The sequence below is a fragment of the Nelumbo lutea genome, chromosome 1 (genome assembly GCF_056320005.1).
Source record: "Nelumbo lutea isolate HS-2025 chromosome 1, American lotus-T2T, whole genome shotgun sequence".
NCBI classification, from domain to species: domain Eukaryota; kingdom Viridiplantae; phylum Streptophyta; class Magnoliopsida; order Proteales; family Nelumbonaceae; genus Nelumbo; species Nelumbo lutea.
The window spans coordinates 143,423,917-143,496,005 of record NC_142684.1 but is presented as its reverse complement, the minus strand read 5'-3'; the positions used below and the strand labels follow the sequence as shown (position 1 = coordinate 143,496,005).

At 40.4% G+C, this 72,089-nt stretch overlaps 3 protein-coding genes across 5 annotated transcripts; 2 read left to right on the top strand and 1 right to left on the bottom strand.

Moving 5' to 3' along the window:
- The first annotated feature begins 1,547 nt into the window (after window positions 1-1,547).
- Window positions 1,548-2,389, top strand: LOC148878067 (protein H2A.7). The gene is made up of 2 exons (XM_088948538.1): window positions 1,548-1,846; window positions 1,975-2,389. Exons 1-2 carry the CDS (start codon window positions 1,658-1,660, stop codon window positions 2,194-2,196), a joined length of 411 nt encoding a protein of 136 aa, XP_088804664.1. The 5' UTR covers window positions 1,548-1,657; the 3' UTR covers window positions 2,197-2,389.
- Window positions 2,390-24,324: 21,935 nt separating this feature from the next.
- On the bottom strand, window positions 24,325-26,268 carry LOC148878066 (protein DESIGUAL 2-like). The gene is made up of 3 exons (XM_088948525.1): window positions 26,004-26,268; window positions 25,676-25,881; window positions 24,325-24,762 (listed from the first exon to the last, which is right to left on the bottom strand). Exons 1-3 carry the CDS (start codon window positions 26,100-26,102, stop codon window positions 24,552-24,554), a joined length of 516 nt encoding a protein of 171 aa, XP_088804651.1. The 5' UTR covers window positions 26,103-26,268; the 3' UTR covers window positions 24,325-24,551.
- A 6,373-nt stretch (window positions 26,269-32,641) lies between these two features.
- On the top strand, window positions 32,642-61,628 carry HSA32 (Aldolase-type TIM barrel family protein). 3 transcript variants are annotated; one of them, XM_088948483.1, is made up of 6 exons: window positions 32,729-33,043; window positions 35,439-35,570; window positions 36,029-36,220; window positions 36,306-36,516; window positions 60,988-61,211; window positions 61,316-61,628. In XM_088948483.1, the coding sequence occupies exons 3-6, from the start codon at window positions 36,044-36,046 to the stop codon at window positions 61,424-61,426; spliced, it is 723 nt and encodes a 240-aa protein (XP_088804609.1). In that variant the 5' UTR covers window positions 32,729-33,043; window positions 35,439-35,570; window positions 36,029-36,043; the 3' UTR covers window positions 61,427-61,628. The 3 variants fall into 3 exon arrangements, with proteins under 3 accessions (XP_088804603.1, XP_088804609.1, XP_088804617.1); XM_088948477.1 differs by lacking the exon at window positions 35,439-35,570 and having other exon boundaries at window positions 32,642-33,043; XM_088948491.1 differs by lacking the exon at window positions 35,439-35,570 and having other exon boundaries at window positions 32,729-32,982.
- The last annotated feature ends 10,461 nt before the right edge of the window (window positions 61,629-72,089 follow it).

The following is a 72,089-nucleotide window of genomic DNA, read 5'->3' as shown; positions in this document are numbered from 1 at the left end:
CTCGCTCTTTGCACGCACCCGCATGGCTTGCGAAGAGCGGCTTTGATTTTAGTGCGATGCTGACCGTTGATCATCGTTGATGAGACCAACGATCACGATTCGATCGGGTGTGATCAAGAGGCACAATTCGAAATTAACAGTCATTAACTATTAACTACTTTTTAAACAGTTACAATGTTTGAAATTTTGACTGTTGAAGGTGCCTTTTTTGAACAAATACTTACCTTTTCTTCATATCTTTTCATAAATAATTTAAGGAATATGAATCAGATTTAAAAAACACAACATTTTTGAAAATCACTTTCTCTCTCTCTCAATCTGGTCTACTACAGTCTCACAGAAGGTTTTTTTAGAGATTCTTCAATTTGGTTGCTGTAGATTTTCACCCAAGGGTCTGTTGTATCCTGGGAACGGATTTGTCTATAACCCAATAGTAAATTCAATGAAACTAAGTGGGGGCAAATAACATTCTAAAGACAGTGTCTTTAGACCTGCCTCAGAACTTCTCTTCCAAAGTTATAGTAACCCCATTTCCCAATAGTAGATATTACAAGGTTTGAGATTTTGTTGAAGAAGGGAAGTTGACGAGACTAGTTGGACCTAATTCAATTCATTTACACCTCCACACTCCAGTATTCCACCCACAACCTCTTGAAGAAGAGGAAAGTTGCTAGGCTTCACCAAAATGTTGATTCAACATTCGTCTCCTATATAATTTCTCTTTGATGTCGGCCTTGGCTTCATAGTTTCTCTTAGATGTTGGGACACAAAATCAAGAAAGGAATTGAAAGCAAGTTCTTCATCCCTTCCGTTCTCTCTCCCCTGTTTTGTCCATACTTTCTCTCTGATGTTGGCTTCATATTCTCGTTAAATAAGAAAAAACGTATATATTCAAATTACAAATGTTCTTCCGCTGTTTGAATTTATCGGGTCAATAAAGTGAAGCTTTACGATGCAAATCTTCAAGTGCTTCATGCCTTCACGAATTCCAGTGTTGAATTCACACACCACCGAAAAGACGATGAACAAATGGGTGAAGGATAAGCAAAGGAAAAAAGAAAAAGAGAATAAGTAGAGGGGATGAAATTTGAAGATTTCGTTTCCTTCTATTGACATTTAACGACAATAACAATTGTTAGAAAAATTAAGGTACCGAACACAATAATTAAAACTTAAAAATATAAAAAATCCCAAATCCTTATCTCTTCTGTGGACTGAAAATAATCGCTATTATTTTCTCATGCGCATTGTTGTATAACGCCTATAAACTATGGGGTTTTTTTCGTCATTTTTGTGATTAAGTTTGGGATATCAACGGCAGTTTCGTTATTTTTTGTTCTCTTCATGCTTATTTTGTGGGCTTCCTTTCATGGTTCCAACAGTCCAAGTGTCCAACTCCGTCTTCGATCCAAACAGCAAAATCAAAAACTCCATCTAACCGTTCATATAAACTTTAATGAACGGTCGAAGATTGCGATCCGCGTCATTGCTTACTATTGGCTGATTTCATCCACCATCATATATAAATACGACATAAGAGAACCGCCAAATGTATTTTTCAGACTCCGTCGTCTTCCTATCTCTGTGACTATCCTCCCCGCTTCAAATCTCTCGTCCCTCTCAGAACTTCGCTAAATTTCTTTTTCGGAAATTAGATATGGCTGGAAGGGGAAAATCTCTGGGAGCCGGAGCTTCGAAGAAGGCGACATCCAGAAGCAGCAAGGCCGGGCTTCAATTTCCGGTCGGAAGGATCGCTAGGTTTCTGAAAGCCGGTAAATACGCAGAGCGAGTTGGTGCCGGTGCTCCGGTGTATCTCGCTGCCGTTCTCGAGTATCTCGCAGCCGAGGTTTGTTTCGTCCTGACTAGGGTTCCTCCTTCGTCTTTCTTTGTTTAAATTTTAACGGTGCTTTTGTTTATCTTATGTATGGATTTGAATATTTGACTAATTTATTAATGATTTAAATTCGATTGCAGGTGTTGGAATTGGCTGGGAACGCAGCGAGGGATAATAAGAAGACGAGAATCGTGCCAAGACACATTCAATTGGCAGTGAGGAATGATGAAGAACTCAGCAGGTTGCTTGGCACGGTTACGATCGCAAGTGGTGGTGTAATGCCCAACATCCACAATTTGTTGTTGCCGAAGAAGACCGGGACTGGTTCTTCCAAATCTGTCTCTGCTGATGATGAGAGCTAGATTTGTTTTTTGCATTTTGGACAGGAAAAGAAAGAAATCTGTAGTTAGGTTTTCAATTCTTTGTATTTTAGGTCTTTGAGGTTTTTCTTTGTTTCTTTTCTGGATGTGGTTGGAGGTTGTCAATGCAGATTAACGAAAAGGATGGAGATGTAATCCCTGTGAATTTAGGTAAAACTTCGTGATTTTCTACAAACTCCTTGAGATATTGTTTCTCTTCTGTTCAATTGGGTTGCGATTTTTTTTTTTCATTTTTGATACTTTTGGATTGTGACTCAATTGGTAAATGGAGGCTGATGAATCTGGAGTCGTAAATAAATTCTTGATGCTTTCCTCTGTGTTGATTTTTTTTTTGGGAGAATGACTCATCAGTCCAGGTCAGAATATTGAAGTACTCCGTAGTAATTCAGAATTTTGCATTGACCTGTAGTACGGAGTACTTAAATATTTTCATGAATTAAAATATACAAATTTGTTAAATTAATCTTGGTGTTAATGAGGGAATTTAAAGGGTAAAAAAGTTTCTGATAATCATAAAAACTTTATCTTTCATTTCAACAAAAAACTCTTGAACCTTTAAAAATTCAACAAAAACCTCTCTCCCGTCGTTGACGCGGACGAAAAACGTTAAGTTGATGTATCAATTTTTTCAAATACTCAATTTGCCCTTTTGTTTTCTTAGCCCTGCTAGCGCTAGCTCCATGCTTCACTCAAGGAGATGGATACAAATATTCAAATGCAAGAGAGGGAGATGGAGATTGAGCACAACTCGAGGAAGTGCGACTGCTGACTCGTCTTAAGAGTCGACAAGAGATTTCGAATATCAGGACCATAAGAGTCGACACGTAAGAGAAGCTAGGCAGCTAGGCTTTGGAAAGGTAGTTAGAGAAGTTGCCGATGAAGAAAAGAGACGCTTCGACTTCACGGTTACGCGACATATAGCAAAGGCAATAGTTCGGCACCAACGGTCCGAATTCCCTATTAGGGGCCTCAACTCACCCTTGGTCTTAAATCAGAAAATAATCCGAACTGGTTTGCCTTGTAATAGTTCAGGATACATTTTGCTGAATTAGCATTCCTTATGTAATAGTTTGGGATACCTTTCGTTGAATTGACTTGCCTTGTAACAGCTCGGGATACCTTTTGTCGAACTGGCTTGCCTTGTAACAGTTTGGGATATCTCTCGTTGAATTGACCTTCCCTATACATACCTCTGAACTCAAAACTTTGTTTCGCCTTGTCATCACTCGAGGGCACCGCACTCGATTGACTTGGGATCTGACGCTTGATGGTTACACTCTAAACGGCCACTTGTCACCGCTATCTCCAGTTAGAGAGACGATTAAGCAGTGATGGTTCTATCCCAGTAGAAAGGACAATGCTTAAGTTGACAGACGCAAGGGTAATCATACTCGAACTGACAAAGGCCTCGAAGCGAGTGCGCAAAGTGATTATAAAAGCCCCCTGCCCCCAACAAACAAGGTATGTGAACTTTGCGCTATCTGATCTACACTTTGCCTTTGAGAGATTACTGACTTGAGATTCGGAGTTATCACACTGGGTTCCCCCTGGAGTTCTCTCATCTTTCCCGTTTCAGGCTCCTCGACGCTCCAGCTCAGAGGCGAATTCGTTGACAGTTAAGACCGGCCGGATTGCGCTCCATCAATTGGCATCGTCTGTGGGAGCGCTTCTAAAAGCCTCCCTCTAAATCTCTTTTACCTACCATTCTTTCAAAAACTCCACCCACTCCAACACCGAAATGACCTCTTCTAGCAGTGCTGGACGTGGAACCGAAACAGCCACTACCGGAGAACAACTTCATGTTCCGGCGGTGTGCATTGGTCAGTTCACCATCCCCCTTTCAGTGGATGGGATCCCAAGTTTGAATGTGCCATAGGCGGTGGCACCTCTGAACACTCCCTCACTGAACATTCCTCTTCCACTCCCCATCGAAACCAATTTCTCGGAACCAACTGCTGTTCCACTATTAGCTCGCCAAAACCAACTAGATGATCTGATGCAATGCATGCGGGCAATGCAGGCCCAAATGCAGCAATTCCAGCAGCACCAATCAGCAACACCAGGTGTTGCACCACCTCTCCCAACACCATTATCAACAATAGTTCCCTCAGCTACCTTTGAACCAACCACTGCTCCCCCCTCGACACCCTGTTTCAAAGCCGGTCAAGGCCTCCCCTCAAGGTGGACGACCTCACCAAGGAGAGGCTTCCCGACCACAGAACGCCTCATCCCCAGGCCGAAAGCAAAGAAAGATCACCCCGCCTCGCAGCTCGCGGGTGGGTCAAGAACCTCGCCAACAAAGTCACCTCGGCGCTCCAAGCCCGAGTTCCCACTCACGGAGAACCGCTTCAGCGCCTTAGCAGCAGGCCAACATTCCGAGCCCATCGAGCTCGGCAACACGGAGGCAAGCAACGCCAGCACCAGGCCCACTCAAAGAAGGCGCCGACGAAGTCGCCGAACTGCTACCCGCGTGCTACCTGAGCTCAGAGGCAAGGAAGAAACGAGCTTGGGCGAGGTAAAAACCGTCCCCATTCTCTCAGTTCCTTCCCCCCTTTCAACAGAACTTCTGGCAGTCCCTTTGCCTAGAGATTTTAAACTCCCATCTCTGGACAAGTATGATGGGTCCTTTGACCCCAACGACCACGTCGACGCGTTCCAGTCGCAAATGCAACTCGCTAGGGCTAGCGAGTCGTGTATGTGCATGGCCTTCACCACCACCTTTAGAGGGGTGGTCCGCACCTGGTACCGGAACCTAGCTTCCGGGTCAATAAGAAGCTGGGCCCAGTTCGTGCAGATCTTCACTGCGCACTTTGTTACCAGCAAGAGGTACCCCAAAACCGAGGAAGGCATCTTCAGGGTAATCCAAAGAGAGGGAGAACCGATCCAGAGCTACATCAAGCAGTTCAATGAAGCATGCTTGCAGATCCCTCGGTTAGACCCCGCGGTACAGCTCGCCGCGGCCAAAAGAGGGGTGACGCACAAAGAATTCAAATGGCACATGGTGGCCAGCCAGCCAGCAACCGTGGCCGACTTCCTCAAGCTTGCGGACAAGTTTATGAGAACAGAGGAAGAGATCAACCAAAGAAACGAAGGCGGGGTTGAAAAAAGAAAAAGAGAAGGCGAACCCTTCAACCCCAGCGACAGAAGAGGCCAGAACCGAGAGGCGAAGACAAGCCAGCCGTCCCGAGCTCCCTTAGTAGTTCGGACGGATTACACGCCATTGAACACAAGGCGGACCGAGATCCTGATGACGATCAAGGACGCCCCTTACGTAAAGTGGTCACCTCACCTGAAGAGCAACCCCAACGAGAGGAACTAAAATTTATATTGTAGTTTTCATAAAGATCACGGTCATAGCACCGAGTAATGTAATAATCTCCGCGACGAGATAGAAGGACTCATCCGTCGCGGGTACTTAAGAAATTTTGTACATTATGACAATAATAATAAAGTAGGTTGGCAAGGTGAACACGGGAAAGATGTCCCCGAGCCGAGCAACAGACCGACCGAAACCTTGCAGCGACCTCCCCTAGAAGAAAGGCCAGTCTGGGAAACCATACACGTGATAGTGGGTGGTTGGGTTGTGGCAGGATGCACTTTGGCAGCAGCAAGGACGTCAGTTCGCGAAGCAGCCCAAGAGGAGCAGAACCCTTCCAAGAGGCCGAAGAAGGAAGAACCAATCTTTTTTACAGAAGATGACGCGCGAGGTGTTCACTACCCCCACGACGACGCGCTCGTCATAAAGCTAAGGATCAACGACTTCGAAGTCTGGCGCGTACTGGTAGACTCAGGCAGTTCGGTGGACATCCTATTCAAATCGGCGTTCGACCAATTGTAGTTGCAGAAAAGCGATTTGAAACCCGCTCACACTCCTCTGGTAGGCTTCAACGGAGAGGAAGTCAGGCCCTTGGGAAAAATAACAGTACCTGTGGAAGTCGGCACGTGGCTGTGCGCGGTAAGACTCAACCACGATTTCCTGGTGGTCGCGACCCCCTCCGCATACAACGCCATAATAGGGCGACCAATTACGCATATTCTGCGTGCGGTGGTCTCCACCTATTATCTGGCAATGAAGTTCCCCACGGACTTCGGTGTGGGGGTAGCGTGGGGCGACCAACTTGAGTCCCGCAAATGCTATGTTGCCGCCCTAAAGGGAAAAACCAAGGCAACCGACGACCTCGGACTTGAGCGACCTGCGGAGCAGGGCGAGGAACGAGCTTCGCCCACTGAGGAAACAGTCACAATCCCGACCTTGGCTACAGATCCGGCGCGAACACTACATATCGGTGCCTCTGTCAAGGAGCCTTTGTGAACTGAACTGGTGAGTTTCTTACTCCAAAATTTAGATATTTTTGCATGGTCCGCGGCAGATATGCCCAGTATTGACCCTGGCCTTATAACTCACAAGCTTAACACTGACCCTGTAGTCAGACCCATTAGACAGAAGAAACGCAACTTATCCCCTGGAGCGCTGGAGGGCGGTCGACGAAGAAGTCGAAAAGCTCATCGCAGCGGGCTTCATAAGGGAAATTCATTACCCGAGCTGGGTAGCCAACCCAGTGCTGGTGAAAAAAGCCAATGGCAAGTAGCGCATGTGCGTTGACTACACCGACCTGAACCGAGCTTGCCCAAAAGACTAATTCCCCTTGCTCCGAATTGACCGCCTAGTGGACGCGACCTCGGGACATGAGCTGCTAAGCTTCCTGGACGCCTACTCAGGCTACAACCAGATCAAGATGGACCAGTCTGACCAAGAAAAAACCAGTTTCATTACCGAGTTTGGCCTGTACTGTTACAAGGTCATGCCCTTCGGACTAAAGAATGTTGGTGTGACCTTTCAAAGACTTGTAAATAAACTTTTTCGGCCTTTAATTGGCACAAAATCGAATGTTATGTAGACGACATGGTCGTCAAAACACAGTTCTCCCAGGAATTAATAAAAGACTTGGATTCTGTCTTCCAAATTCCGCGTCAATATAACATGAGACTAAATCCAAACAAGTGTGTCTTCGGTGCCACCTTGGGTAAGTTTCTAGGGTACATTGTCAACCGGTGCGGTATTGAGGCCAACCCGGACAAAATAAAGGCCATCCTTGACATGAGATTACCTCGGAAAGTAAAAGAAGTTCAAAGGCTAAACGGCTACATAGCCGCTCTGAGCCGCTTCATGTCCAAGTCGGCAGACCGTTGCCTGCCTTTCTTTAAGGCAATCAAAGGCAAAGAGTTCTAATGGACCCAAGATTGCCAGTTCGCGCTCGACGAGCTAAAGACCTACCTCGCCTCAATGCCAACCTTAGCCAGACCCGAGGAGGGCGAGGTCTTAGAACTGTACCTCTTGGCGAGCGACGAGGTGGTCAGTTCAGTATTAGTAAAACAAGTAGATCGGGTCTAGCGACCCGTCTATTATGTTAGTAAAATTCTGCAAGGAGCAAAGACGAGGTACCCGCAAATAGAGAAAATATCCTACGCACTGGTGATATCAGCTTGGAAACTCCGCTCGTACTACCAAGCTCACACCATCGTCGTCTTAACCAACAAACCCCTAAGGCAAGTCTTGCTGAAGCCCGAGGTCTCCGATAGGCTGACGAAGTGGGCCATCGAACTCAGCGAGTACGATCTCCAATACAAACCAAGGACCGCAATTAAAGCCCAAGCTTTGGTAGATTTTATCGCTGAGTGCACTTTTAGCCACGAAGCCCAACAGGTTGAGTCCGAGGTCTCCAGTTTGGGCAAACTTGGAACTCCCGAGCCAATAGAGTCTGAACCCCGTGAAGTAGTAGCCAGTGTGGCATCTCTCCTGGTCAGGCGAAACGCGAACTGGGATGAGGAGCCCTGGATCCTTCACGTAGATGGTTCCTCGAACCAGCAAGGCAGCGGGGCTGGAATAGTCTTATGCGGTCCGGACGACACAAAATTGGAATACGCACTACGCTTTGAGTTCACGGCATCTAACAACGAGGCAGAATACGAAGCACTGATAGCCGGGCTGAACTTAGCGCAAAAGGTAAGAACAAAGCATTTGGTCATCTGCAGCGATTCCTAACTCATGGTCAACCAAGTTACAGGCGAGTATGAAGCACGCGAGCTTTCTATGATCGCATACTTGGTGAAAGTAAAAGAGGCCCTGCTCAACTTCTAGTCACACTTCATCAGGCAAATCCCGAGGTCAGAGAACACTGAGGCCGACGCTCTGTCCCGGTTAGCCAGCACAAGTCACAACAACATGAGAACTGTGTACATAGAGAATTTACCTCGGCCTAGTATTCTCGGGGGGGGGGGGCAGAGGAGGTCGCTCCCGTCCTCGAAGCAGAGCCGAGCTGGATCGACCCACTCGTGAGCTTCTTGATAGACAGAACCCTCCCTGTAGAACGCAATGCGACCAAGAGGGTGCAGTGCCAGGCAGCCAAATATGTCATAATTGATGAACGGTTGTACCGACGGTCCTACACGCTCCCCTACTTGCGTTGCCTGCGGCCTGCCGAAGCCGAGTTCGTACTTTGCGACACTCATGAAGGCCTATGCGGCGGACACCTGGGTGGCAGAGCACTCGCCCAAAAAGCACTTCAACAATGATACTATTGGCCAACGATGAAGGCAGAAGCAGTCGAGCTCGTCAGAAAATGCGACAAATGCCAGAAGCACGCCAATATCCACCATCAGCCTGCTTCCGACCTCAAATACCTCGCCAGCCCGTGGCCCTTTGCACAATGGGGCATCGACCTCCTGGGGCCATTCCCACCAGCAACAGGAGGGAGAAAATTCCTAGTTGTGGCAGTGGATTACTTCTCGAAGTGGATAGAAGCCGAACCTCTGGCAACAGTTACGACCCGAAACATACAGAACTTCTTTTGGAAGAACATAGTATGGCGTTTCAGGTTAACTCGGGTACTAATTTCTGACAACGGCAAGCAGTTCAAGGATATCAAGTTCCAAGAGTGGTGCCAGAACATGGGGATTCGGCAGAACTTCACATCAGTCACGCACCTGCAGGCAAACGGTTAGACGGAAGTTATGAATAGAGCCATCCTGCGCGGACTGAAAGCACGTCTAGATCGAGCTAAGGGATTGTAGGCCGAAGAGCTACTAAACGTTTTATGGGCCCACCGAACTATAGAAAAAACCGCCACGGGAGAAACCCCCTTCAATCTCACCTACGACACTGAAGCAGTGATCTCGACAGAAATCGAAGTACCAACATTGTGACTAGTAACATACGACGATTGGACAAACGAAGATGAGTTACGGACCAACCTTGACTTACTGGACGAGGTAAGGGACCTTGCGCACATCTGGACAATGGCCTATCAGCAGCAGGTAGCTCGCTACTACAATGCCATAGTAAAGCAGTGAAGCTTTCGGGTCGGCGACCTGGTCCTTCGTAAGATTATGGTGCCCGAACCCGGCGTGGGCAAACTTGGACCAAACTGGGAAGGGCCCTATAAATTAAAGAGAGCGCTCAGGGGGGCATACGAGCTCGAAACCTTAGAAGGCAAACAAGTACCTCGAGCGTGGAACATTGTGAACTTAAGGCGATACTACCTATAAACCGCCAAGCGAAGTGGACGAAATCGTTTCAAGGGCCTAAGGGCCATGATGCAGAGCCAAAAGGATCCTCGGCGTTAGCAAGCAAAGAAAAGTCGGGCATATTATCAGCTCGGCAAAAAATTAGTTCGCTACAAAATCCTTAGCGTCGAAACAGGTCACGTAAGTACAATAACCCGGACAAGAAACAATGGTGTATTATCAGCTCGACAAAGAATCAGTTCGGGAAAAGGAACACTTAGACAAAAAGATTGTCTATTCCGTTGCAAGAAACAGGAGTACATTGGCCAACAGAAGGCACTTCCAAAAAAAAATCTTTACATGCCCGGAGCTACTTCTTCGCCATCAGAAGGCACTTCAACAACACCCAAAGGCCCTGCCTCTCCTTCAGAATCCGGCTCGCCATCGGCAGCTTTGGCCATTTCCTGAGTTATACGCAAAGTGGAGATGACACTAACATCGAGGTCGGGGTACGTGTTCCGGATCATCCACCGGCTCAGCTTGAAGCCCCTTCTGTAAGAATCCACCATCAGATCGTCAAAACGCGGAGAAGCAATATAATCTTCAACGACCTTCTTGGCGTCTTCAATGCCTTGGGAAAAAATCTGCATTTTCTCCCTAATGTCCTGAAGATATTCGACTTGATGCTGCAAGTCCAACTTCAAACCCGCCATGTGCTTGATGACTACCCCCATGGCCTTGGCATCACGTTGAGACATCGCCTGCCTGGACATGGCGATGCGAGCAGCTTCTTTGGCAGCATAAGCGGCCGCCTCAGCAGCTCGGGTATTCACCTCGGCGGCACGGAAAGCCTCTTCAGCAGCATGGGCGACAGCCTTAGCAGCTCGCGCCTGTCGCGAACTCTTCTCCACTTGGGCTGCTAAGGCGTGAATAGAAGAATTCTCCTTCCAAAAGAAACAAGTGAGCAACAATAGCAAAAGCAATAGAAAACGAAGAAGGTAGACGGAATTTGACTTACCACCATAGCATGTGTTACGGCGCGGCAAGCGACCTGATTCAAAGGAAGATCGGTGCACACCACGATCTCCTCGGGGAAAGTAGCCTCCCTACTCTTTTGAAGAGCGTAGTTCGGCGTCAACACGCTCCTGAACTTCCCTTGAGCTCCCGAGCCCGAGGGCCCAGCTCGCGTATGAGCGGACCCCGCGTAAGGCACCCCGACTACTTCATGCATCGGTGGAGTCACCTCTAGCTCCCTGGGCAGATCCTCCGGTGTGTGGCCTAGAACTTGAGGCTCCTCATCTGGGGGCAGTTCGGTACGAGTTCGCTTGGCGACCCGCTTCCTCCTCTTCATGCTTTGGAACAGGCGCCCCCCACGAGTTCTCTCCGCATCCATCACACCTGTAGAAACGAGTTCGACATTAGAAAAAATGAAGGAACAAAGCAAACAAGAAACCACAGAACTAGAAACCTACCCGAACTCAGGCCGACCGCAATAAGCTTGGCCTCCGTCAAGTACTGATGGCACTTTAAACCTTGCCGTGCCCATTGCCGGAGGCCCTTCACCGTCTCTTTGTCGAGAGTGACACCAGAATAAGGAGCGGCCTCAACCCACCCGGTCTGAAAGGACCATCCTTGTGCACTTCGCACACCAAAGTAGTCCCGCTTCCACGCCGGGACCTTATTAGGAAGATCGTGCAGAAGCTTAAAGCCCGGGCGAGGAGAAAGGTAATACGCCTGTCTTCCCCAGGAAGAGAACCCGCTTGTCTCTTGAGCATCAAGATGGAGTAGAATATCTCCAAGTCTAAAGGGAAATTTTGCTCGCAAAAAAGGGAGACAGTCTCCACTAGGTTCCGAATAGAGTTCGAATGAAGCTGGCCAATGGTAACACCGAAGTGGTTTATAACTTCGACGAGAAGAGGGTGGAAAGGCAGTTGCAACCCCGTAGCGAGCTGCTCTCGAAAAATCACGATCTCAGCAGGACCGTGTTCCCAAGGAAAGCTACTCGAAGGAATGAAATATGTATACCCCCTCAGGCAGATTGTAAGACGTAAGTAAAGATTGGAGCCCCTCGGGCGTCATGGTTGAGGGACCAAACCTGTCTAGCATCTGACCTCGGCGAGAGGTAGACGCCAAACTGCCAGAAGCGACTCGGCTTACGGGTTCATAGTCATCAAGTTCCACCTCATGATCACTAAAGCAGTCGGGGGATACAACACGGTTTGTGGAACCTACATCAGTCCTATCTGAAGAGTCGTCTGAGCTATCGAAGCTAGACATCGAGGAAAAGAGGTGGATTCAGGAAGGTACTCACCGGAAAGTTTTGCAGGCTCCGGAGACGGGAACAAGCCAAAAACCTTGAAGGCTAAGTAACCAGCCTAGGCACGAGCTGAAAAGTTGGACGTGAGCTCAAGAGGCAAACCGCAGAAGTGACAAATCGACTAGGGTCCCCCACTATTTATAGCTACAGTAACCAAGAACCGATAGTGCAGATCAAAGACAATCCGATGGCCTGCATTCGCACTGACCGCATGTCCCCTGAGATCGAGACGTGATTGGCGCACGTCTTTCCAAAAAGAGTGAAACGTCAGCGCACGTCTTTTTGAAACCGACATCGTGCTGGTGCACGTCTTTCTGAAACTGACAACACGCCGCACGTCTCCCTGCAACTGACAACCGCCAGCGCACGTCCCTTCAGAACGACAGTGGCGCACTTTTTTTTCATATTTTAATGACCCGCTGTCACGTCCCAGCGGCGCGAATTTTTGAAACTTAAACGCGCGCTGTCACGTCCGTCAACATTTATGAGCAGTAGGCACGTTTCCCGCCTTCTCGGACACCCCAGAAAACCGAACAACCCTGGCAAAAGCAAATCGCGCAGTCAAGATTCGAAGAACGGGACAAATCCACCTACCACCTTGCAAAACTCCCCGCACCAGGGCAAAACCCTTGGTGCGAGGAGTGGGGGGCAATTGATGAAGGAAGATTTGGCCCGACCTCACAGTTATGCGACACATGGCAAAGGCAACAGCTCGACACAAAAGCAAGCCTAAGGCGCGAGCACCAAGGGGAGAAACCAGCGGTCTGAACTCCCTACTAGGGGCCCGAACTCACCCTTGACCCCAAACTAGAAAGTAATCCAAACTGGCCTGCCTTGTAACAGTTCGGGACATACTTCGCCGAACTGGCCTGCCTTGTAACAGTTCGGGATACACTTCGCCGAACTAGTCTGCCTTATAACAGTTCAGGACACACCTCGCTGAACTGGCATGCCTTGTAACAGTTCGGGATACACCTCGCCGAACTGGCCTGCCTTGTGTAACAGCTCGGGATACCCCTCGCCAAACTGGCCTGCCTTGTAACAGCTCGGGATACCCCTCGCCGAACTGGCCTGCCTTGTAACAGCTCGAGATACCCCTCGCCGAACTGACCTTCCCTATACATACCTCCGAACTGAAGACTTTGCCTCGTCACCACCACCTTCAGGGCACCAAAACCAAACAAACCATACTACGCCTGACACCGAGGAAGTCCGTACCCGAGGGCGTCACACCCGACTGACTTGGGATCTGACGCTTGACGGCCGCACTCTAAACGGCCACATGCCACCGCTTCTAACACCGCCATCTCCAGTTAGAGAGACGGTTAGGCAGTGACGGTTCTGTCCTAGCAGAAAGGACGACGCCTGAGTTGACAGACGCAAGGGTAATCAAACCCGACTTGACAAAGGCCTCGGAGCGAGTGCGCGAAGTGATTATAAAAGCCCCCTGCCCCCAACAAACAAGGTATGTGAACTTTGCGCTATCTGGTCTACACTTTGCCTTTGAGAGATTACTGACTTGAGTTTCGGAGTTATCACACCGGGTTCCCCCCGGAGTTCTCTCATCTTTCCCGTTTCAGGCTCCCCGACGCTCTAGCTCAAAGGCAAATTCGTTGACAGCTAAAACCGGCCGGATTGCGTTCAACCACCCCATCCATCCCACAAATCAGAGGAAAGCCAGGTTTGGGAGCTGTGAAAGCGAATTCGTGAAATGGTTGTGACCAATTTGATTTTAGGTGGTAGGATTGAGGCATTTACAAGGAGATTTTTTTGTCGATTTTTGTACAGGAGAATTTCAATAAATGTATATAAATAAATTTACAAAAGAGCAAAATGGGTATTGAAAAGAAATTGATGCATCCGTCTGACTTTTTCGTATCAGAAGGGAGGTGTTTATTAAAGTGAAATTAGAGGAAAAAGTTTTCATGATTGTCAGAAACTTGAGGGAAGGTTTTTGTATTTTACCCTTATTTAAAATTTCAAAATAATATTTATAATCTGAATGGCCTGTTGACGTCATTTTCAGCCAAACGGCAAAAACTTTTCCTTCTGTGGCTTCCACAAACTCAACAGAGGAGAGGAAGAAAGCGAGGTGCGGGCGATGATGATCTTTGCTAATGTTAACTCGATTAAAGAAGTCCATGGACGACGCTCCTCCTGTCTCCATGGACGACGCTCAAACAGTGCCAATAACATCACGAAAAAATTGTAATTATGATAGACTAATCTTCATTTCGAGAACAGAACATGTTTGTGTTCTTCTCTCTCTCTCTCTCCTTTGCTCTTCCTCATTTTTTTTCTATCTTCTGGATAGAAATTAGAGGGTCTATTGAAACTACTCTCAACTCTTACCGCACTCTTCTTCAATCCTCCACTTCCCATCCAAATTAAGCATCTACTATTTTCCACCTCAAATGGTGAATAGGATTCAACGTCCTTCGTTGATCAACTATATATGATCGTGAACCCATGATTTGACTTTTCACATGCTGAGATTTTTTTTTTTCGTGATCCATGAGGACCATGACCAAACAGATGGGGTGGCAAATTTAAACTACGTACCATGGTTTTCAAAACCAGACCGGACCGGACGGTCGGATCAGAAAAACCGGGAACCGGTCAGGTGATTGGTTCCGTTTTTCCCCAAACTGGGATTTCTCAAAAAACCGTTGATTTTGGTCAGTATATCACTGACCCGGGTGGTTAATCGTTTGAACCATTCAAACGGTTTTGACAATTTTTTATTTTTACTTTTATTTTTTGTTAAAACAGGCTTCGGGCATTCGACCCAGTAACCGGACCCGTAACCGGTTCGGTTTTAAAAACCATGCTACCTACGTGTCTTCACCTTCTCTGGTGCAACACACGTGAGTGTACATAAAGATCAATGAAGGAGAAGAATCCAAACATTGAGCATTAATAGAAGCATGGTTTTCAAAATCGGACCAGACCAGATGGTTGGACCAAAAAGCCGGTAACTGGTTAGGCCCCTGGGTCCGGTCACACTAAAAATTGGAAATCTTTAAAAAATGTTGATAAAGTAAAAAAACTGCTAATCCGGGCAGTCAGACCACTAAACTGTTTGACCCAGGTAGTGGTTCACGGGTTTTCTTTTTTATTTTCAATGTTTTAAATAAAATAAAAAAAACAAAAAATAAAATTCCTTTAATATCCCCATCCCAAATCAATTAATCGAATGTAGGGTTAGAACCCAATTTCATTCTTCCCTCCTTTCAGCCCTCACACCCAACCGACCCCCTACGGCGGCCAGTACATCCGTTTGTTCGATGGCAACACACTTCGACCGACGGTGATTAATGGCAACTGGCAATGACGAGTTTGCAGTGGCGGCCAACCTTTTTTATGATTTGCAACACTTCTTGACTTTGTGGCAGGCGAGTTTGTAGCGGTGGCCATCCCTCACACCTAACCCACCACTGGCGGTGGCCAATACCTCCGACGTTCGAAGGCAACACACACTGACCAACTGCAATTAAAGACAATTGGCGACAATGAGCTTGTTTTTCCGTATATATATATTTTTTGTTTTTTATTTAAATTTATGATATTTTTTATTATTTATAAATACTTTTTATTTTTAATTTATTTTTGACATCACGGATTGAACCGTTTAACCGAAAACCAGTCCCCTGACCGGTTCTGTTTCCGGTTCGTTTTTAAAAACCTTGAATAGAAGTTACAAATGTAATGGACTGCTTCGGTGAGGAAGTTGCAATGCTTTGGAGATGAAGCTCTTTCGGCGAGGGCAAAGAGTTAAAAGAACCTGAATAATTGTCGAAGCTGCTTAATTTGGTCTTCGTGTAACTGGGAGTGGGGAGAGAAGCTAGCGTTTGAAGAGGTTGATGTTTAGTTTCAGAGACAAGAAACAACAAAGATTGTGTGTTAGCTCTATCTCCTCGCCAAGTTGATCTCTGATAGACCTCAAAACCTCACTGGTGTATGTCAATGAGGCAAAATTAAATGTGAGAAAATGGATTAACTTCCGCCTCCGGCATAGACATCCACTCAGAGTGGGAAAGGGGCTGATTTGAGGGGTCTACACAAAGAGTGAAAATGACAAAACATCTAAACTAGGACATTTCATAAATGGATCGAATGAGTTGGACAAAGGGCTTGCAGTTTTTCCCAAACCCACCGTGTATAAACTAATTTCCGAGGGAAATTAGTGGGCATCGCCTATGCCATGCATTATGTTGTGCTTGAGGGTTTAAAAAATAGAATAAACAGACAACATTTGGTAGGGCTAGGATTGCAAGATATACAAAAATTTTTCAAAGTCTTAGTCTTATGTTAATAAAGGGTTAGATTAAATTGATAACTGCAACAGAAACTTGGTTTTCTCTTTGACCACCAGTTCTATGATTGTTTTTCTTTTCTTCTCTCTCTTTATCTTCCTTTGTTTTGCGTTTGGTTGTTCTAAGTTACAAATACCTTAATACCCCAGTTTAAAGGAGACGTTGGGTTTTGATTAATAACTGCAAAATGAACATGGTCCAAGTTAATTTCATAAAACCTAGAGAGGCATAGATTACCCTTAGGTTGTGTTTGGTTTGAAGGAAAAAGAAGGGAAAGGTAGGAAAATTTTTACAAACCTTGTATAGCATTTCTTACCTTTCCCTTCTTTTCTCTATCTTTTCCTTCAAACCAAACATAGCCTTAGAGAAGCGTTGCTTATGTAATTTTTTTTCTTTTCTTTTTTTTGGGGGGGGGGGGGGGGGGGGGGGTGTAGTTTATTTTTTCTCTCTTAGGTGGGTAAAGTTTATTTTTTCTGATTTATGTGGGACGATGGAAAGTTTATTTTTTCTCTTAGGTGGGTAAGTTAACTTTTCCATCTTGAGAAAGTTGCCAATACTTACATGGAACAAAAATGTCATTTTTGATAATGAAATTTTTACAGTTAAAATGGTCATTATTTTATTTGCCTAAAAAACAAAAGAACATGGGTAAATGCACATATCTGGGTAAATGCTTCCCATGAAAAACTTACCCGGCTGGTAAGTTTATTTACTTGGGTAAATTACTTGATTACTAAAAAGCAAACGGGACCTTAAGGGGGAATTATTAATTTTATTTTTATTTTGAGAGGGGGGAAAGTTGATCAATAGGATTTTAATTCCCATTGATCAAGAAACCCATGTTCTTTTTTCAGATTTATATGGGGACCATGTAAGTTTATTTTCTTGGGTATCACTTATGCCCCTTTTAATATTAGATTTTTATGGTTAAAATGGTCATTGCCTTATTTACATGAGAAATAAAAGAATATGGATAAATACAATTACCCACATAAATCTAAATATATTTACCCAAGTAAATAACTTACTGAAAAGTGAATAGATCCTAAATATTTTATCCTTAAATCACGTTTCTTTTTTGAAAAGCTACTTATTGGAAAGGTATTAAAAGGATTAAAATATTTTACTTTTAAGGCCCTTTCCCTTTATAGTAATATATTAAAAGGGACAAATTTGTCACCTTTTCCCCGAGTCAAAGTCAAAAAGTTATTTATTCACTACAAAAAAATGATTTTTTCATTAATATCAAATACTTCTTAAATAATAACATAAATATCTCCCCCAAAGGAATTAAAATATATTGACCTAACTTTTCCTCTAAAAACTAAAAGGGCCCTATATTATAAATTATTTATTAATAAATTGGGTTGACGAGGATGTAAATTAAATTCAAGGATATGGGATTCTAGTTTTTTATTGAAACGAGGCTGAAGCTTATGGCTAGAATCATTGTCTACGGATATTATAATTGTACGATAATTTTTGTCTTGCGGATTAAATGCCACTGAAGTATAAGAAAAAAGCAATTATTTCATTTATCATTGGCAAATGCATAGGAGAAATCAGCTACTTCAATTAGGAGTAATGTTCGGCTAAAAGCGTTATATCATGAGTCGATGCATTTGCTGTGGCCCCACTTAGGTTGGGTTTATTGGTGGTGCAAATACAAAATTATACTGCAACAGTCAGATTTCCGAGTGTAAAAAGCGAACCGGCATTATATTCACTTCATTTATTTGGATGATCGATGTAAACATAGCATTGGGGAGATCAAATCAGTCCCCCATAAGATTATCCCCCTATAACACATCTCTCTCGTCTATTAGAAACATCTCTTGAGGATAATATAAAAAATGGTGATATTATTATGGGGAGATGTAGATGTGTTGCGAGACATTGTGAGGGGTTGATTTGAATTCAGCGTTTGAATCTTTTATGCATCGGGAGAATATTGATCGAATGCAAAGCTCCACCCTCCCGAATTTTCTCTCCTCTCAAAGAATTTAGAAGTCTGAACTTTCAAATTTAAAGTATTTCCTCCGCTCTTGGGTTAGAAAAAAGAGGAAAAACTTGAATTTCAACACAATTGATCGTCGACATTGAAGCTTTGATTGACAAACCTGAGTTCCAACACAGTTTTAGAAAATGCTTTCCATGTGTAAATCTACCAAAAACCGTCTTTACATTTGTTGGGTCCCATTTCTTTACACTTGATTCGGCTTCCGATACTTGTCCTATTTCTTTTCAGATGTTTAGGAAAAAACAGAACTCAGAAATAAACATCTTCACAAAGTTAAGCTCCCAAAACCTATAAATCTTTTGCAAACAATACGTCTGATGTTGGTTTTCTATGATAAAGAAATCAAAGCCACAGGGAATGATCTTTGTGACAATTCTTTTGTTCAGCTTCATCTGTCGTTTGATCTTCGACTCCTGTGCTTGCTTCCTTTGTTCTTCGTTTGCGTAAAATATCACTGATTGGTAACGAGTGTCAATCCCAAAATTCCACAAAGTTGAATAGAATACGAACTCAGATTCTGGGTAAGGTTCAGTGTTTGAGTCACTCAAACCTTCTTTCATTTATACTTGTAGATAGAAGAGTTATAGTGGAAAACAAAAGCGCAAAAACAAGGGAGATAAGATAGATTACAATACATGAGATAAGATAAACACAGTGGAAAACAAACAACATGATTTACACAGGAAACTGATTCAAGCCTATCTGAAATAGGGGTCACGTATTTGATGTGTCAACATGCCACCTGAAATGGCTAGAATGAACGTGAAGCTTGGATCTTAGGAGCTGGAACCGAGAGGAAGAAAGCGGCTTTGTAAAGATGTTAGTGGGCTGGTCCACAAATGAAATATAATGAACTTTTAGCTGATTTTTGAGAATGAGGTCTCATAAAAAGTGAAAGTCAAATTCGACATGTTTTGTGTGAGCATGAAAAACAGGATAGGCAACCAAATATGTGGCACCGACGTTGTCACAATGTATAGTAGGAGTCGAGGTGCAGGAGTAACCAATGCCATTAAGAAGAGAGCGGACCCATAAAAGCTCTGTAACTGAATTTGCTAGAGCACGAAACTCAGCTTCAGTGCTTGATCTGGCAATGGTGGGCTGCTTTTTAGAGCTCCAAGCAATAAGATTCTGACTTAGATAGATGCCATAGCCCCCTGTAGAGCATCTATCATCAGGGCAGCCAGTCCAATCTACATCAGTGAAAACAATGAGTTGGCGGTCAGACGTGGATGAGAAGAAGAACCCGAGGTCCAAAGTGCCTTTAAAGTAATGGAGGATTCATTTGACAACAGTCCAATGATCCAAGGTGGGTGCTTGTTGAAATTGGCACACTTTATTGACGGAGAATGAGATGTTGGTCCGAGTCAAGGTCACATGTTGTAGTGCACCAACTACACTGTGGTACTCTGTGGGGTTAGCTAGTGGTTCGCCATGAAACTTACTAAGAGAAGTAGAGGCTGCCATGGGTGATGAAACTGGTTTCACACCCTCAAGGTTGGCGCGCTTAAGTAGATCTAGTATATACTGGTGCTGTGAGAAAAAGAGGCCTGTAGATGACCGATGAGCTTCCATACCGAAAAAAAAATGCAAAGGGCCTAAGTCCTTGAGTGCAAAGTTAGAAGACAAAGTGGTGATTAGTCCAGCAATTGCAACAGTTGACGTACCCATGACAAGTATGTCATCAACATAAATCAAAACATATAGTGACAAGGATCCACGCCGAAGCATAAAAAAAGAAGGATCAGCCTTGCCACTACAGAAACCCATATCAAGAAGTTTGGAATTAAGACGGGAAAATCATGCTCACGGTGCTTGTCAGAGCCCATAGAGAGCTTTATGCAATTTACACACATGAGTAGGAAAGTGAGGATTTTCAAAGCCCCGAGGTTGATGTACATAGATATCTTCATGGACCATCCCATGAAGAAATGCATTATTTATGTCAAGTTGGTGAATGGGCCAGCCATTGGAAACCAACAAGGCAAGCATAAGCCATATAGTTACTAGCTTAACAACTAGACTGAACGTGTCCATGAAGTCCACACCCTGTATTTGTTTCAAACCTTAAGCTACAAGCCTAGTGTTGTAGTGTTCTAAACTGCCATCAACCTTTCTTTTAATCTTATACACCCACTTTGTGTCAATTATATTCATAGAGGGATGATATGGAACAAGTGACCATGTTCCATTCTTGACCAGTGTGTCAAACTCTGTAGTCATGGCTTCATGCCATCCGGACTTAGATGCTTGAGTATAGGAAGATGGTTCTACTTCATCTAGATCAACATCAACCAATATTGCAGAAGGTATAGGATGCAATGTGACCAAAAGAAAATTAGAAGAGGTCCGTCAGGAGCCATCCATATTGCTGGTAACCATGTCGTGGCTCCGAGTAGCACCTGTAGAGGAAGGATGCACTAAAGCAAGAGGAGGTGGTGTCACAGGTTCAATATAATCCAATAGTTCATGCACAAGACGAGTTCAATGCAGGACTACACTCACACTACCGTCAATAGGTATGAAAATATTTGAAGTAGCTCCTACACGTGCACTTGTATTAAATGGCATGTGATGAGGGGATGCACTATTATAGGTGGTGGGAGAAATAGTAGTAGTCAGAGGTATTGAAGCAATAGTTGTATTAGAGGACAAAGTAACAGGTGGGCATAGCTGAATACCTGTAGGACTGATAGCTGGAGTAGGTGCTAGAATGATACCAGGAAATGAATCCTCATCAAAGATAACATGCCTACTGATGTATGCACGGCCAGAGATTGGGTCGAGGCAATGGTACCCTTTATGGACACTACTGTAGCCAATGAAGATGCAATCGAGAGATCTATCCTATAACTTGTGATTGTTGTATGGGTGTAAATATGGGTAGTAGGTGCACCAAAAGAATCCGTAAAAGAGTATAATCTGGTGGCTTTTTGAAAAGATTTTCATATGGAGAAAGAGAGTCCAATGATTGAGAGGGTAAACTATTAATCAGAAACACAATTGTCTCAACTACCTCCATCCAGGGGGAGTGAAGAAGTGACCAACAATGCTAGAGTGAATTCAATAATATGCTGATGACATCATTCTACACAACCATTTTGTTCACTAGTGTGCGGGCAAGAAAACCGATGGTCAATCCCAAAGAGTCCAAATAAAGAGTTAATTTGCGAAACCCACCGCCATTACCAGACTGAAATTTTTTTATTTTTGTAGAGAACGGAAGCTCAACATGCTTTTGGAACTTGAAAAAATAGAATAAACATCTGACTTCTGCACCATAGGTTAAATCCAAACAAAGCGGTTATAGTAATCAATGAAAATGACATAATATTCGAAGCCTTTAGTAGAATCAACGGGAGCAGGGGCCCATACATTTGAAGTTGTTGGTGCAACTGGAGCACTCAGTAACACTTGCTCGGGTCGAGCAAGTGAGAATGATGCTAGTTCGAGCAGAAAAGATGGTGTTGAAATATTCATAGTCCAAAAGTCCCTTACCATGAGCGGAGATTACCTATTTATGGTTGGATGTCTATGTTCTAGACGAGGTTACCCACCGAGGTCTTTGGGATATCATCTTTTCCCCAGCAGAGTTAACTTCCTCATTCGTGTAGGATACTCCTTGGTTGCGATTATTTATCATGCATGGTGCCGACGTGGAGTGTAGTTGTGCCTTCCACAAATTCTCTCCGTTAAGTTTAATGGGTAGGTAATGAGTTATGTTGGGTAGAGTAGGAAGAGAGGTCCGAGTCAAACTCTCAATAGCAGAGTAGGAGCCTAACCCAATTGCAAAGGAAATGGAGTTGTTACTATTGGTGGCCATATGACTCTAATACCAAGTTGAATAGAATACAGACTCAGAGATTCTAGGTAAGGTTCAATATTTGAGTCACTTGAACCTTCTTTCATTTATTCTTGTAGGTACAAGAGTTATAGTGGAAAACAAAAGTGTAAAAACATGGGAGATAAGATAGATTACAATACAAGAGATAAGATAAACACAATGGAAAACAAACAACGTGATTTACATAGGAAACCGATTCAAGCCTATCTAATGCGGTTTCCCTATTGTTGCTCTAGACCTCTTGTTAAATAAGCTAGCTTGTCTAAAAAATTGGAGTGGATTAATGCGTAAATGAAGCACCTAGTACTTAAGATCGATTTGACTCATTTTTTTATGGTCTCTTAGTGCGTGTTTGATAATACTTTTTAGATGTCTTGTGTTTGGAAAACTTGCTTTTCAGACATTAGACCCATTTGATGATGCCCCTAAAAAATGATCTGAATTTTGTTTTCAGATTTGAAACTCAAAGCACACGGCCTGACTCTTAACGTGGTCAAACACATTTTAGAACTAGTAAAAAGTCAAAACTACCCCCAACATTTTCAAAATGATGCGTTTATGCCCTTGATTACCCCTAAACCAAAAAACCTTGCCCATTTTTGTTTCAGACGCGAAAGAAATCTCCACTGGTGAAGATTGCTCTAGGTATGGCCGTAAGGCCTTCTTTTCTCTCATATTTACTTCTTCTTCTTTGTCAAACGTCGGATTTCTCACCGTAAATCTTCATTTTTTCAGGGGTTATTGTCGCGTTAGATGCCTAGCGAAGGTATCTTCCTTCTTCTTCTTCTTCTTCTTCTTCTTCTTCTTCTTTCCTATTTACAATTGTTTGATTTGTTTGGTTTGTTAATGTTTAACTATTGAGTCTCTTAAGTTTGTTAATAATCATATGCAAACTATAGATTATTTGATTTGTTTATTGAATTTCTTAACTGTTGAGAAAACATCCATGCTTTGTTTATTGAATTGTCTTGACTCCTCAGCTTCTTTTCCCATGTCTCCATCCAGTAGTGTGGTTATGGACCAATTCAGTCCATTACATCGTTAATCTTATTAAGGAAAAGAAAATATTTTTTCTTTTAATCAATCATAATCTCAGTATAAGAACATCTGGGTTTCTGTAATTTGTGTTGTATCTTCTTGCAAAATCAAATTAAGGCGTTTTTTGTTATTTTTAATTATTAATTGTGTTAATTTTTATTAAGTATTAATTACTTTAATGTTTTTTATTAGTCATCAATTATTTTTAATAATTTTAATTTTGTTATTTATTATTTATTAATTTATTATTTTTATTCGTATTATTTCAATATTATTTTGAATTTCATAAATTATTTGATATGAAATCGTGCAAATTGAACTCAAAATTATTAAATAGTCTGTTCTAGGGGTAAAATATAGTAAAATCAGGAAACTTCAAGTACTAAAGTGTTGATCCAACGCAAACAAACTTATCTATTCAGAACCTCTTAAAAATAGAAAAACATCATTGATGTTTTCAAATTTCACACTTTTAATATTTTTAAAATTTTTCAGATTTCAGATTTATTAGATGCCACCTTAGTTCATAAGGGTATATATGGCATCCAGCTTTCATGATTAGAAGAAGTCTGAATCTCTTATAAGAATGCACTCCTAAGCATATGATTCTACGCACGATATTGAATTGCCAAACTACTGTCACGTTGGGCGTTGGATTCCAGGCTTGAGATGGGTTTTATCAAATTTGGATTCATATCAACGCGTTAGACTCTTATCAAATGTAGCCTGATGAAAAGAGCCTAATTTGAATATGCTATGAACATTGAATAGACGCTGTAAACTCAATAGTTAGACTGTAATATAGTTTTGAAAAATAGACCAGACCAGACGATCGGACTGGTTGACCCAGGAATGGTTATGGTTTTGGGTCCAATTTTGAATTCAAAACCGTCCTATTGAGATTTGGACCGGATGACTGAACCGTTTGACTCAGAAACCGGTGTCCAATATAGTTTCATTTCCGAATAGGTTTTTAAAACCATGAACTGTCGTGTGGTGTGATACACCAAAGCCCATCTTTGCTACAAAAAATTAAAAGGTTACTGAATTCAGTGGTGCGGATCTAGCACGATTTTGCTTGCTCAATGTTTTTATTTTCCTCAACATTCTACCAAATTAATGGTACATTTCTTTAATTTGTGGTAGGTAAAGAAGCGAAAAGCAAAATTATGTTAACAATTTGTTTCTCTGGGGTTACAGACATGTCAAGTTAGACCAATTTTTGTTCAGATAAGAAAAGACCAGTGAATTGCATCATTGAAGGTGAGGAGAGGACGATATAATTTAGAAGAGAAACACTTATACATTCTGTCTCCTTTGGGACGCTTCTTCCTCCTTGATGGCTGCAGCGGCCGAAACATAATATGCAGTGCAAAATAGTCCGTGGACGAAGCACAAAACCCCTCCGATAGACAGGAAGTGATGGTGCGAGATCCCGCAAGACCTTCTTGATTTCGAGTTTGCCATCGTCCCTATGATCAGCATCAAGAATCCAACGCCTACTATGATCCTGGAAAGTAGGGCAATACTTTATAAGACCTTGGTCATTGTAGAGAGAGAGAAAAAATAATATAATATAATACCCCATCCCCATGCATCTTATTTTAATTTCCATCACGCTCCATGATTCCTAGCTAGGGGTGGTAACCAGCCGAGTTTTTCACGAGCTGTTTGAGCTCGGCTTGTGAAAAGCTCGGTTTGGCTCGATTCCAGTCGAATTCAAACTTGAGTCCAATTCAGTGGTTCGATTATTAAACGAGCCGAACTCGAGCCTATTAGAACTTGGCTCGTGAGGCTTGTGAGTCGATTCGAATATATATATATATATATAAATTATAATTATTAATTATTATAATTCTTAGTTTTTTTAAATATAAAATAAAAGAAAATTTATATATAATTTTTATTTTTATAATAAAATATTTATAAAATATATAATAAAATATTTTTATAAAATATAAAACGAGCCAAGCCGAATCGAGCTCAAGCTTATAAACTTTTGACTCGAGCTGAGCTCGAACTCAAGGTTCTGGCTCGAACCGAGCTCGAGCCTGGTACTATTTGGCTCGGCTCGGTTTGAATCCACCCCTATTCCTAGCCCAGAAGCTGTTAAATTGATGAGTCGTCCACTCCAGCTGGCTAATGAAAGAACCCCCATCCTCAATGAAAGAGGGAGGAGGGAGGAGGAATCTAGTTGCAAAGATATCATATCTCTGGTTGCTTCTTTTTCAATATTTTCCTTGGGTATCCCTCTTTAAGATCCAAAGATTATACTCGATATATGGATCATGTCAATATGGACCCAAGAATTTGTTTTCTTTTTTAGTGGTTGGTGTTCAAGCGATTTGCCTGTCACTAACTGGTGAAGCTCTGAGAAGGAAATTAAGATACCATAAGCTGATGTGAAATAATACAGTGCATACCAGGAGAGGATGAGGCAACCCACTGCTAATTGCTTGTTAGCCGAAGCTGTTTCCAACTCCATCTGGGAACAAATACACACGCACCCGCCAATCAAGTTTGCAAGAACATGGGCTAGTGCCAGAAGGGCTGCTGCTACTAATCCCAACTTGAAAGCTTCATAACTTGGGTTTCTGCACTCAAAAATCCACAGCCTTATATGTTTCTCCTGCAAATTTCGTAAGGAAAATTGTGATGAAAACCAAAATTACTTCATGTTATCTGAATGAAAATATCTAGCTTTACCTTTCTTCTATCATTTTCCCTTTTCGTGTGAAGAGAACATCTTACCTTGTTCTGATCAATTTCTGCTTGGATTCCAAGTATTCCGGCTGTGATATCCATAGCCATGATCAAGAGACAGATGAGAGCAGCTTCTGGTCTCGCCATTTTACCAAATCTGGAGCTCCCAATGAGAAAAGAAACGATGTCGAATCTGTTATGACAATTACTCAGCGAGGAGCGAGAGCTCTCTTGTTGGACTGGAATGACATGGGAAAGGAGAATAAAGCCGAAGAGGATATATAGACTATTGATAAATAGTGCATGTGGAAGAGGTTAGCTGTAACAAGTGAGAAAAAGCTTCTTTTGCCTTCATAGCTCTGTTTATTTACATTTTTTTCTCCTACTTTCTTCTCCTCTCTTTGATCTTTGATTCCTTTCATGGGAGACAAGGAAAGTAGGGTATTACCAGCTCAATGAGGGGTGGCATCAGCATCGACGGCCAAAGTGGATTCACATGCATGTAAAACGAATATTTGAAACCATCGAAAGGCTAAATATTCCATCCTCCTACATTGACGTTCTCTATGCTCACAGATTTCTTTGACACTTCTATTTGTTTCTCTTGTCATGTGCTCATATATATATATATATATATCTTAGGACTGAACAATGCAGCATAACCAGGGAAAGGGTGCATTTCATCATCATCAAGATAAAGAGATAATTAAAGCAGACAGACTAAAGGAGAGTGGTGTTAAATAGATGCAATTAAGTTGTTAATGACAATAATGCCATTACAATGATAGTAAAATTGGGGACAGTATGAATAAATAAAATCACAAAATAACAACGATTCTCTTTTGTGAGAAGAGTATTTACTGTTCCAGATAAAAAAAAAGATACCCTAATTAATAATAAATTAACAATAACACCTAGGTGGTGGAAAAATAGAGGTTGAAAGTGGAATGCTGAAAACCACTGTAAACTAAAAATTAAGAAACTTATGTTGAGAGCAGTGTTTTTGAACCGTCTTTTGACCTAGATGGTGGGATCGTTCGGATCGAGAACCATCCAGACAACTGGTTCCATTTTATCTTAACCCGGTCCTTGACCAAAAACCATCGATTTGATTAATAACCTGTTGACCTAGGTGGTCGAACCGTTGACCTGATAGTTTTGGCCATTTTTTATTTCAATTATTTTTTTAATATTTTTATTTTTTTAAGTTGGAAGGGGCCGTGGACAGTTGAACCACTGGCCCAAAAAATGGTGGCTAAAATGGTTCTGATTCTGGGTCAATTTTTAAAATCTTGGTTGAGAGTATTAATACGTTTGGTAGGAATTTGGGGTGGAAGAAAGCTTGCTCCACTAGTAATGCTGGAGGGCTAGGGCTTCGCAGGTTAAAATATGTTAATGATGTTTTGTTGTGTAAGGTGGGGTGGAGAATTCTTACAGAGGAGGATGCGGCGTGGGTCCAATTGCTTAAAACCAAATACTGTAACCACAACACCTTCTTCAATGCACCAGTTAGGGGGTCTTCTTCCTGGTTCTAGAAAGGGGTTTGTAAAATCAGACCCAATTCTCTAAGAAATGAGAATTTGGGTGTGGATCTTGTAAGTGAATTGTTTACACACTCTCGAGAGTGGAATGAAAACCTGTTAGAAGCTCTCTTTTCCTAATGATATTCAGGTGGCAATCAAAAAGGTTAGCGTTTCTAAACTGACTACGCAGGGGTATGAGTGGCTTTGGGTGAATGAACGAGGTGGACAATTCACTGTTAAATCTTGCTGCACGATGTTAGTGATGCATGGTTTTCTAGAGTTGTGGGAATGGGCCTTTTGGGTGAAATTTTGGAAAGCTAAAATCTATCCTTGCGTGCATCTGTTTCTTTGGAAATTATTGCAAGCAGTGGTGTTGACCAAGAATAGGTGGTGGAGTGATTATGTGGATCGGTGTTGCATCTTTTGTAATGGAGATATAGAAACAGTGGAGCATTTGTTCTTATCTTGTGCTTTTTCTAAAGCTGTGTGGTTTGGAGTGATATGCTGGCATTCTCATACTACTTGCGATGATTCAGTGTGCTCTTGGCCGGAAAACTTGATTATCGTTTGCTGCAGGTACGTACACTTGTGCTTTGACAAGGAACGAGTGCCAATTCAAAGGAAAACAAGTTCAACCTATGGAGGTTGTGGAACGAATTCGGAAATCTTTGCAAGACTTACAATTTTGGGGTGCACCTACTGTAACAAACCCAGTTGATGCGCACTGTCATCCGTGAACGAAGAATCATGAAGTAGATGTTTATATCTGGTTCGATGGTGCTTTTCATTTGGGACTTGGAGCAGCGGTCTGTGTGGCCATTGATAACCAGGGGAACTTCTCATTGCATGAGCTTGTTCTATCAAAGCGATGGATGCAAAAACAACAGAAATGCGAGCTTTACTTTTGGCAGTGGAGACAACAACCGATTATATATTGTGGGAGACAGATACAAATCAAAGGTGATTGCTTATCGGTGATTACACTCATTCAAGGTTCCAAGTCAACATGGTACCATGGAGATGGAGGCATTTGTTGAGCGATGCAAAGACTATTGCTGACTTGCATTGCCTATTGTTTTTTTCCCATGTTAAAAGAAACATCAATGTACTAGCTCATAAAGTTGCTACTTGGTGTTTGGGGACTAAAACTTATGGAGTTTGGGAAGAACATCCTCCTCCTTGTATTTACGTTATCTAATAGATTAAATTATATTTTCCAGCAAAAAAAAAGTTTTAGGCATGGTTTGTTTGCACTGCAATTTCATGTGCACGGGCTTAAAACTATGTGACTAGAAGTTCCAACTTATTTTTGTTTTAGCTTTTGCCTTATGTTATTTGTTTGTATTGTAGATGAAGTAAAATAAAATCAGAGGTGAAGCAAAACCCAAAACAAAAGTGAATCCAAGGTGTCAGCCTTGCTGGCTGTGGCCAATTTGTCTACCAAAAGAAAAGAAAAATCAAAAGTTAAACCAGAATTTGCATTATTTTCATTTGCACTCTCATGCATTTGTGTTAGTGCAAATGAAAGTGTACTGCAAAGTGCAAATAAAAATGGCCTTAGGTGTGCAATGTTCACCTCATTGACTATGTTTTGTCATTGCAAATAAGTAGGGTGGCAAGTTGTGCACTGAAATTTTGAATGGAGTGTATTTAAGTGCCCGTTTGGTTCACAGCCAGAATCGGAATTGCAATCAGAATAAAAATCCCTTGGAATCAGAACCAAATGGTCTATTCCCATAGTTGTTTTGGTTCAGACAAAAATGGAAAGGGGAATTGGAATCAGCTGGAATGAGATTTTATTCCCAAGGGAGGAGGAGGGAATGACCATTACCTCAAATGGGCGAATGCCATTCCACCAGGAACGGGAATGAAATTCTGATTCCACCCAACCAAACAATTGGGAATCGGAATGGGCCTTTTCTATTCCTATTCCAGACCTTTATTCCTATTAACAAATGGGCCTTAAATTCAGAACCTCTTCGAGCATTTTGCTTTTTCTAGCAATTGTGAAACACCACTTGAGTGTTTAAAGGTATCTTTATCTTTTAAAAAAAAGTACTGTTGGACCATAATTAAAACAGATTGGCATGTTAATCAAATGTGGTATCTCCATGTCTATTTCCCTTTTATGGATCAGCTGAAAGCAATAAGAAAAAGACATACAAACATGTTGAGAGCACGAGGAACATCTTCCATACTTGTATGTTAAATTCATAAGGAGATATTTTCATGTGCAGCTGGATGCTATGCTCTCCCATGTTCATTTGCTTTTTTACTTTCAAAAGATCCCATATCTTTCCAACCACTATATCTCTGATTATAAATTTTAATCTTGATGCTTTAGGCTGTGTTTGGTTTGAAGGAAAAAGTAAAGAAACCTGTACAGAGTTTCCATACTTTGCCTTTTCTTTCCTTATTTATTTTTTTCTTCAAACCAAACGCAGCCTAGTGATTAATATGTTTCAATGTTATTTTAATAATGGAATTAAATATAACATATATTTTAGTAAGCCTAGTGATTAATATGTTTCAATGTTATTTTAATAATGGAATTAAATATAACATATATTTTAGTAATTCCTTATTTAAAGAATTCTGAAAAAATAAAACAACGACCTAATCTTCACAAGGACTGCTGCAACTGTAAATGTTAAAGACGGACTTTCTAATTACAGAAAGAGGAAAGACAGTAGGCAGGGAAGCTGTACAGGCATTCAACTCGCAAAGTTACTCAACTGAAAGCCAATGCATGCCACTACGCAAAACTCTATCTAGGCTTCAATCCCTTGGATTATAATTGGGAGCTTCCACGGGGGAGTTGCTTCCCCATTCTCAAATTATTGGAGCCTAGAAGTGATTGAGCATGAATGGACTCAGGTTCAGGTTGAGTCAGGTTCCAGGCTTTGTTCTGTCAAAATTTATGGAGATTGTCGACACATACTGCCACCAATCAGCCGATCATGTCCACAGTATGAACCATGAACAGGTTTTAGGCTTGTCAACACATATTCATATTACCACTTGTCAACAGAAAATGTCCATGCCCCGAGCCCCAACCCATCATTTAAATAAAGCGTGAAGCTAGGAAATAAACTTTGCATTCAAATCCAAGCAAAATTTATTATATGTTCAAACTTTAAACGAATCAAACCTGAGCTCGAGTCCTGGGCCTCAAAATATCTTCAAGCCCAATGAAGAATGGGCCCATGAACAGGTCTAATTCATAATAATAGTAAACTTGATCAAAGAAACATATCAACATGCGGATCATGTTATTGTAATGCCACCAAGCTATTTCTCGTAGAGTTTTTTTTTTTTTTTCAATGGTTATCAATTTAAGGTTTCATTTGGTTTTTCATAATTATTGAAAAAAAAGAAGGGATAATTTTTATATTTTAAGATGAAGAGAGACGTTCATGGTAGGTAAATGATATAAGAATTTAAAAAGAAAAACAATTGTATTTCTATGTCATTGAAATGATTCTTTTATTTTAGACAGTTTTTTGGAGAAAATGAAAGTATTTTTGGGTCAATTAGGGTTTAAGAGAAAAGGGCGAGGAAAAGAAAAAAAGAAAGGTTTAGGTGGATATTTTGGTAATTTAATACATTCCATCATCTGATTTAATGTTAGGGGGTATTGTCGTAAAGTGAAAGTTTGGGGGGGGGGGAGGGTGTCACAAAAGAAAATTTAGGAGGTAATTGCCACTAACCCCATAGTATAGGGAGTTTTTATAATTTATCCAAAACTTATTTACTAAGAGCCATTTTGAAAGGTTGATCTAAGAATTCAGTTAAACTGGTTTAGCTGCTTTGAACTGACAGAACTGATTTGGGCTCTTTTGGAGTTTTCACTAAGCATGGCTTATAGGTGGTTTATGTGGAGATCACATCTCAGCCCCACAACGCCTCACAACACATTTTGGCCGTGTATTGGGAACATTTTTCAATGATGACATCATTGATTCTGGTACTATTATCGGGATATGTTCTTAATATACGGTGGGATGTGCTGTGGGGTGGAGATGTGAACTAGTTTGTGTGGAGCCTTCTTTGAAAAATGAAAACTACACTAAATCCTAAACTAGCACTAAAAGACAAAGGAATAAAATATTCAGTTCAGCCGCTTCAGCTGTTATAAATCAACTCTTAATGCCTGTTTTGGAAGGGCTGAAATGCAACAGCTTTTGATTTTCTTAGATGGGATCTACACGGACGGCCTAAAAGCCTTGTTTGATAGAAAAATCCGGAAATCCCAACCGATGGTCAGTGGGCTGTCAGCTTCAGCGTTTTTATGGTTTGTCAGGAGCACTCCAATGCAATTCAACCAGCTAAACTGAGGGGTTATTTTGCAAGTCTTTTTGAGAAGATCTTCCGGTAATTTTGACAGTTAAAAAACATATTGAGTTTTTGCATTAAGATCTGAGCGGTTTGAAACTCATTTGGTTAAAGCATGTCTTTTTGCGTGAAAACAAATAGAAAAAAATGCAAGAATTCCATTTCGAGTTTTTCAAAAATTGTCTATTTTGGGCTTTTTACATCTTTTCAACATATTGACTTTTGGTGGCTAGATTTATTACAAACCAAATGGAAAAAGACCGAATTACAGTCTATCAAACTTGTAAATAACTGATAGACCACATGGAATGACACACCAAATGGGGCTTGAGTCTTCACCCCTTTTGAAAGAGAGCCCCTCCTCCTCCTGTAATATTTTTTGGTCAAGCCCAAATAAATTAACAAAGAGTATAAATATAAAGTGCAAATATAGACAGAACAATAAAAAATACAAGGTTTTGCACACTATATCTCAAACTGAACTTTGGGCTGTGTTTGATTGCAGTGCAGTTTTATTTGTATTAATATAAATGTATTGGAATACAATTGAAAGAAATGCACATTTTTATTTATGTTTATTTTGGATTTTACTTTATTCTGCTTTGTGTCGTTATTTATTTACTTCATTTATAATAGAACCAAACAAAATAAGCTGAGATTTGAAACAAAAAGAGGTAAGGATTTACACTCAAATCATGTGCATTCATAACATTGCAACCAAACACAACCTTAAGGAGACCGATGTCATTATCCACTTGGACCACTTCAGAACTCAGAAGCCGGTCGTCCGCGGGACAACTTATCCATTTCATCATCTAGCTCACCGTTGCCTGAAACATGAAAACATCTTCCAAGGATAATTTCGTAATTTTATCTTGTCGAGACATTCTTGTGCGCTAGGAGCCAATTGTCGTTGGCCACGAGCTGTGGCACAGTCACACAGACTTTTCCAGAACAAGCTCAAAGCTTCGGGAGCCTCTGAGAATTGAAACAACCAAAACAAAGAAAATAGAGGAAGAAACTGCGAAAAATATCTGACTCATGAGCTGATCGTGATCGTGATCGTGTCGTGTTTCTGTCGAACTCCCGCTCGAATTTCTTGAAAATATGTCTGCGTATCGATGGAAGAGCTTCTATGAAGATGAAGATCGACCAGAGAAGCCTCGGAGGTATGGAGTCACGGAGATGAGGGGCCCTCATTACACTCTTTTGAGCCAAAATGTTCTTCAGGTCTCCTTCTCCTTTTAATGGCCATTCCTCTCATCTGCAAAATTTGTTTCTCCTCTTTGCATATCAGCATCTGCATATGTTATTGCTTTCTTTAATTTGATCTTTATCATATTAATTGTAAGTATTTTTGGCAAGTTTAGGTGCCATTTTTTCTTAAGGAGAATATCCAGGAAAGCTAATTTCAGATTTGGGTATTATTTTATTAAGATAAGATAATGGGCAATGAAATTTCTTTGTTGACTAATGAATTATTATTTTTTTCTTGGTGAAAAAATGTTAACGAATTAGTTTGTCGCTGATAAATAAGGCATTGACGTAAATTTATTTGAGCTTCGGAAATGATCGTATTTTAACTGTCATGCAACTGGGTTATCGTAATTTGTCAACTAAAGCTTTGTTTTCATCAAAAGCAGTTTCTCTTAAGTGGAACTATATTTTTGTTGAACCGACGAGGCTTTCTTCTTACTAATTACGCACTTCATCTTTCTTTTTAAATTTTACAATGAGTTCTTTTCGATGTGTATGTATTTCATCTTATTGGGAGCATGAAAATGGTGAATGCACTTACTTATCCCGTTTCACTTTTTCATTAATATTTCTATATTTTGTGCTTATTGAGCGAAATCAAAACGAAGAATTCACATGCCGTATTTTACTTTTAAGTTGTGCTTCAAACTGTCTTTGATGGCTTAATTTTAAACTGAACTATGAAATTCAAGTCCTTGTAAAAGAAAATGGTTATGTGTTTTGACCTCTTTGTTAGACAGTTTTGTATGCCCTTAGTTTCAATCAAAATGATATACTTTATGAGTTTATTGTAAATGAATAAAAGTGCATATTTGATTCATATTCCTTTGGTATGTTTCTGTATAATACACTTAAACTGAACACTTAATGAGACTCGTGTTAGTTTAGAATGTTCACAGTCAGTGGGTCGGTCTGGGGAGATCTATTCTGACAAGGCTGATACTGTGGTGCCATCAAGTCGGTTGGGGTGGCCTGTCTCAGCTGCCAGGGTGAGACCCTAGGCACATACAGTGTATGATTAATTGAATTTATGAACTGGACCAGATTTCTAGTATTGCCCTGGACCTTAGAGATTGATGGGCAAAACTGGAAAGTTACACCCGACCCCTAGACTTGATTATGATACTGCACTAGGTGTCGGATTGGGTTGTCTTTGATATACCAATCAGTGAGATCCTTAGTGGGAATCAAAACCTGGGTATGTTGGGACAGTCTGAGAATTCATCTGAGTGGGTGATCATAGTGACAGGATCAGGCCCTTTGTCGGACAAAGGTAATGATCGGGGATGCACTCTCTCTAATGGAAACCAAGACTGTTGGCAGCCGATTTCAATCGTTGAGATTTGTTTTGCAAAATATATTTTAATTGAGACATAAAAGTATATATATTTTATGGTTTCGAAATGTTTGCAAGAAGGTTTTAATTTCCGGGATCCATATAAGTAGAGAGTGCAACACTGTTCCTTGTAGTCGAGGGAGAGGTTTTCTCTTGTTGGGCAGTGTTTGATCATTATAGGCTGAGAGGTTAAGTGTAAGACCATTGAGGATAATACCTGATGGATTAATCTTGCATCTACCCACAGTCCTTGGGTGTTACAAGGTGGTTTGGCCCAAGGACCACTTAGGGTAAGTGTTGGGCCCATAGAACCCATAAGATGGGTTTCAGGGGGTGCACTGTCCATAACAGCGTATTCGGCCAGGCCTTATAACAAAGGCTGGGCTGAACCCATGGGACTGATGTGTAGATCAATGTTTGGGTCCCACGCCATACAAGAAAGCCCAACTGGGCAGCAGTTTGAAAGGCTAAGTGAGTATATAACCTTAAATGGGCCTTAAGCCCATTTTGAACTGGGCTGATTTGATCAGTCAATTAAAAATGGGGGCGAATTCTGAAATAGATCAGCTGATAGGATTGAGGCCTAGACCCTATCCACTTAGAGAGTCCAAGATCTAAATGAGATTTAGATCTGGAAGCCTCCTAATTGGTTTAGGAGATGGTTGATCTGATCTGCAGATAAGATAAGGGTTATCCTTTATCACTTAAAAGGGGACTTCTAATCCAAATATGATTTGGATCAGCAACTCCTAATGGGATTAGGAGCTGATCCCTTTAAGATTACGAAAGGAGAAAGGGGCGGCAACTATTATTGATTGATGTTAAATACTCTTCAGAGTTGAAATCACAAGAAGAGAGAATTCTGCACCCTGCGAATACTCTCTTGCCGCCTCCTTCCTGCAGCCGCCACCTCCAGTAGTTCGATCTCCTACTCTCTACAGGAGTAATCAAGATTTGATCTTGATACCAATCTTTTGGGGAAAAGATTGATTGGAGCTATATTCACAAGCCATCTTGTTGATTCTTGTGAAGGGTCAAGTTCTTTTGGAAGAACATTGCTGATTCTGCTCCATCCTGCACTGCGCCATCTTCAGTGGGAGCAAATTTTGGATCATTCATTGGGCGTGAGCACTTCCATTGGGAGATACCGTTTCTTCGTATCAGGTACACCCTCCCTCCTACTCCTTTTTGGTTCATGGTTCAAGATTGATCATTGAAAAATATGTTTTTCTAAAATAGGGAATTCAATTCCCTGCAAGGATGAGAGAAATTTTTGAAATTCGCCCAGTCAATTCCGCAAGATTTGGGCGTCTATGTGATGGATATCCTATCCCTTCACTCTTAATATTTCTCGGATAGATTAATTGAATTTTATTAAATATCTACTAAACATTGTTCAATGGTCTCTGCTTGGTGAAGTCTTTTGTGTTGTGTATGTGGGAGGAGGTGTTCGTACCCTGTAACTTGGGTCAAATCCCATCTTTGCCACCTAAAGACTTATAAAAGCTACGTGAAGCCCGAGAAAGCAAAGTCCAGCCACATCTTATTTCATCACCCTAGTAATACTAACATCTTCTATATTGTTTTTTGATTAATACTAACATCTTCTATATTCGTTATAGGATATTTTTGAATCCATGGGAGATTTTGTTGATGGATTGAAGTTCGCTGGAGGCTCACACAGTTTGATGCCAAAAGCTTTTATCAAAGAAGTAACTGACATGGCTCACAGACATAATGTATATGTAAGTACAGGAGACTGGGCTGAACATTTGATTCGTGGAGGACCATCTGCTTTCAAACAATATGTGGAGGTAGAGAAAGAGTCGGAATCTTATCCCTATTATTTTATTGGTCGGGGAAAGCAACTTCACTTTTTCTAACACATGTTTTCTGCAGGAATGCAAAAATCTGGGGTTTGACATAATTGAGCTAAATGCAGGGTCGCTTACCCTTCCTGAAGAAACTCTCTTGAGATTTGTGCGCCTGATTAAAAGTGGTGGATTGAAAGCAAAACCTCAATTTGCAGTGAATTTCAACAAGTCTGACATCCCAGTAGCTGGTGATAGAGCATATGGGGCATATATAGCTCCAGTTCCTCGAACATCTGGTACTCGCTTAGACTTTTGCATGTTAGAATTACTTGTGTCTAGATCTTGCAAACTAGAAAATTTATAAAATAAATAACTTATGTAATATGCCACTTGCAATAGACTATGAGAGCATGAAATATTGCTTTGAGCCTTTAGGAGTACATTGTGTGCTACAAGTTAAAACTTGACTCCCTTGATGTGGTGACGAGATTAGCATAACATTTGTTGTTGCCTAAGAAAGAGTTTTTTATTTTTTAATTTTTTTTTTTTTATGGAACTTGGACCTGGGTATGAGTCATATTCTGAGATAGTAGCCCTGGAGAACAATCCCAATTTGCCAAAACATTACTTAAGGACACCTCTTGGTAAATAATGTTTCATACAAGTTTAGGATATAGGAGAGTTTGTCAGATCTGTAGAACAAATTGAAGCTATTCAAAGTATGTAGATAATGCAAGTGATGAAGATCAAATGTAGACTAATGTGCTTAGGAATATTCTGAAGTGGCTGAACTGAATGATGTATTATTGTGCCTTTGGTGAATAAGTTTTTCAGGTGGTTGTAAGATCCTTAGTGGTCGAAACTGAAGTTGAGTTGATGATGTAGGACAGGGTAGGCTGCTAGGGGTCATACTAACTTACGATCTAGTGGTGGGATTTGTGGGGTGAATAAGGGATTGTGGGTGATTAAATAGGAAGAATATGGATGGAGATGGAAAGACAAGTAGACAACTTGCTGTCCACCAAAGAATGAGCAGGACAATAGATGAGAGAGAACACTTTCTGTTAGGGGTAAACAACGAAGAGACAGATCACTTAGAGGAAGAGAAAAGAGAGGGGGTGTGGAGGGAGGGAGAAAATTTCTAGCAACAACCAGAATTCACTAACCCAAACTTTATTTCATCAAATCAACTCTCGATAAACTCCAATTGCAATGGTTCTATTTATATACTCAACTTATTGACTTGGCTATCCCTTTACATACTCCAATCTGGACCAGGAAGCTGACCCAAAACAACTTGTAATAGTTTTATAACTATGACAAATCCATATAACCACAATGAAAATAAGGACTCTAACTCCTAAACAACTCTACATTTTATAACTTAATTTAAAAGACATCAGAAATTACTAAAAATAGTAATCTATGAGCTTACTAAAAATAGTAATTACAAGAGTTACTACAAATTGTAAGTCTAGAGTTGCCATGAATTGTAATTTCGAAATAACAGAAAATTCCTGAACAGCTTTAAGAACCCTATTTTAGGAGGCCTATGACTAGAAAAGATATAAAAAACTGAAGCAATGACAATATGCTTTCACCCAAAAAATTCTGAACTTGGCATAGGAATTGATAATTGGTTTGTTTCCCCACGAATTCTTTCCTTTCTTATTCATCTATATCAGTTGATTAACAGACCCTCAACTATTTCATTATTTAATTGTTTTACCTACTAAATGGAAATGCAATAGTTGATTCATTTGAGCCACTTGAGAATATCTCAGTTGTGAGTTGCTCAAATTTCACGAGCTGTTCACCCTTTATTAGGTGTGCACATAATCCATGCCTCAATTAGAATCTGGAATGTAATGAATATTCCACCAGCTTTGACAAAATATGGAACTTTGGGATACTGAAATTAGGTTCATCTGTAATTACTTCTCAATTTGCACTATGACCCTATGTAACCCAATAAAACACCAAGGGACCAAAATGTACCACCATTGTCCTTCATATATGCTTATTTCTTTGAAAAGGCATGGTTGTGAGTCCTAGATTTACTCATCATACATTGGCATTTTCAAAATATCCCTCTGATGTTGTGTATTTACATTGAGGAGACCCAATGCATCTTCTATTATGAGGAAGGTGAAGTGTCTTATTGAGGTAAGACACTTCTAGAAAGAGATGTGGGAGCATGGGTAAACTATGGATAGTAGAAGTGTACTTCAAAAAATTATGAAGCCATCATTAAGGTGGAAGGCTGTAGGCCCTAGTCTGGCGCTTCGTGGCCCTCAGTTTCTGTCATAGCATATCTATGCCTCACTTCTGGTGGAAGGTTCCCGGTTGGGAACAGAAGCTTTCAGGAGTTTAAAATGTGGATGTTCCGTCTGTAAGGGAATGATTAGGCTATTGTCTCATGACTAACAGGGAAAGGTTCCTTATAGTCCCTTTTCAATTATTTTTATAAGACCATTTTGTATCATCCATTGGATTCCTGTTGATTGACCATAGGTTGTTGGATTTGACTAAGTTCTGAGACAATATCTGATGACACCAGAACTACACCTCAGCTATGCCTAATAGTTGGGATCCAACCTCTATATTAAGGATGTTGTAATGCTACTAATTGAAAGCAAGTTTATGGGAAGTTGAGGGACATGCAATACACAATTTAGGTTAAGGCCATGGGGAAGGGATATGGATCCTCGGCCTGCAATGGAAGAAAAAGAACCATCCGCAAGTCTCACTCTATCCCTTCCTGACAAAAGGCTATAAGACTAGAATAAGTTAGGCTTATAGGTCATGTGGTTGGAGGCCCCTGAGTCAATGATCCAAGGGGAATCTGTGGGAGTAACATGGAATGCAGAAGCCATATTACCTAAAGTGGATGCAAATGAAGTGGAGGGAGTACCAGTGACTGAGCTATCCATTTGCCGCAAGGCCCTACCATAAGATTCCAGGTGCTCTCTGAATGAATTCATTATATCCTTCTTGGGGTCAGACTTATTAGGGTGGTATCGGGTACTACCGGCAACTTGAGTGTCTTGGGTTACCACATGTGCTGTGCTTATTTTCTTCAAATGACCTTTACCCTGTTCTTGATTCTTTGCTGCCCACTTGGGTTTCTTGTGGATGGCCCAACAAGTGTCACGTGTATGTCGAGAACGCCTACAGTGGGTACAGTATAGCTTATCTTTATCATCCGCCTTCTTAGGGTCACTTTTCTTTCCTGTTGAACTATTATTCATTGTAGCCAAGGCAACTTGTTGCTCCCCCTCAGCTGTAACCATCACATTTCGCCTGCTTTCTTCAGATTGGACAAAGGAGTATACCTCGTGAACCGTAGGAAACTCTTTGCTTCCTAGGATTTGCACCCTCAACGGTTCATATGCAGGGTTCAGTCCCAACAAAAAAGCAAACACCCATTGCTGAGAGACCAGCTTCCTGTAGGCCTTAGTATCATCATCGTGCTTCCACTCTATGGCCTGATAATGGTCCAACTCCTTCCATATGGAGGTAAGGGCTGAATAGTATGAGGACAAACTACGGTTTCCCTGTTTACATGTTGAGGATTCAGCTTGCAACTAGTAAACCTTGGCGTAATGCCTTTGCTCAGAATAGGTAGTTCTGGCCTGTTCCCAAATCTCACTGGCGGTGTCTGCCCACATAAAATTCTTTTTCACATTAGGTTCCATGGCTGCGAGGAGCCAAGACATCACCATATTGTTTTCTTGGTCCCACCTATCGTGTTCAGCCGTCTCACCCTTGGGTTCTTTTACCCTTCCATTGATGTAACCAGCTTTACCCCTTGCCGTTACATAGAGTTTTACACTCTTAGCCCAGTCCAGGTAGTTCAGACCGTTTAAAGGGGTAATTATCATGGGAAAAACCATGTTTTCACCTCCCATACCCGCTGTGTTGCGGGTTGGTGTAGCCCCCGATGAAGGTAATTCATGACTTTCCATTGAATACTACTGAAAACCAATCCAAATATCACCCAACAACATAGCTGCCACAATCAGAATGTGAACAACAACTCAGGGTTTTGTTATGGCCGCATTCGTGGGGAAGAAGTACCGCCGCCGGCAGCAGCAGTAACGTGGGACCCTCATTAGATTATCTAGCTAGCCGCAACTCATCTTACCTTATCTTATCTACTTTCTTACTCTTATCTTATCTGTTCCAATAAGGATTAGTATAGAGTCTGATTTATCTTAGGGGGTTTTATCCTTCTTGAGTAAGGGAGTCTTATCTAGGAGTCTTACCTATCTTATTTGTAAGCAGTTTAGTTAGTCTTATCTGGGAGTCTTATCTATCTTATCTGTAAGCAGTTTAGTTATCAAGGAGTCTTCCTACAAGGAAGACTCTTACCTCTTGTAATCTCCTATTTAAGGAGCTGAAATTATTGAATAAAGATCAAATTTCCAGTCAAGAAAAAGAGTAAAAGGAGAGTTCGGTGATCTCTTGGACAAATCACCCTCTAGGACGCCAAGATAGGTTCAGCTAGGAAGGGGAGGAACAAGGGAAAACAGGAGGGTTTCCCCGTGGACCAACCCATGATGAGATCCTGTTCCCAGGCCCATAACAACTTGGTATCAGAGCCAAACGTCATGGGCGATCTAGAGCAGCTATCATCCAGGGTCCACAAACTAGAGCATAGGCTTGTGGAAACCAGAGTGGAGGTTCGTGAGGTCAAAGACGATGTCCGGGAGCTGTGACGCTTGCTGGAGTCGTGTTTCTCTAAAAAGGAGAGGAATCCAGAAGGGGCTGTAACCACAAACAGTCGCCGACCAGACTTGACGGAGTCGTTCGACGAATAGCAGGTCGTCGCCCCGGTAGCCGCGGTCGTTCCCAAGTACAGCAGGCTGGAGTTCCCTTCATACAACGGTGTCGGAGATCCTTTGGGATGGTTGTACAGATGCGAGCAGTTCTTCGGCAACCAACGGACAGGGGACAACGACAAGGTAAGCTTGGCCGCATTCCACATGACGGAGGAGGTGCAGCTCTAGTTTTATAAATTGGAGCAGGAGGAACCCGGGCTCAGTTGGACCCAATTCAAATCCTACTGCCTCCTCAGGTTTGGGCCCCCATTGATGAGCAACCCATTAGGTGAACTGATCAACCTCAAACAGACGGGAATGGTGGCTGAATACCAGCGCCAATTCCAGATCCTCCTTTCCAGAGCAGCCTTGGTACGACCAGACCAGTAGGTAGACATGTTCACCGCAGGGTTAGCAAAACCCTTGAGGGTGGATGTGGAGATGCAACACCCCCCAACCTGGTTACAACCATGAATCTAGCTCGCGCCTTCGAACGAAAGATGCAGCTCAGCCGCGGAACCTTCAGTATGGGGCGGCCTCCATCCGCATGGGCATCCCCGGAACCACTCGGAATGGCTCCATCTTCAGCAGCCAGCCAAGAACGGAAACCACAGATGAGCCACAATTCCAGATCAGCATCCAGTGAGGGGAGCAGCGTTGTTGCACCCCCTATTAATCACTTGTCCAGGGCTGAGATGGTGGAACGCAGGGCGAGGGGACAATGTTTTAAATGTGATGAACTCTACTCAGCAGGGCACTAGTGCAAAAGACTTTTCTGCTTCTTGGTGGAACAAGAGGACGATGAGGATGAACCCCCTTCATTGGAACCCAATCCAGGAGGGCTAAATCATTCCATCTTTCCTGGATTCCCTTGACTGAACTCCAAGACACATATCCAGATTTCGAGCTTGAGGACAACCTCATAGTCTAGGAGGGGAGTAATGTTATGGACGCATTCGTGGGGAAGAAGTACCACTGTCGGCAGCAGCAGTAACATGGAGCCCTCATCAGATTATCTAGCTAGCCATAGTTCATCTTACCTTATCCTTATCTTATCTGCTTTCTTACTCTTATCTGTTCCAATAAGGATTAGTATAGAGTCTAATTTATCTTAGGGAGTTTTATCCTTCTTGAGTAAGGGAGTCTTATCTAGGAGTTTTATCTATCTTATTTGTAAGCAGCTTAGTTAGTCTTATCTAGGAGTCTTATCTATCTTATCTGTAAGCAGTTTAGTTATCAAGGAGTCTTCCTACAAGGAGGACTCTTACCTCTTGTAATCTCCTATTTAAGGAGCTGAAATTATTGAATAAAGATATCAAATTTCCAGTCAAGAAAAAGAGTAAAAGGAGAGTTCGGTGATCTCTTGGACAAATCACCCTCTAGGACGCCAAGATAGGTTCAGCTAGGAAGGGGAGGAACAAGGGAAAACAAGAGCTTTTCCTCGTGGACCGACCGGTGACGAGATCCTATTCCCGGGCCCATAACAGTTTTACTCCTAGAATGTGAGCGAAAGAACACTAAATATTGCTGAGAACAAGGGGTTCAGTCAACACAACGTCCAAACAGAACAATAAATCAGTCCGGTAATCGGTTCAGCACCACCAATACAGTCATTACAATCAATCTGACTGTAGTTCACACACTCTAACCATCCAACATCCAAACAAATAACTATATAATCAAGGCATGAGCCCTACGCACCATTGGCCAAAGAAGGCTGAGACAAACTGAAACAAAAAACACACCTGTTCAGCACTTGTACGAAGGTGCTAATCTGAACTTGACTTCACAGCATTGAACAGAGGAGTCTGCACTAGAATCACCCTTCTCCGACTAGGGTTTTCTTGCTATTACGGCTAGGAAAAAGAGATCACAAAAAACTGCTAGGGTTTCCCAAAAAATTGCCACCAAACATTGCTAGGGTTTCTGCAGAAACAACCGCCAGACACCTGCTAGGGTTTCTGTAGAAACAACCACGTCCAAACACTTAAGAACTGGGCAGGAGGGATTGTAGGTCTTTTTCAACCCAGAGAACCTGCTCTGATACCATGTGGTGATTCGTGGGGATTGGGAGAGAGAGAGAAAGAGAGAGGTACGGTTGAGAGAGAAAAAGCATATACTGGCAGTCGCCAGTTTTCTATTTATATTAACTTCATAAAAGAGTGAAATTACAAGTATGCCCCTGGTGGCATATCCTAGAATCAAAATAATAATAAGAAAGAAAGAAGAAAAAACAGGTAACTGTAACTGTAACTGTAACTGTAACAGCAGCTATTAAGTAAGTCTTACAACAAAGGAAAAGGAAGGAAGTAGACAGGGCAAGGGATTTTCAGAGTCTCAAGAGACCAGAAATTTAAAAGAGAACAATCTGAAAGACCAAACCTTAAGTTAATGGTTCTTATGGTCTGTAGGTTTTCAAGACTGCTATTCAGTCTTGATCACTAAGAGATTTTAGGTTCGATGAGAAGAGAAGTGAAGAAGATGTAGAAAAAAGAGTGATGGAAGAGTAATAGAACACAAATTTTGAGGAGAAGAACAGAATGCCAATATACTGCCGCCGCCAGTTTAAGTTAATATATATAGGTTATGCTAGTTACATGAAAGGACATATCTGCCCTTGGTGTTTACATCATAACTGCTAACAAATAACAAACAATATAAAACTGAAACTAGAAATAACAGAATAGCAAAATAACCACAGCTGTGACTAGATACATTCTACCCTACGGACAGAGTGGGACCACAGCTGTTGGGCTCACATCAATGTTCTCTCCACTCCCCCTCAAGTTGGGAGTATATGTTCATCATTCCCAACTTGGATGGATCCACCTCTAGCTTCTTTCTTGATACGATTTTAGTAAGAATGTCTGCTAGTTGCATACTGGATGTGATGTAAGAGAGGCATACTTCTTGAGATGAGACCCTCTCTCGCACAAAATGGCGGTCAACTTCAATGCGTTTGGTTCTGTCATGCTGTACTGGATTATGTGCTATATTAATGGCGGCTTGATTATCATAGTACAACATCAGGGGCTTCTCATACTCAATACCCAACTCCTCAAGTAGAGATCTTAGCCATAGGATTTCAGCCACTCCATTGGCCATGGACCTGTATTCTGCTTCAGCACTTGACCAGGAGACCACTTTGTTTCTTACTTCTCCAGGAGACAAGGTTTCCTCCCACTTTGTTGACCACTTTGTCATCAACACTCCCAGCCCAATCCGCATCAGTATAAACCTCCACCTTCATGTGATTGTTGTTCTTGAAAAGTATACCCCTACTTGGGCATCTCTTCAAGTAGGCTAAGATTCTTTCTGCCACAAGAAGATGTGTGGTTCTAGGAGAATGCATGTATTGGCTGGCAACACTAACAGCATAAGTAATATTTGGCCGAGTGAGGCAGAGATATAGGATCTTTCCTACCAGTTGCTGGAACATAACTTTGTCTTCAAGAAGCTCCCCACTCTCGGTACTAATCCTGTGATTCTGCTCAATTGGTGTATCTGCAGGCTTGACACCTAACTTTCCAGTTTCTATCAACAGGCCTAGGACATATTTCCTTTGAGATATAAAGATCCCCTGTTTGGATCTAGTAACCTCAATACCCAAAAAATACCGGAGTACACCAAGGTCCTTCACCTCAAATTCTTGGTGAAGAAGCTGTTTAAGAGACTCAATCTCATGGCTATCATTCCCTGTGACCACAATATCATCAACATATACTGCCAACAGTGTCAAAGAGGACTCCACCCTCTTGATGAATAGGGTATGATCTGACTGGGCTTGTACATATCCAAACTTCACAAGTGCTAGTTTGAATCTATCGAACCAAACCATACAAAGCCTTGTTGAGCCGGCAGACCTTCTTACCTACTTTTGCATCATAGAATCCAGGAGGCAAACGCATGTAAACTTCTTCCTGCAGATCTCCATTCAGAAAGGCATTTTTCACGTCCATTTGGTATAAAGGCCAAGTGTGACTTGCTGCAAGGGACAAGAGAACTCGAATAGTAGTCATCTTGGCTACCGGTGCAAATGTCTCCAAGTAATCTATGCTGTTAAGATGTGTCGAATAGGGGTAGTTTAGTCTTCTTCTGTTTATTAAGTAACTTGCTTATGTGGCAGTGTTATTAGAGTTACTCAGCCCCACACTTAAGTAAGGTCATTTCTGTCTTTGTAACTATGATTAGAACCTAATATAGATTAAGGGGGTCGACTGAATGGGTAATCCATCAGATTTTCGACAGACCCTTCTTCTTCTCTTCTTCTTCTTCTTCTTCTTCTTCTTCTTCTTCTCCTCCTCTTCCTGTTCGGACTACTGTAGCAACAGTCGAAACATGGTATCAGAGCAATGCTCTTGACCTAAGTCAGTTGGTAAAGCACCTCAGCACTGTTCGTGACTCTTCACCTTCGTTTCTGATCAGTCGATGGAGAGAACTGGTTCGCCCTAGGTCAGAAATAGTACAACTTGTCTCTCTGCTGCGCATAACCTTCTTCAACAAGGAAAGTGACTTCAGTAGTGAATGGTTGATTGATATTCTCAAAGGAAGGTCGGTTCTTTCTTCTTCTAGTGTTACCTATATTTCTGGGTAGAAACCCTACAAGAAGCTGTTGTATTGAGTAGAACCTAGAGAACTAGGTTCATTGTTGCCCTAGGAAGGGCTGTGTGTAGTAGCAGAATGTGTAGGGCTGCTGTAAGTTGTTGTGTAATAGCCGAATGTGTAGGGCTGCTGTAAGTTGTTGTGTAATGCCTTCTTGATACGGTATAAGGTAGAATGCAATGACCTTGCCGAACTCCTTGTGGTTGCGTAATGCCCTCTTAAGTGTGTTAAATAAGTCTGAACTGAGTGTAGCAGATTTGGCTGTGTTGTGGTGCTTGAGTGGTTGTAAGAGGGCCTCTACTAGTGAATGGTAAACTGATGCTTATGTGGGACATAAGTGTGTGAAGTTAGCAGTAGTGTGAATAAGAACAAGTGTGTGAAGTCAGCAGTGGTGTTTAGAGGCTACAATAGGGGCTGAAATATCAAACTGTGAATATCATCAATCAGCTTGTAGCTGAGAAGTAAAGTTAGAGACAACTGTGAAAAGGTACAATGGTAGCAATAGGAGATGGCTACAATGATCAGAAACCTAGTGTAGTAATTTCTTCCGACTACCTAGGAGTACAAATGACCTCAATTAAGCTAAATGGGGAGAACTATGTTCCATGGGCTAAATCCGTGGAAGTTTTTCTCAAGGCAAAGAAGAAAGCAAAGCATGTTAGAAATGAGAAGCCACCGGTTGACTCTCCAGGGTTTGATGCTTGGGAACAAGAAGATGCTCAAATCATGACTTGGCTGTGGAATAGTATGGAACCCAAAATCAGTGCCAACTTCATGTTCCTTGATACGGCTAAGGATATATGGGAGCATGCTAAGAAGCTATATTCTGGACAAGATAACACAACAAGAGTATATCAACTGTATCAGGAGTACTTTGATTTGCAACAAGGAACCAAAACACTAGAAGAGTACTATGCCTGCATGAAGAATATAAGGAATGAACTCAATGTCTATCATCCCCTTACTCCAGATATTCAAGTTCAGCAATAGCAAAGGGAGCAGCTAGATGTTACAAGATTTTTAGTGGGGCTGAAGTCGGAATATGAACCAGTTAGAGCTCAAATATTGGGGGGCTCTACTCTTCCTACACTTGAGGAAGTATTCTCAAGACTTCGTAGAATCTCTTTGGGCCAGACAGAGAACCCCACACAGTATGATAGATCAGCACTTGTGACAACTAGAGGTGGTGGACATAGTACAAGAGGGGGAGGTCATTCCAGAGGGGGCCGTGGCAATTCCATGATTGGTAGGGGTGGCTGTGACTCAGGGGGAGGCCGTGGCAGAGGAAAAAATAACTCTACAAGGAAGTGTACTCATTGTGGTAGGGATGGATACACAGTGAATTTCTGTTATGATCCACATGGCCCTCCCTCTAAATGGGCTAATCATGCTGTAGCAGGCGAGGTTGCTATTAGTGACAGTAAACTGGCAGACCTAACTCCTTCCACATCTACATCTACTTCTGGGAGGGAGATGGTGAGTGTTCCGCATGATGAGTATGAACGGTTCCTTCGAACTACTTCACAGCATACCACTGCCACATATGCCCAATCAGGTATCGCTTGCATGTCATCTAAAACTCCTTCATGGATTATTGACTCTGGAGCCTCAGATCATATGACCGGGACTCCAGGTGTGTTCTCTTCTCTTGCTTCAACCCATAAATTGCTTTCTTCAGCCTGCACACCTTACCACCTTTTTTTTTTACCACCTTTCAGATACCTCATCTGCGGATCCTCTCATGGCTCCTATTGCTGAACCTTCAGATCTTGACCTACCCATTGCCCTACGGAAAGGTAAACGTAGTTCCACACTCCATCCCATTTCCAATTTTGTTTCATTATCTCGTCTTTCTGCATCACATCGCCCATTTGTTTCACTTTTGTCTTCTATTTCCCTACCTAACAATGTTCAAGAAGCTCTTAGTTCACCTGGATGGCGGCGGGCAATGGAGGAGGAACTTTTTGCTCTTCAATATACTCAAACGTGGGAACTTACTACTCTTCCACCTGGGAAGCATGTTGTGGGCTGTAAATGGGTGTATACTGTGAAATACTTGCCAGATGGTAGTGTGGAGCGTCTGAAGGCCAGACTTGTTGCTAAAGGTTACTCACATGTGTATGGTGTGGACTATATGGAGACATTCTCACCGGTGGCTAAAATTGGTTCCGTTCGTGTCCTAATTTCCTTGGCAGTTATGTATGATTGGCCTCTCCTTCAACTTGACATAAAGAATGCCTTCCTCCATGGTGATCTAGTGGAGGAGGTATATATGGAGCAACCACCTGGGTTTGTTGCTCAGGGGGAGGGTGGTAAGGTGTGCAGGCTGAAGAAAGCAATTTATGGGTTGAAGCAATCTCCACGTGCTTGGTTTGGGAAGTTCAGCCAAGTGGTGAAGAGTTTTGGAATGAAGCAATGCCAGGTTGATCACTCAGTGTTCAGCTATGACTCAGAAGCTGGGAAGATTTTATTAGTGGTCTATGTGGATGATATTGTCATCACTGGTAGTGATAAATTGGGGATTGGCAAACTAAAGGTATTTCTGCAAAATCATTTTCAAAAAAAGGACCTTGGAACATTAAAGTATTTCTTGGGAATAGAGGTTGCTAGGTCAAAACAAGGTGTGAATTGAAAGAATGGTAGGATCCATCTAATGGACGCCATAAAGGTTGCGGAATGGGTGGGCGAATTTCAAAAATTTCCTACCTTCTCTCAACTGGGAATCATATTCCCTAAATTTAGAATACAATATTTCAAGGATCCTACTTGAACCATAATCAAACCAGATCTGTACCAAAAGATAAATGGGAGGAATATACCTGATCCGGAGAAGCAGTATCTCCCAAAGTTGGTGTTCACGCCCAAAGAATGCTCCAAGATCCGTTCCTGCTGAAGATGACACAGCTGTGAATGGAACAGAACCAGCAGGGTGCGTCCTACACACTGGATCCTTCACAAGAATCCTCTGGAAGTACTAAACACTGAATCTTTTTCAGTCTTTCTTGCAAGACTGATGTCAAGAACAGATTTCTTGACTTTCTTTTCTTCAATGATCTAATCTTGCAATGGCAGATGGCGGCGGCAGGAGGAGATCTCCAAAACGAAAAAGGCTGAACTACTTTTTCTGTTTTTCTGGAGAGTATGAGATCTGATCTCTATTCGCAGGAGATATCCTATACCTCTTCAAGGTGGTTCGAAATCTCCTCCTTTCTTCTTGATTAAGAAACCTCCTTTTTAGGAGTTATCCCAATCCAAATCAGTATTTGGATAGGGGATAATCTTAATCCTTTCTGCAGATAGAGTTAGCTTACTCCTGATCTTATCAGGAGGTTACCAGATTCAAATCTAATTTGAATTTGGTCTCTAAGAGTGGATAAGGCTAAAGGCCCAATCCTTTTACTAACTTTAATCTCAAATTCGCCCCATGGATGGGTGATCATATCAGCCCACCTCGAAATGGGCTTTTTGGCCCATTAAGTGTTCAGTGTCTAATTACTTTCCAATCTGCTGCCCAGTTGGGCTTCTTTGTATGGCGTGGGACCCAAGCATTGATCTACACACCAGCCACATGGGTTCGGCCCAGCCTCTAAAACAAGGCTCAGCCGAATTCACTGAAAAACTCAATGAACCCCTTGAGTCCATCATATGGACCCTATGGGCCCAACACTTACATTAAGTGGTCCCTGGGCCAAGCCATCTTATAAAAACCCAGGGACTGTGGGCAGGTGCAAGATTAGCCCATCAGGTATTATCCTCAATGGTCTTACACTTAACCTCTCAACCCTTAATGATCAAGCACTGCCCGACAAGAGAGGACCTCTCCCTCGGCTGTAAGGAACAGTGCCGCACTCTCCTCTCACATGGATCCCGGGAATTAAAACCATTTGCAAACAATTCGAAACCGTACATATATATATATATAAATATTAATTTTGCAAAACAAAATTCCAATGATTGAAATCAACTGCTGGCAGTTTGGTTTCCATCAGAGAGAGTGCATTCCCGATCATTACCCTTTGTCCGACAAAGTGGCTGATTCTGTCACTATGATCACCCACTCAGATGAATTCTCAAACTGCCCCAACATACCCAGGTTTTGATCCCCGCTAAGGATCTCACTGATTGGCATATCAAAGGCAGCCTGATCCAACACCTTGTGAAATGTCATAATCGAGTCTAGGGGTCAGGTGTAACTTTTCAATTTTGCCCATCTATCTCCAAGGTCCAGGGCAATACTGGAAATCTGGTCCGGTTCAAGGATTCAAGTAATCCCATACTGCATGTGCCTCGGGTCTTACCCTGATGGCTGAGACAGGCCATCCCAACACTTGGTGGCACACCAGTATCAGCCTTGGCAGGATAAATCTCCCCAGACTTATCCAACGGCTGTGAACATTTAAAACTAACATGAGTCTCTATAAATGTCCAGTTTTAGGGTTTTACACAAAATTAAACCAAACAACATGAATCAAACATGCACTTTATTTATTTCCACTAAATAACAAAAGCACATCAAATCAGATTGAAGCTAAGGGCATACAAAAAACTGTCTAACAGTCTGTGCCAAAGGAAATATGTCGTTGATCTATTGGAAGAAACAGGACTGTTAGGTGCAAAACCGACTGAGACTCCTATGGAACCAAATGTCAAGTTGAGCAGTGATACAGGAGAAATATTTGACGATCCTGGAAGGTATAGACAACTAGTGGGAAAGCTGAACTATCTGACTATCACGAGACCCGACATCTCCTTTGCAGTCAGTGTGGTGAGCCAATTCATGCAGAACCCTCGTATACCTCACTGGGATGCAGTCCTTAGAATTGTGAGGTATCTGAAAGGTGCTTCAGGCCGTGGGCTATTGTATAAACCTGGAGGAAAACTTGAAGTAGTTGGGTATACAGATGTAGACTGGGCAGGCTCAGTGAGTGACGGAAGATCTACTACAGGCTATTGCACATTTCTGGGAGGAAATCTTGTGACATGGAAGAGTAAAAAGCAGACGGTTGTAGCCAGAAGCAGTGCTGAAGCCGAATATAGGGCCATGGCTCACACTACCTGTGAATTAGTGTGGCTGAGGAATCTCCTACAAGAAATTGGGTTTCACATGGATAAACCTATGAAATTGTACTGTGACAACCAAGCTGCACTACATATCTCATCTAATCCTATCTTTCATGAGAGAACAAAGCACATAGAGGTTGATTGCCACTTTGTGAGAGAGAAGGTTCATGCCAGAGAGATAAATACAGAACATGTGGGCTCCAATGACTAGTGGGCAGATTTGTTTACAAAAGCTCTAAGCTCAAGGAGAGTGAACTATGTAACAAGCTGGGATTATATGACATATATTCTCTAGCTTGAGGGGGAGTGTTAAGATGTGCCGAATAGGGGTAGTTTAGTTTTCTTCTGTTTATTAAGTAACTTGCTTATGTGGCAGTGTTATTAGAGTTACTCTGCCCCACACTTAAGTAAGGTCATTTCTGTCTTTGTAACTATGATTAGAACCTAATATTAGATTAAGGGGGTCGACTGAATGGGTAATCCATCAGATTTTCGACAGACCCTTCTTCTTCTTCTTCTTCTTCTTCTTCTCCTCCTCTTCCTGTTCGGACTACTGTAGCAACAGTCGAAACATATGCCATAAGTCTATGTAAACCCTCTTGCAACTAACCGAGCTTTATACCTCTCAATAGATCCATTTGCATTATGCTTCACCGTAAATACCCATCTGCATCCAATTGGTTTCTTTCCTTTTGGCAAATCAACTACCTCCCAGGTGTTGTTCTTCAATAGAGCATCCATCTCAACTTGCATTGCATCTTTCCATTTAGGGACGGATAGGGCTTCTTGCACTGTTCTTGGAATAGGGACATTGGAAATGGTGCTAAGGTAGGACTTGTAGGTAGAAGATAGGCGATCATAGGATAAAAAATGGGAAATACAGTGGGCTGTGGATGTGGTACAATGTCGTTTCCCTTTACGGACTGCAATTGGAAGGTCAAGATCATCTGTAGGGGAAATGCAGTGGGCTGTGGTGACCACCCTCACCATTGCAGCTTTCCCTCAACTCCTGATCCCTTTGACCACCCTCACCATTGCAGTTCTCATCACCCAATGGAATAGGTAAAGGAACTGCCCCACTCTCACTGCTCTCCCCCTGAAGACAAGAACTCAAACCCCCACTCTCACTACTCTCCCCCTAAGGGGCAACCCGAGGATAAATGGGTGTCCCCTCAAAGAAAGTGAGGGGTCCGAGAAGCTGAACAAAGCAAGTGTAACCAAATGTCTTAAGGGGAATAGAAAACAAGTCCTCACGTGGGTGTAGAAGTGAAAAAGGAGATCGCGTATCAAGGACCCTGGAAGGGACCCAATTAATAAGGTATACCGCCGTGAGGATAGCATCCCCCCAGAAGCGAATAGGGACATTGGAAGTAAACATGAGGCTTCTAGCCACTTCCAAAATGTGCTTATTCTTCCTCTCGGCAACTCCATTCTACTGAGGTGTATGAGGGCAAGAGCTCTGGTGGATAACCCCATGACGAAGAAGATAAGATGTCAATGATTTAGCAAAGTATTCCTTTGCGTTATCAGATCGGAGAACTTTGATCTTGGCATCAAACTGGGTTAGGATCATTTGGTGAAAATTTTGGGTCAGGGAAGGTACCTCATCTCGTGAACGCATGAGATAAACCCAAGAAAAGCGGGTATGGTCATTAACAAATAACAAAAAATATCTATACCCACCCATGGAAGGGATATGATAAGGCCCCCGAACGTCAATATGCACAATATCAAAAAAATTATCACTCCTTTTATTACTCAATAAATAAGGCTTTCTACAATGCTTAACAAACTCACAACTTTCACACTGTAGCTGAGACAACTCAATAGACTCAAATAAAGTAGGAAACAGACTCTGTAAAGATCGAAAAGACAAATGACCTAATCGGTTATGCCAAGGCATAACCGGACTCACACTCTGAGAAACAAAAGACAACTTCTCTACTGACTCTCCCTGACGGAACCGCTCCCCGAGCAGATAGATCCCATTCGTCTCACGGCCAGTCCCAATCACCTTCTGCGTCTCCAAGTCCTGAAAAACACATCGGTCAGGGAATAAGGTTACTGAGCAGTTCATATGCTTGGTAATACTACTGACTAAAGGAAGGTTAGTATCAAGCTTAGGCACATGCAAAACAGATGATAGGGAGATAGTATCTGAAAGCTTGATGTCACCTTTCTTAGAAATATGAACCAGGGAGCCATCAATAATAGATATTTTATCCCTACCAGAAGACAAATGGTAAGTAGTACAGTGAAGGCAAGCTAGTCATGTGATCAGATGCACCTGAGTCTATTTCCCAACAAGGTTCAGTAGTACCTGGAGCTGAGGCATGATAGGCTGAAGCTCGAGTACCTGAATGGGCGAAGGCAGATGTAACAGGGGCTGATGGAGGCTGCGGTGGCTGAGCTGAATTTCCAACCTCCTTTTCTAGCTGTATTAGGGCAGCCCGAACTGCAGCTAAGGTCTCCAAAGATGTTCCTTTTGTGCCAGATGAGGATGCTGAATCAGTGTTCATGGCTACATGAGCAGTGCCCTTCTTGTTTCTTAACTTCGCAGGAACCAAGTGGGGATGCAGTTTCCGACATGTCTCTTTTGTATGTTTGGGTTTCTTACAATGTTCACATACTACATCCTTCTTGTCTTCCTTCTTCTTGTCCTTCTCTGAATCACCCCTTGATTTGGGTGTAGCCGCTACAAAGGCTGATATGGGTTGCATCATAACCTTCCTTCTGGTTTTTTCACTGTGTATAAATGAGTAAGCTTGAGAGAGAGTCACACTGTCTCTAGTCAAAATCTGCTGCCTCACAATATCATATTCTGAGTCAGTCCCGCCAGGAACTCAAATACTCTGTTTGTCTTGATGTGCTTTCTATGGGTCTGAGCATCTTTGGGACTCTCCCACTCAAGAGTCTCTAAGTGATCAATCACATGCCACAGGGACTTCAAGGTAGAGAAGTAGGCCGATACCGGTTTCTCTCCTTGTTTAAGGGTGTTCACCTCACATTTCAATTCATATGCTCTGGCAACATTAAGGGGTTGGGAGTAAGTTTCTTTCATAACATCCCATATCTCCTTAGCTGTCTTTGCCTACAAATAATTTCGGCTAATATGAGGCTGCATAGAATTACACAGCCATGTCCGAACCAAGTAGTTTTTTTGCATCCACTTGGTATATGTCGGGTCTCCCTTGGAAGGTTCTTTCATATCTCCCAGGAGGTACCCTAATTTACCTCTTCCACCAATAGCCATCATGGCTGATTGGGCCCATTCCAAATAGTTTGATCCATCAAACTTTATGGTCGTAATCTGACCACCCATCTCAGAAATACCACCATAACTGGTGTTCCCAAGACTGCCTTCTGCCTGAATTTTAGACTCCATTTCTGTCAAGTCTCAAAACAGTACTTGAATCACCAATCACAATCAAAACAGTATAGGCGTGATCTGTATCTCAGTGTATGTGCACCAAAACGAAGTAATTCTGATCTGAAACCAACTAGCCAGCACAGCAGTAGCTGTCTGTAGATCTCTAACCCCCTTAGAACTCTGAGAACAGCTTTAAAACAAAACTGATATGCTAGGGAAAGTTAGGGTTTTAATTAGTCCTAAAAGGAAGTAATTTACTTGCACAGTCCAAACTATATAGATGAGCTTGTGGTAGGGTTTTAATCAATCCTGAAAGGAAGCAATTCAGTCGCACAGTCCAAACTATATAGATGGGCTTGCAGTAGGGTTAATAAGAAACCCTAGAATCTGATCGGACCTACCAATCAACTTAAGAGTAGTTCTAGGTAGATCACAGGGTTCAGTCAACCACTAGGGCTTGCCGCAGATCACTTTCAAACCCTAGAGTAGAGAGAAACACAGTTCGGTCCAGGGTTTGCTGTAAAACCCTAGGAAACCGAAGAGAGAAAGAGCTAGAATGGTTCGGCCTTCCCCTCCAGATAGGTCCAACCTATCTTCTCTGAAAGAACTATTAAAAAGTAAACAACTTACAAGGAAAAAATAGTTCGCTGCCTTCTAGGGTTACCTGAACCCTAGCCTTCTTTGATCCTTCTTGACCACCAACACTCTGCAACCCTAGCAAGTTTCCAACAGCTGCTAGTACCTCTGGCGATCTCCAAGAATCAGTCTGCGAACTCCTCCTTTTCAGCTTTCAGTCCTAGGAGATTCTCATGTGGTTGGCTGGTATTAGACCCACACGAAAAACCCTAACTTGGCTCTGATACCATGTAGGTTTTCAAGACTGCTATTCAGTCTTGATCACTAAGAGATTTCAGGTTCGATGAGAAGAGAAAGTGAAGAAGATGTAGAAGAAAGAGTGATGGAAGAGTAATAGAACACAGATTTTGAGGAGAAGAATAGAACGTCAATATTCTGCCGCCGCCACTTTAAGTTAATATATATAGGTTATGCTAGTTACATGAAAGGACATATCTGCCCTTGGTGTTTACATCATAACTGTTAACAAATAACAAACAATATAAAACTGAAACTAGAAATAACAGAATAGCAAAATAACCACAGCTGGAACTAGATACATTCTACCCTACGGACAGAGTGGGACCACAGCTGTGGGGCCCACATCAATGTTCTCTACATGGTCCAATAAATTTCTTTATTGAAATGACATTTGATTCTCTGAAATTAATAAGAATGCTTACTTGTATGGTCAATGCTGACAAGGCTGATATTATTAACTTAATGCTATGGCTGCTTTCAGTTTTTATTCAGCTTAAGTAAAGCCAGACATTTAAGTTTTTGTTTGTAGGTAGATAATCATTTCCCTTCTCTTCTTCCTCTATCTCTTTGAACTTTTCTTACATGAGATCCCTTTTGGTTCATAGTGTAGTACATGATAGGTTGATGTAAAAATAAAAAAAATAGACTCTCCAAGACAAAATTTAGGGTTAAAACTCCAATATTGATGAATAAATTTGATTCAAGGCAACTCAACAATTTAGCTTTCTACTATCTGATTTCTGGACATTACTTAAAACTTGATGTGAAATTTAGTTTTCTGGAAAAATTTCAAGAGAAAGTAACTGGGTTAGGAATGGATGAATGGAATACAAGAACTGAGAATTGGTGTTTTCAACTAACCAAATAAATCTTAAAGGAGGGAAAATTTAGATCCTGGGATAAACCCCTGGGGATTACATTGGAATCAAGTTGTCACTATACATTACATCCATGTGTGCTCCTAACTTAGCTAAACATCTGCAATTGAGTTTAGTTTCCTCGGAATCTAAATCAGATTAGCACTCAGCAGATTCAGAGATTATCTCGCTTCTGTCAAGAAATGACTTAGTCTCCAAGGACCTCATTCTTTTTCTCTTAACCATTTGATAGTATTTTCTGAATCTCCTGCTATGGTTAACTTTTGAATGCTCAGGCTTTTCACCATCTGATTCCCATGAGTGCTGCCAACATTTCCGCCTTGGTAGAATCAGTGACACCTATTGGACCACTAAAAGTCCACACAATAATATCTCTTTCATCTCTTACTATGCCTCCTATGCCAGCTGCTCCTGGGTTGCCTGATGAGCTCACATCAAAGTTTAGATTTGTCCCTCCCTCCCTTCTTTCTAATACATGGGGAACAGCAGGGGGGAGATCGGCTGAGAGAAGAGAACCTGAGCATTTCTGTTGAGATGATTTACTGAGATTCCTTTGAACATATCAGAATTAGTATCCCAAAGATTACAGCGTAGAGTAATTTGAGATACTAACTCCTCATGAGATTTTGTCTTGTTTTCAAATATGTGATTATTCCTTTCTTCCCAAACTCCCCCCAACACAGCATGTAGGATTGTTTGGCAATAGACTTTGCCTTTTTTGCTAAGACCTCTATCCTGATACTGTTGAATGAAGTCCTGGATGCTTTCAGGGGCAACCCAACTATCCCTGCCATCTTCAGGAAGTGGTGCCAAATTTTCTGTCTCATTGCAGTGGAGGAGTAAGTGATTAGTTGATTCTCCTGCACTCAAGCATAATGTGCAAACATGGGGAGAAAAAGTCTTCCGAAGCTTTTCTTTTGGAGGTCACAAGTGTTGATCCTTTGCAAGCTGGCTTCCCACACAAAGAAGCAAACTCTTGTGGGGATGTGGCTATTCCATACCTTCTTGAACGGGAAGGGGGAGGTCTGAACACCTGTAGTCAAAACCTTGTAGAATGACTTGGAAGAGAATTTGCCTATTGGGTGAGGGGACCAAATCCTAGAGTCTTGGGAACTGGGTGAGATGTAAACCTCCTTTAAAGCTTGGAGTAGGTCTGCTACTTCAGTGATCTCTGGTTCTCTTAGGGGTCTTCTAAGGCTTAGGTTCAGGGTGTTTTCAGAGGAAGAGGCAGGAATGCAAGCAGAAATGGTTTCATCTTGATCTTGTGTTAGATTAAAGAGTCTTGGGTAAGACTCAGCTAAGGTAGAGTGGCCCCACCAGAGGTCTTTCCAGAATTTAATCCTACTACCATTACCTACTTTGGAGATTGCTATACCAACCGTTGGAGCTTGTCCTGTACTTGCTAGAGATGATAACTTCCCATAGAGAGTTTGATTCTTTGGGGAATCTCCAAAGACACTTCCCCAAAAAGGAAGTATTCTTCTCCTTGAGATGGCCAATACCTAATCCACCTTCCTCCTTAGCTTTGCATACTTGCTTTACTAAGTGACTTCTTTTTTCCCCACCACCTTCCAAAAAGAAGTTTCTTTGAAGTTTCTCAATCTTAGATTTGACTTCCCTTGGAATTTGGAAGACCGACAAATAATAGATTGGCAGATTTGCAAGAGAGGCCTTTAAGAGCGTGAATCTGCCCCCTTTTGATAAATAGCAGCTCTTCCAAGTTGCTAGTTTCTTCTCGCATTTTTCCAACACCGGTCCCCAAAAGCTGATATTTTTCAGGTTCCCTCCTAGTGGCATCCCCAAGTAGAGGATTGGCAAGGACTCCACTTTGCATCCCAGAACGGCTTTAAAAGATTCCAACAGACCTGCTTCTACCGAATTATTGCCACAACACTACTTTTGGAGAAGTTGACCATCAAACCAGTTACCCACTCAAAACAATTATCACCCTCTTAACATTGGTTATGTTGTCTAGTGATGCTTCCAAATAATGTCATCTGCGACTGTAGATGTGAGACATGGAGAGCATCTCTTCCCACTTCAAAACCTTTTACCAAGTTTAACCTTTTAGCTTTGTTGAATGGCTGGTTGAATATATCCATCACCAAAGTGAAGACAAAGGGGGATAGAGGACAACCTTATCTCAGACCATGACTTGCCTTGAAGTAGCCTTTCGGTTCTAGCCCCCCCCCCCGAAGCCTATAACCTTTAAAATTTGGTGAATACACTCCTAATCCACCTTGTCGTAGGCTTTTTCAAGGTCTAGTTTAACTATGACCCCTGGCTTTCCATTTACTTTTCTGTCTTCTACACATTCGTTTGCTATATAACCTATAAGAATGCTATCCACTATTTGCCTTCCTTTCACAAACACAAACTGGTTTGAGGAGATTAGGTCTCCTAGAACTTCTTTTAGTGTTCTTGATAGCACCTTGGCTAAAATCTTGTAAAATCTCCCTACTAGGCTAACCGGTCTGAATCCTTTACTTCCAAGGGTCCCCCTTTCTTTGGAATGAGACAAATGAAATTGGAATTCAATCCTTTGTTCACAATGGCCGAGGAATTGAAGTCCCTGAAAACCTCCAAGAGATCTTCTTTTGCAATATCCCAACACAGCTGAAAATAGAACATTGGGAATCCATTTGGACCTGGTGCCCTATCTCCATCCATTAGAAATACTGCCTCTTTGATTTCTTGCTCTTCAAACTCTCTTTCAAGCCAGATTTTCTTCTCTTCTGATAATTCTTGCCCTTCCCACCTGTCCAGAGAGTACTGATTAGAGAATTCTTTAGTGTAAAGATTCTTGAAGTAAGAGAGAAAGGCCTCAGTAATTTCCTCTGAATCCTCCACTTCCCTATGGCCTACTTTGAGTTTGGAGATGAGATTTTTCCTGTGTCTTCCTGAAGCGTAAGAGTGAAAGAATCTGGAGTTATTGTCTCCTTTTAGCCACTTCACCCATGATCTTTGTCTCCAGTAAATTTCTTCCCTTCTAATCAGTTTTTCCCACAGAGTTCTCAGGTCAGCTCTTCTCCTTCTATCTGTTTCATATAAGTTGCAGTTTTGATCTCTGAGGTCCAGCTCTTCTAGTTCCCCAAGAATTTTACCCTTCTCTTCTTCAAAGGCCTTGAACTCCTCTTTTCCCCAAGCTTTTAGCTTGCTTTTTAAGAACTTCAATTACTGTAGCAGTCTGAAGCCAGCCCAGCCCTCCTCTTTTTGTCCACTTGAAGCAAGCACCAATCTCCCTTGTTAAGCTGACAAACTCCTTCATCAATTGTCTATGTATCCATGCACCCAAACTACCTGACTGCAGCCATCCTATTACCAAGTTCGAATGCCCTTCTATTTCTATTTGTTGTAGTCCAAACTGCTTTGCGTATCTTACTCCTTGCAGTAATACCATGATTTCCACTCAGAGTCACCCACTCCTATTGGCCCTGAGAACCAATGCTAAAGTTCTGCCTTCACCATCTCTGACAACACCCCTTATACTTGAGGGTCCCGGGTTGCCTATAGAACTGCCATCGAAGTTCAGCTTTACTCTGTTTTATATTGGTGGGGACCAAATTTCCTGTATCACAGGTTTAAGAGAGCTTGTGCTTGCCACAACACCCCAACTCCTATAAATATCTTCAGCTGAGAAGTCTTTAATTTAAATACATCAATCGTTTTCAGCCAGTGGAAATTTTGTAGTCACTTCTACAATTTCCTTTTTGGATCTAGCCATGCTTTTAAAAATCCTGTTGTTTCTTTCTTCCCAAATTGACCAAAGCACTGCTGCTCTTGTAGCCATCCACAGTTCTTTCCCGCTTCTTCAGTTGCTTGAAAAAATTTGGGTCAAAGAGGCCTATCACATCCAAGGGAGGGGTCCACCTACAACCAAAGAGAGAAGAGAACCAAGACCAAAGAAAGGACACAAATGGACAGGAAATCAATAGATGTGTGATCATCTCACCAGCTCCTAAGAAGAGACTACAAACATGGTGTGAAAGGCATAGATGTGGCCTTTTCCTGTGGCAAATCCAAGGATTTTGATAAAGAAAGAAAATATAATTTAAGTGGCTATAATGGAGGGAAAATTAAAGAGCAATAAAAAGGATAACGTTTTTTCTTCATAACGTGGAAATGTATAATCAGCAAAGGGGTTGATATTACATCTTTCTCATTTGGTAAACAAGTTCAATTCCCGTTTGCATGAAACAATTATCTCCATGCTTTTGGTGATTATGTAGAAGACTTCAACAACAATGAAGGACTGTAGGACTGGAAATAGAGACTACTATTTAAATTCAGAGAACATGAATAGAAAGTAATCAGGACAGAAGACAAGATAAATAAAATTGAAGTAGTGATGTCTGTAATAAATTTGTGTGCCATCCATGTTTCAGCCACAACTTCCTCCAATTGTGTGATATTGAGGGAATTGGATGGCTAATTGAAATGACTATTATATGGTGCCAAATTAAAGCATTTGGACATGCTTTGACATAGGAAAACTATGGCCACAAGTAAAATGACTTGTTGCTGTCTTCTTAGTTTCCTTCTTTTGTCTTTTCCATGCATCTCATATAGGGTTCTTTTTTTAATTTTGCAATATTTCTCTTTATTCTGCAATTACCATTATCTTGATAAACCATGTATGTAATGCTTCAGCATGATTTTAAAAAATGCCTACTAGGTCAGTAATGATGTTCAAGGTTCAAAGTATCAATATGTATTACACTGTATTGTGCATATTGTGTTGGTATCGAAGGTCACCAAAATGATAATTAATGAGAGTTAGGGGGCTTGAACGGTTTCTGATGTTAATAGCCATCCTAATGTGTCAGAATGTAAATATCAAACTGAAAAAAAAAAAAAGAGAAATAGTCATAGGAAACTGACGATACAGAATTTTTGCGTCTTGTTGGTTTTCATGTTGGTCCTAGCTATTACCGGTCTTGGGAGGTGTCAACTTGTATGGACCTAACCTTTGCCATTTTCATGCACGCCAATTTCAGATTTGAACCCACACTGTCATGCTTGACATCCTGAGATTTTACCACTGAACTATGCATTGACCTTTTTGGCAGCCTCTGATTTAAAAATAAATAAAATAAAATTTATCCACCATACATTTTATATGCTTACTTTGCTAGTCACCATTATTTTGATTTACAGAAATTGTTGAGGATGTAGACTTGCTGATCAGAAGGGCTGAGAGATGCTTGGAAGCCGGAGCAGACATGATCATGATTGATGCTGATGATGTATGCAGATATGCCGATTCACTCCGTACAGACATTATTGCAAAGATAATTGGTCACCTAGGACTTGAAAAGACCATGTTTGAAGCGTCAAATCCCAAAACCTCTGAGTGGTTTGTCCAACAATATGGACCAAGGGTACCAAGCTTGCTTATTTGGCATTTCTTATTCTTAATGGTTTTACCTAAGTCATGGATTGCACCAATACAAAACATTAATTATTTATCTGGCTGCATTTTCAGGTGAACCTCTTTGTTGATCATTCTCAAGTAATGGGTCTGGAGTGCTTAAGAGGCCGCAGCTTGGGTAAAAACCACATGTCTGTTCTAGGGCCATCTTATCTTCTGTTGTAAAACGGTGCCATTTCCATAGATTTCAATCACTTGTTGAATTGTTTTGGCTGTCTTTGTGTCTGGTGTTTGTTAAGGACTTCAAACGATGTTGTATGTTTGTTTGTGAATGATGCATACTAGTCCCGTTATGTTTTTTATGTACATCATATTAATAATTTATGTTCTCTAAGTTATATAATAGGAATATACCTTTTTGCCCGTAGCTTTATTTCTTGTAGTGACCTTTTGGTGTATAGCTACGGTTTTTTTTTGACCTAATAGTAGTTTACCTTTTAGTTTATTGTATATATATATAGCAAGACGGTCCACTCTCAACCCCTTCCTAATTTCTTGTTTTTTTTTTATTTTTTTTAATTTCACATACCAATAAGCAAATAACATATGCCTAACTATTTCTAACAATCATAAAGAAAGAGGGATTTACTTTTTTAATGTTTAGCCAAGTGGCACCACCTTCTCTAATTCCTATTTATCTCCTAAACTATCTCTAACTCCTATTTATATCTTGAATTATCTCTAATGTAGAGAGATACCCTTCTAAACCATCTCTAATTCCTATTTATCCTCTCCCACACATTTTATCTATATCTATTTAAAGAAAGTTTTAATTAAAAAAATTCAGAATTATTTAAATATTATAATGAAATTATATACTAACTTTAAAATATTTATTCAAAACAAAAAAAAATTATAATAGACTTAATAATATTCATATATTCGTATAAAATTCATCTTCAAAATATGTAATAACAATATAAATTATAATTTTATGAATTACTCAATTTAAATGTTATTCAAATAATAAAAGTTTAACATTAAAAAATAAAATATTATTTAAATATTTCAATAACTAAATATCTTAAATAAAAAAATGTTAAAAATATCTAAATAATTATGTACCAAAATTTTTAATATTACATAATAATATTAAAATAAATAAAATTCAAATAATGAAAAATTTTAAATATTTTACATATTATTTAAATATTTAAATAATGAACTATTTAATATGACTAAATTTTAAATAGTTAAAATAACAAAATTGTGTAATAAATTAAAAAAATAAATCTTAAAAGTAGAAAAATAACTATAATAGATTTCATAATATTCATATTAATAATAATTTAATATTTTACAAAATTAATAACGAATTATGTAATAATAGTACTAATTATAATTTTACAGATTATTAAATTCAACTAACTAAAAAATGTTCTAAATAAATAATTTCACTTATATCAATTAATAATTATAGAAAATAACTTTCAAAAAAATAATATTTATTAGTAATAATTTCACAATAATAGTGTATATATATATATATACTAAAATTAATATTTGTTTTCTTTTCAATAATTATTTATTGTATTTTTTTGATAAATATGTTTTCAATAATTATTTATAAATCTATTTTTGTTTTGTTACTTAACAGTAAATTGTCAATAATCATTAGAGATTAAAGAACTATTGTTTAACTTTTGAAATTTAATTTATCGTATTTATTGTATTTTTGTTAGAAATTTATTTTTAGTAATTATGTATTTTTTATAATTTATTGATTAATATTTATTAGAGATTAAACTATTATTTGAGATTATACTATTTATTGACTAATTTAATATATTTTGAATATTTATTGTATTTTTATTAGATATATTTTCATTATAAATTTATTTTCAATAGTTGTGTATTTTTATATAAATTTTTAGTAATTATTAGAAATTAAACTAGTCTTATTTATTAGAGATTAGACTATTAATTTAGCTGAAACTAAGAATGTTCAAAGAATACAGATTAGACTATTATTAGAGATTAAACAAATTTCAATAATTGTTAATGTATTGTGTTAAATACCAAAAAAAATCTAAGCTTAACCCAAGTGTATAAGATTTCAATACAGGTTGAAAATGAATTGGGCAGTTCAGGCTTGACTTTGGGTTCAGTCAAGGCTCGGGCCTTAGACCCACTTGTTAGGATAAGGCCTGGATTGATAGAATCCGACCCAGCCCACCTTACTTGCACGCGTAGGGAAATCATGGTTCCCCTGGTCCCTCCGCCACCCCCCTCTCCCGCTCTCCTCCCTTGATAGAACAACTCGGCAAGGAAGCGTTTTCGTAACCGTAACGTGAAATGTGGCAATTATGTGCATATTAATACATAAGTTGGCAAACAGGATCTAAATATCTAATGTATAAAACAGATATAACTTAGTAGTGCAAAAAATATAAGTGGACCGGCCATTACTGTAACATTGTTGAATTGAACAAAACAGCTTACTTCGAGTCACTAGAAGAGCAAATAGACTTCAGGAAACCTTGAATTAAGAAAAAGTAACTCGTAATTACTGTCATTTTCACCATAAGTTGTTAAGAAAAAGTAGATTTGAAAATATCGATGAATACTGAACTTAAGATTGGGAGACAATAAATAATCGTGTTCCATTGGTTTTTTGATGGATGCAGTTTCTGATAAAGACAAAAAGACAGTGTCCTCCAGCTGTAAGTCAGCTTTTCTCAAAACCAGGTTCTATTTTCTTTTTAACCCCAAAAAACAAGAGAGTGGCCGACTTGGTTTGAGAGGCCGTTGGCCTTTCTCCGTTTTTTTTTTTTTCGTTTTTTGGTAACGATTTGGTCTTTCTACCCCCAACTTTGGATTTCTACGAAGATAACATGCAGGCATAGGACCTGAAAATTAAAAACGACAAAGCAACTTAGCATTTCCATCGGTTCATTTAAGGTCCAGTACTTTGGGCCTACTGTTTCACAAAAAGGACAGTCTATGATCTGCACATGATAAAGAGGGACCCTTATATAGCAATTTCGTGTACGCCAATCATATATATGGTTATGACTTGTGAATGGAGTTCAGTGTAACTCAAATTTTGACAATATGTGTTGGAAAAATAAGGAGGAGACCTGAGAAGGGGTTGGTATATGTCTATATACCACCTATTGTCTAGTACTGTAGTAGCATCTGCCATATAATCCTAGAGTTAGACGATAGAGAAGATCATTGGTAACACAAGTTGACTTGGATGGGACGAGACCAGAGACCTGCTCTAAATTAAAAGCCTTATTGGCGACAAATTAACCATCCAGCTTAGTTTTGGACAAGCTTGGAGTGATTAACGCTAACCCACTTAATTTAGGTTTGTTTTGACAAATTTGTCTTGGGTGGCATTAAATTAAATTGAAGATTGCAGGTTGGTTATCCAGTTGGAGTTCGACCCTTGTTAAGTAACCTATCTTTGGCGTGAAAAATCAAAGTCAAATTCGAATGATCTTATGTATTTGTCATATATTAATTATATATATGGAGTTGCTTTCATCACTTTTCATTGAGTGGGTTGTTCAACCTCCACTCCGCACAGTGCCAGTGGGGTTGGTATGGAGGAAGGAGGATGGACCTATCCCTACAATTTGCTTGTCGACATGGTTTCATCTGTTCCCCCGGCCCTTGGACAGACTTCTAAACTCTCTGGCGTCTACCCGAGTTTACCATGCATGCACCAAACTTTTGTGAAGTCTCATCAGCCCTAATGTATCATATATAGGTGTGTGTAGTTTTGTTTTGGAGCAGACCCATTTGAGATGACTTATGATTCTTAGATTCTATGAGCCTGAGGATTCAAATAGCATTCTTGGTACGTGGATTCAGATGAATTCTTGAATCACTGCTACTGGTAGTCTGTCTTAACAGTGCCAGGGAAAAGATCTCCAATTCCCGATAATCCTCAAAAGTTTCATGCGATACCACATCTCACAGCTCATAGGAATTCCAAGATTTTCCCCACCCAACTCTAGAGAGAGAGAGAGAATCTGATCATGTGCTTCTTCTTTCATGCAGCGTGACCACTTGGTTGTTGGAACTTGGAAGCATTGAATTTCCGTAGTATCACAATTAAATTATTAATTAGAGAAAACCTGTTCCGCCAAAAATTTGGGCATTTGTTAAGGTGGATCGATTTCCTAGCATTTAATTAAGAAACTTAATTACTTGTTTAGAAATGAAGTTGGATTTAGACAATTATGTGATGGTATTTTTGTTAGACTTATTAGAGCTTCAAACAGCAAAGCCAGTGGCCTGTGTAGAGAACTCAGGGGTCAAGGGGCCTATCCTTGTACTTTTGGGGGTTTTAAAACTTGGCCACCTGTACTATTCTCTCTCAAAATATAAATTAATAATGGACGGTATGCCACGTGTACTGTTACACATTTCTAATGTATTTTAAGATGCTCTTGTTTTTATTTCAAAATCTCTCTTGGTATCCTAAGATTGTATTAACCTCAACCATGTATTAAATCACCGCAAAAAAAAAAAAAAAAAATCTAGGCTGATATTAAAGTGGCCTCCAAAGAGTGGAGAGTTAATCTTGGCTATCCAAACAATGCACTTGTAACTTTGCTCATTCAAGTTTGAGTCCTGATCTCCTATTCACACAAATTCTGCCTATATTTATCGCAGCCACCTATGGAGAATATCTCAAACTCTACATAGTATTATACAGGGAGAGATATTCCCAATTCATGGGAGATAATATGTTGTAGGTAGACATAGACAGAGTTCTCATGGACAGGAGATCTGGAGTCTTCAAATTTGACACCAAAATTTCTATAAGGTCTTTTTTAAGTAAGGTGATATAAAAATAGACTTATCTAGTTGGCTGGCCATCAGGATGACGACCTAATTATGATCAATCAATTAATCTCGGCAATCCCATTTATGTACCAATGCTTTAGTTCAAATGAATTGAATTGTCAAATCTATTGAAACATTTGGGCCATTAAAGTGGCCAACTAAGGTCATATCAGTCAACTAATCTTAATATCCAATTGCAATATGCCAAAGTAACAATTAATCTACGCCATCTTAATCATAGGTTCATCATGGTGGGCATTACTCCATCTCCTCTCTTTGTGATGTTGAAGGTGTAGAAGCATAGGCTATTCTCTGTTTTAAAGCATTTTTTGGCGTTTCATCATTGGAAAATCTGTGGTAAATGACTATCTCAATGTGAGTATTGCTCAACCAGTTACATCTGGCATTAAGAATGTTATTGTTATTTTTGATGATTTATGTTTCTTTAATGTGTATAGATCTTTAAACTTGATTTCTCATACTTTAACTAGAAAGTTTTGGGGAGTTTGGATTACTCCTCCTGATGTAAACTTTTTAGTAATTGATATTGTAGTTGCAGAAAAAAAAAAATCTACTAAATCAACCTGGACCATCAAAGTGGTGTTTATAAATTAATGAATGGATTTGGGCATCATCAATCAACTCTAATTTTTTTTTTTTTTTCTAGGCCACCATTGTCAACTATTTGATTACTTACTTCTGTCAATTCACTCACCTTCATTACTCTTAAAATTTCAAGCAAGATTCTGGTCATGACCACCTCTTTTTCTAATTCTAACCAGTAACCACTGTGTTTTAAACTAGTGTTTTCTAATTCTAACCACTGCCTTTTACATTATTGACTCTAATCTCCTTAATTCCCCCTTCAACCAATCATTTAAAATTTCACTTTCTATCATGGTGGTTCAAAGTATTGACCAAAATTTCCTTTTAAATTATTATTATTCTTTTTTATCTTGATTGGGTTTATACTTTCACATGGTTCTTGTCACATCACCTTTTAGAAATATTGAAATCACCTAATTCAGCTAAAATAGCGTACTGGTAACCCTGAAAACTGATACAATCCGTTCATCTCATCACCTCTATTTCTATCACTGTCTTTGCATTGTGCCTATCATTATTCTCATATTTAAGCATATAACTCTTCCCAATACCTACACCCACCACCAATTCGTCCACTCTCCCCTCTTTTGGGCAATTCCATAATTTCATATTTCCTATTCAAGAGCTTATAAAAAAAAGATAGTTCAGAGTCCGAAAAGTAGTAGACCCCCTAAAGCAAGGGCTAGGGCTTGAAATGATACTAGTTAATTTGTCCAATTCAATCCCTTTAATTAATATTATTCCATTTCACTCCTTTGGTATAATTGGATTGAATGTTATCCACCCCAATTATTATTTTTGATATTGAATGTGGTAATATAATTTTATTCTGGGAAGACTTTTGGGTTGGGGAGGTGCCTCTTATGGTCAAATTTTTGGACTTCTACTCCTTATTAAACCTTAAAAACAAATCTATTGATATGTTTGATATGCTTTCAGATTTAGGTATCTCTTGGGATTTTAGATTTAGAAGAGGGTTGAGGAAAAATGAATGTGAGTCTCTAATGCTTTTGATCTCAACACTTGAGAGGGTCTATTTAGACCAATCTATAGCTGATAGTAGAGTTTGGTCCCCAACTTTTAATGGTTTATTTTCTTATGCATCTTTCTTTGGTTTGCTCACTCACTCTAATCCTATGGGGATAAACTTTCCGGTGATAGAAATCTAGTATAAACCGATCCCTCTAAAAGTACAAGCTTTCTGTTGGAAAGTGTTCCTAGGAAAGGTAAACACTTGTGATGTGCTACAAAGAATGATGCCAAACAAATGCCTCTCTCCTCATGTGTGTGTCCTTTGTATGGATTGTGGTGAAACCCTAACCCATTTACTTGTATCTTGCTCTTTTATTTTTGGTATTTAGATTGTTGTTTGTTCTCTCTTTGGATGCAAATGGGCTCCCCAGCCTCTGCCACAGGATGTGGTAAGTCTTTTCACCCTCTCCTTCCTGTGACAATAAAAGAATCTAGGAAAGTGCTTATACAAGGCATCAAGAGCAGCTATAGTATGGACTATATAGGAGGAGAGAAACCTAAGAATTTTCTTTGAAAAAAGTAAATCAAAAGAGAAAGTTATTGAAGCCAAAAAAATCAAAACTGCACATTGGGTGAAGACCATGGAACTATTAAAAAATTACTCCACTAATGAGATTCTAAAAAGTTGGTCTGAAGTAGCACAAATAGATGCACCTAAAGTAATTGTGAGTGTGGAATGGAAGCCACCAGCATTGAACAAACTAAAACTAAACTTTGATGGGAGTTCTTTTGGTAACCCAGGAAAGGCAGACATTGGGGGTGTGATTAGAAATCATTTAGGTGTGGTGGTGGCACTCTTCTCAAGACCAATAGGTATTAGTGACTCAATACAGGCTAAATCTCTAACCTTACTTCAATGTCTAAAGATGGTTGAGCAGATAGGAACAACAGTTTTAGAAATAGAAGGAGACTCACTACTAATCATTTTTTAGGCTAAAAACATCACATCAATACCTTGTAAGCTCAAATTTATCTTCAAAGAAATTGGCATAATACTTGTAAAGAGGATCAATTCTCAGTTTGGTTGGATCAAATGGAATGCAAATGAGATGGCGAATACCCTAACAAAACAGGGAGCCAATAGTTCTACATTATATTGGGCAGAATTGTAGTTGATTGCAAGTGGTTGCAGATTAGATTAATGTTTTTCTGCAACCTATAACTATTGAAACTAATTGTAGGTTTTTCTCTGTTATTAATTAAAAATTTGCTGATAAAAAAAAATTATCCACCCCAATCTGATCCATGTGCTTATATCTACACCATAATAATTGACTAGCACATGTATTTACACGTGCAAGAGGAGAGTGAATAAAAGAAATGAACTAAAATGTTGGAAAGGTTGTCATGACGTGAGGGCAGGGGCAAGTGTTAGCATTATGATAAAAATAAAATTATTATGCATCTATAAGTAAAGTTGTTTGATATATGTACCAAAGTGTAAAAACATGGTAAAAGTCTAATAGAAGTATTAACTTTTAAGCCATTTTATTCATGATGATGCACAATGTAAAAGTCATTTTTGTCGGTTCTATCAATAATTTAAGTTATTAATTGTATTCATTTCAGTCTGAGTTTGAAATTGATCGGGATATTAATAAATCAAATTTGGGTATAAATACATGGGATTTGATTCAATCCATTTACAGCTGCTACTAAATAAGAAGTTTCTGCAACCCCTGGAAACTTGACAATACAAACATGGTGGGATCCATGAAAAAGAAAAACCACATTAAAAGACAGTTGGATACACGATACCTTCTTGTTTCTATAAATCTATGTAGGGGTACAGTAGAGTTGCATAAAGGGGTTGTTTACTTAGATATATAAAACCACTACTACTAGTCCAATGGATAAGCAATTAACAGTTTGGTTTCTTTGGTCAGCAAAGAAAGATCCATTTTATTTTATAAATATACAAGGATAAATATTTCATAAGTACATCATTAGGGCCCAGAGCCCATACAAGAGGGGGTCAATCCGGCCCATAAGGAGTTTACAAAAGCCACGATGTTTTTGTCATGCCATGTCATGTCAGTCAATCGGGTTCGATTATCATATGAGAAAGATATTATATCTGAAAAACTTCTAACCAATAAACATAAAATCCAATCACATGTTATTTATTAAAATTCATGAATAGATTTTGATTGGTCAAAACTTTTCTCTTACTATGTCTTTTCCGCAGCATAGATTTTCCCCAACCCGAAAACATATGTTGATTGGCGTACGGTCGGAGGTCCCCTCCCGCTCATGAACGATGAACGTCTGAACTCCTCTCACAGCCGTATTTGAATATCATTAGGTTGGGCGGGTCGGCAGTTTTTATATTGGGCCTATGTCAAACTAAGGCCCACAGAAGTGAAAGTGAAATGCTCTGACGTCTACCACTGTTTAGCCTTTTAATGTTTGAAAACCACTACTATCCAACAATTATTTTCTAATCGAATTCCACCTATCCAAACAAAAGAAGAGGTCTACGAGCTACATGGATTCAACTGTGCTGCTTATGATATCTACGAACGTGTAATTTACCAGAGCAAGTGGCAAGACATGCGACACCCCACTTCAATTCTTATTTCTTAAACTGGTTGGCAACGCTTGTCACATTCTAACATTTTTCTTTTTTTAATATGAGAATCAAACAATATGGTTTTCTTGTGAATCTAAACCTTTTTAATCAGAAGAGAAAAAAAAAAGGGGGTTGGAATGAAAATGCTGCATTTGGATTTTATTATAATGGATCAATCATTCAAGATCCACATTCAGCTTGTCTGGATCGGGTACTATGGATGTGGAATGAGATTTGGTTATTCTTATTTTTCAAGTCCGGATCTTCTGTTCACACAAATTCTGTTCACATCTATTTACATAATGTCGCAGTTACACATGAAGAGTATCTCATCCTCCTACATAGTATTATGTAGGAGAGATGTTCACAATTCACGGGGGTAATGTGTTGTAGATAGACATGGATAGAATTTTCATGGGCAAAAAATCCGAAGTCCTTATTTTCTGGCCCATTGGGCTTTTTTCGTACTTTTTTTATAATTTAAATGCCTGTCCAAACATTATATAATAAAACAAGCATTCCTTATCCGGGAAGAGAAAAGGGAAGGAAAAACCAACAAGTAATGTTAGTTTTTGTTTGTTGTTTTTCTTTTGTTTGTTTCTTTAGGCTAAGAAGTGAGTTCTGTAGGAATCCAGTGTTTTGTAGCAGATGATCAGTCAGGGACCCATTAATGGTTAGCTTTTCAATTTGCAGCCCCATCTAGGTTTGGTTCAAGGGTATACTGAGAATTTTAATTTTTATTTTGAATTTCACGTGCTGCAATAAATGGGTGGTGAGTTTTGTACACATCAAACTCTTTAAATGAATATGAGTTTTCTTTATCTTTGCCCAGTCTCTGTCGCTCTTTGTTTTCATGGCATTCGTTGCTTGTTCATCTACAGACTCTTATCACTCCTGCCAATAATTCCATAAAGAATTGCTAAGCTGTTTTATTTTATTTTTTTAATGAATTGCTAAGTTGTTTCGTCTCACCCACCAGTCATCCACTCAATATTCACCTTGAATTGTTTGAACTGTCTTTCAGTCGTGATTTCAGGTCTGATTTTCCTAAAATTTAGGGTTTGATGAAAAATAGTTCAATCCAGATGGTTGAACCATTGACCCATTCAATTCAACCTGGTCACTAGGTCACAAATTACACATTAATGTATATACAAATTTCTGGTGGTCATAATTTTGTATTTCGATGTCCAAACTTTTAACATTTTTATAAAAAATAAATAAAAGTAGAAGTAAATGAATATAATTTAAACATAAATTAATACATATATATATATAATACATGTTGCAATTTGACCCATTTAACTTGGATGATCGAATCAGTGGCAAAAATGGTCCAACCTTTGGATTGGTTTCTAAAACATTGGCAAAAACCAAAAATTCATCACTTGGGTTTTTATCTATCGATCAAATCCGGTTTATAATTAATTTTGGGTCGGGTTTTACTGCTTTCCAGTTTCCATAGGCTTTCAAAATATAACAGTGTTTTGTGTGAGAATGTTCTTCCAACATATGATAATTCTATTTTACTAGAATAGGATGTTGGGGTCTTCTTCTTCTTCCTCCCTTCACCGAATGTTAGACCTAAATCATTTAAGCTTCGTCCTCTGACGACAAACAAAGAGTCCTAAATTTCGATGACCCCTTTCTCTCTCTCTCTCTCTCGACATCTTCCTTCTGGAAATACAATAGAGTTACTATTCCTCTTCAACCTCCAAAATATAAGGTTTTGCACCCGCATATATTTGCAGTTGTACTATTTCCAAACTGAGCCTAAATAACAACAATAAAACATAATGTTTTTATGCGAATAAT

Excerpts from the sequence above, each read along its gene's own strand:
- LOC148878067 (XM_088948538.1), top strand. The coding sequence starts at position 1,658 with ATGGCTGGAAGGGGAAAATCTCTGGGAGCCGGAGCTTCGAAGAAGGCG. Across the intron at positions 1,847-1,974 it reads TCGAGTATCTCGCAGCCGAG|GTGTTGGAATTGGCTGGGAA; the intron begins GTTTGTTTCGTC and ends ATTCGATTGCAG.
- LOC148878066 (XM_088948525.1), bottom strand. The coding sequence starts at position 26,102 with ATGGCGAGACCAGAAGCTGCTCTCATCTGTCTCTTGATCATGGCTATG. Across the intron at positions 25,882-26,003 it reads CAGAAATTGATCAGAACAAG|GAGAAACATATAAGGCTGTG; the intron begins GTAAGATGTTCT and ends CGAAATTTGCAG. Across the intron at positions 24,763-25,675 it reads GGTTGCCTCATCCTCTCCTG|GATCATAGTAGGCGTTGGAT; the intron begins GTATGCACTGTA and ends CCTACTTTCCAG.
- HSA32 (XM_088948477.1), top strand. The coding sequence starts at position 32,921 with ATGTCTGCGTATCGATGGAAGAGCTTCTATGAAGATGAAGATCGACCA. Across the intron at positions 33,044-36,028 it reads TGAGCCAAAATGTTCTTCAG|GATATTTTTGAATCCATGGG; the intron begins GTCTCCTTCTCC and ends TATTCGTTATAG. Across the intron at positions 36,517-60,987 it reads TCCAGTTCCTCGAACATCTG|AAATTGTTGAGGATGTAGAC; the intron begins GTACTCGCTTAG and ends TTTGATTTACAG.